This window comes from Quercus lobata, chromosome 10 (genome assembly GCF_001633185.2).
Source record: "Quercus lobata isolate SW786 chromosome 10, ValleyOak3.0 Primary Assembly, whole genome shotgun sequence".
Taxonomy (NCBI): domain Eukaryota; kingdom Viridiplantae; phylum Streptophyta; class Magnoliopsida; order Fagales; family Fagaceae; genus Quercus; species Quercus lobata.
The window spans coordinates 16939585-17000532 of record NC_044913.1 but is presented as its reverse complement, the minus strand read 5'-3'; the positions used below and the strand labels follow the sequence as shown (position 1 = coordinate 17000532).

Below are 60948 nucleotides of genomic sequence, written 5' to 3'. Positions count from 1 at the left end.
CCTTCCCGACGACTCTCAAAGGAGCTGCAAGAGAATGGTTTACTAAGTTGCCAAACTCGTCCATAGACAATTTCGATCAGCTGAGTAGTGCCTTCTTGCGCCACTTCATAAGGGGACAACGCCCAAGGAGGCCTATGGGGAAACCAACTACTCAAAAGAAAAACGACAAGTTTTGGACAGAACCAAGGCCGTGCATGGTCCTCGGACTCAAGCCTATGGAGAAACCAACTACTTAAAAGAAAAAACTACGTTACATGGACCTTAGAATCTATCCGAGGAGAACTCCCCATTAACAGTTGGGTTAATCCCTAAACTACATGGATTCCCTAGTCTACTCTCATATCCTCAGTACCAAAGGGATTGATGCAATATAGAGCAATATGTTACCAAAAACACAATCGAAGTCCCTCACTGCTCGGCTACCCTCTCAGATGAATTATTTAGAGTTTATCGTTCTCGGACATTTGTCTCGCATGCATCGCACAGCGCTTGGCCGTTATTTCGGTTAGTTCCAAGAGTTTAATTTATTGAAAATTACCATTGTTATACTTGATAATGTCAGTAAGTTCAAATTAGTAAGAATTTGTTTTAAGGTTTTTTCCCTGCTCTAAGTTTCATTAAAGGAAAGTGTATATTTAATATTCATGCACAAAGCAGTTGTTGCAGAAAAGAAAAGTATTTGAGATTAAGCAAATTCATTTCTTATTAAGACAAAAGAACAGTACAGTGTACAATGAAGGAGCTTAAATAAGCTCATATTAAAACTAACTACACAAGCGAAAAGTAAAGATACAAAGGAATGAAGGAAAAGCCAAAGAAGAGGTGCAGAGAAGAGCCGCGTTGCCGCTTCAAAATTTCGTCTAAGGAAGCCATTCCTCAATACTTTTACATGCCTATAACTTAGGCAGCCAAAGAACCCAACGTGGGGCCTGCACTGTTGAAGAAAAGGTGCAGAGAGCCCGGTTTCGGGCTAGCGCAGCTGAAGAAAAGGTGTAGGGAACCCAACTTGAGGCCCGCACCGTTGAAGAAAAGGTGCCGGGAACCGGAAGTTGAGGAGCCTCCACAAAAATTTGCCTGCGACAACGCAGACGGTGCTGATGGCGGAAATTCTTTCTTCTGACACACCAAAAATCTGATGTGACCAGAACCTGCTTCGGATTTTGACTGAAAGAGGTGGGGGTACCGTTCCCACCTTATCCAAGCGGGAGGTCACCTTAAATCTGTGCCTCCCCTGCCCATACCATACCACCTTAAGTCTTGGAAAGGTCCGGTGCCTCTGTGGCGGGTAAGGTTCCTCCACCTCCATCTAAGCCTCAAACATATTGCACTAAGGGAAGACGACACTGGATGTGGGAACTGGTTATGGATAAAATGTTATAATTTTGAAGAGAGCAGAAGGGTTTATATGCCAGGAGAACAACCACCTATCCTGCTTATATAAAGGGTAAGATGGTGTCATTTAATTTGAGCAGATTCCCAAGAAACGTTGCGGACAAGGCAGCTCTGGCACAATTTCCAACACCATCCGCCACCACAAGATTTAAAGGTCCTCGTGAAGGTGCGCCTCGAATACTGAAACGACAAAGGACACTGCGCGGATGAAGAATAAAGTAATGCCTCTTAATTCGGCACATCTCCCATGCAAATGGAAGAACACAAGCAGTAGTAAGGTATGGAGCTTGAGCAAGTCACGAGGTGGGCTCAGCATCACCAAAACCCTCCTTCCCAGCTAAAAAGTCGGGAAGCAGGATTTTGAGAAGCTATTATGGGGCCTGAAATTTGGAATCCCGGTCCACTTCACATTAAAGGCCCAAAACCCAAGCCGAGGAGCCCTACTGCCGAGGAGGTATGATGAGAATCCCTTAATGGCCCAAGAATGTAGCCGAGGACAACCTCACGCTCAACGCCTCACAAAACGCCTGAAGAAAAGGACAAACTCGGCACAAGAGCAATACAAGCGAGAAAACTGCCAACACCATAACGTGGAGCCCAGCACTTGACAAGCCCATACCCCATACCATGTTATCCAGCTTTTCCCAACCACTCTGACGTGAGGATTGATAGGACGAGTAATTGCCCCAAACAAGGAGAAACTGACACGTAGATGGAGAAGGGGAATTGAATACTAGTATAAAAGGGAAAAGAGAGCTAAAAAGGAGGGGGGAGGCCTCGGAAAAAGGAGGAGAAAAAGGAGGAAGAATGGTGAGAACATAATGCTCCTCGGACTAATTCCGAGGAGTCAGATATTTCAAACTACATCGATGTAAGGCTCAGTTATACAATCCACGCTTGTCTTTGTATGAGCTCTCATGAAACCAGGACCAGACCGATACCCAGCGCCCAAGGGCAGACCTTTCCAAACCCACTCTCTACAAATCATATTGTTCGGGCCCTTTACATACGAGCCCAACGTCATCCTTGGGTCGTTAAAAATCGTGTCCCTACACATATGCACAGGTACGTTTAAAAACAATGACAATTACATATATTTATACTACTATTTAAGGAGTTTTATTTGTTTGGGAGCCTTTTTTTTTTTTGTTAAAAAATGCCCTTATAGTCCTATGTTTAAGTAGAGACAAAAGTAAAAGACAATTTGGTAAAAATACAACTCTAACTCTTACTAAAACATTGTCTAAAAAATAGGGTCACTCTCCTATTGATTTTGAAATTGCTTTATCCACTTATAAATTAGATTTTCAAAACAAAAATTATATGTATAAAATAAAAACATAGGTTTTTTTTTTTGGTTTTTTTTTTTTTTTTTTTGGCTACAAAATAGGATCACTAAAACTCATGACATTCTTGATTGTATTAATAGTTTTGAATGCGTAATATTAATGAGAAAATGTGTAAACTTCAAATTGGAATGAATGAAAAATGATGACACTAATTTAAAAAAAAAAAAAAAAAAGCCTCATCGCACCTGCGAAGCGTGTGTGATGAGGCTAGTGTGTGTGTATATGATTTAAAATCTTATCGGATCTAAACTCTTCGTTTTTTTACCCAATAATTCACTAGCCACAAAAATTAAAAAATTAGATGGGATATATGGCACAAAATTGAACTTCAATTTAGAATCTAATTGATTTTTTTTTTTTGGTAAACAATCTAATTAAATTTAGATTCTTTGATTTTTGTACCTAATAATTCACTTGATACGCAAATTTAAAAATTAAATGAGACACGTGGTGCAAAATTAGACTCCAATTTAGAATTTAATTAGATTTTATGATTTAAAATCTAATTAGATTTAGACTCTTTGGTTTTTGCACCCAATAATTCACTTGCCACAAAAATTAAAAAATTAGACAGGACATATGGCACAAAATTAAACTTCAATTTAGAATCTAATTGAATTTATATTTTTTGATTTTTGCACCTAGTAATTCACTTGACACATAAATTTAAAAATTAGATTAGACACGTGGCGCAAAATTAGACTTTAATTTAAAATTTAATAAGATTTTATGATTTAAAATTTAATTGGATTTAGACTTTTCAGTTTTTGCACTCAATAATTCACTTGCCACAAAAATTTAAAAATTAGATGGGATGCATGATGCAAAATTAAACTTCAATTTAGAATCTAATTAAATTTAGACTCTTTAATCTATATATAAAATAATAGGTGAAGCAGAAAGAGTGTGAAATTGAATTCCAAATTAAAACTCTAATTTTGTGCCATGTGTCTAGAATCTAAAATTGAAGTTGAATTTTACATCATGTGGCTAAATGTATGTGGGCTCATTCTCATTAAAACCACTTCTATGTATTGGGTCAAGTGAGTTACTGTGCTAATTAAGTTTTTTCTTGATTTTGTAATCAAACGTGAAAACCAAAGAGATTAATATCGGTGATAAGAACTTGGTTTGGGTACATTGCATAATTTCCAAAAAGATAGCAAAGCCAGAGTTTGCGTCTTTGTTATAAATTGCTTACAAAGTTTGCATCTTTACATTTGCACTGAGTTTCGGATTAAAGTGTTTTCTTCTTGGTTCTGACATTGAGTTTTGTTTACTATTCACTTACAAAGTTTGCATCTTTACATTTGTTATAAATTGCTACTATGTGATTAGATGCACATTATGCCTAAAATTCACTATCCTTATATTTGGCTTTTTGTACAGGTTTGGCACGTATAAAATGAAGAAAGCACTGCTGTGGACCGATAAATGATACTTTTTGCAGGCTGCAAAGGAACTTAGTGATCAATGGAATCTCACGCGAATTGGAGAGGACCCGGCTGTAGATGTCTGGATGACAGATGTGAGTCACTATGTTTTTAAAATGTTTAGTGAAGGTAAATGTTATGAACAATGTAAATTTTCCAGAGAGAGATTTATTATTCTATATTTATGCAAGTTTGGTCGCCTTCTTGGAGTGGATCACTCCACCCTGTCTTTCTACTGGAATTTTTTATTCAGATTGTTACAATTTAATTTGAAATTTTATTTGAATTTTCCTATTGTTGTTACTATCATAAATTATCATTCCAATTGTTCAATTAGAATCTAAAATTGGAGTCCAATTTTACTATACACGTGTACAATCTAATTATTTTTAATTTTGCTGTCATGTACAGAAGCCAATGAGATGAAATTAATAACACATTAAACACTCATGCTTTGGGAATCGGTAGTACCAATCTAAATCCATTGGACTTGCTTCGTGATAATACAACTATAAAGGATGAATAAAAACACGCACAAACCCCTCTCTCTATAAAAAGAGATTAGAGAGAATTTCTTTTATCAGCCATGGAACTTCAGAGGTTTTTTCTTCACACAAATGCCCATCATGTTACAAAATGACCCATCGTAAAACTACAAAATGAGTATAACTCTGAAGATTTTTTTTTTTTTTTTTTTTTTTTTTTTTACTATATTAAGTTGTGAAAATTTCAATCACCAATAGAGATGGAAGATTCAAAAGCGTGAATGGATCTTTTGGATAAACATTGTCACCAAGGTTCATCTTTCTGTGTAAAATATATATACTGCTAAGTTTTGTTAATGAAATTTTCTGGTTAATAATATGAATTTAGACTTAACTGAGTTTTTTTAAACATAAATAAACTCATAATTAATAATATATCCATTTCCGTGCGGTAGCACGAGGCTACATACTAGTTTTTCACCTAATAGTTCACTTAACACATAAATTTAAAAATTAGATGAGACATGTGACACAAAATTAGACTCAAATTTAGAATTTAATTAGATTTTCTCTTAACTTTGCCTATTAATATATATATATATATATATATAGATGATTAAAAATATAATTTTCCCAACTATAAAAGAATATAAGTGATTTTATTTTATGATAAATTGATGTGCCTTTGTGTTAGAACTCATTTCTCTCTCTTTTGTGTGTGTATTTGTTTATCAAAAAGAATATAAGTGATTTTATTTTATGATAAATTGGTCATATTAGGAGAAAAAAAAGGATATTGACCAGTTATACTTCTTTTGAAAATGTATGAGGTTGGAGAAAATAATAGGAGTACAAGGAAGAAAGTACATGAACATTTTCCCTTCTTTCTATTAACATTATTTAATATTTTAATTTTAAAAAAAATTCCATTTAAAGTTTATTATCGCTGGTCAACATGATCATGAGAAAAGTCATCTAAAGACTAATAAAAGTAAAAAAAAAAAAAAAATGATCACGAGAAAGTTTCGCTTGGAAGAGATTATAAATTAATGGGGCCTTTTTTTTTTGTTTTGTTTGGTAGACAATGGGCTTCAAGTAATGGTGAAAAAAAAAGGGGGAAATGTTTGTGGGCTACTTTAACAAATGAAATATGGGCCAGCCAGCCCACTTATTTCATTTATATTATTAGTCAAACTACCCATACCATATCATCTAATTTAGGCTTATGAATGGTGATCAAGAATATGTAGTACTTAATGAGTTAAATGTCCCTGAATGGCCCATCACAGCCCAAAATAAGTTGTGATTTGATCTTCTTGATGCATCAGTATTTAGCAAGTATAGAACCTCAGAGAAGGGGTTTGAGAAAGTCCAATGGGTCTTCAATGGACCAAAAAGAAAAAGAAAGAGAAGATTCTCTCACTTTTTATTTTCAGCGAAAGACTTGTAATTTCATTAACCAGAAACTGAAGTACAACATCAGAACAGTCCATTATGCAGAAATACATTGAGAGCTAACATTTAGGAGTGGATGTTTATATTTGTGGATATAACCTTGGTACAGTTGTTTAAGTGCATTAAATTATGATTTTCAATTAAATTCAAATATATAATCATATTGAATTTAATTGTTCTTGGAAAAGAAAGTATATTTGTGCTTCATTGGGTAATGCAGTCGTATATTTGAATTTAATTGAAAAATCTAATGTACTATGTCCAAATAGTTGTTTTGTTATGAACCTACATTTTGCCCTATATTTATTAGTATTGATTATTGATTGAAGGCATGTAGCCAACATCAAACCACACACTTTTTTGAAGATTTAAGTTTTCACTAATCTTTGAACCTGGAGTTAAGGAGTTCTTATTATATAGTGTTTCAGATGATGCAATATCATACTCGTAATATGTGGGTTCATCCACATTTTGTGAGTATAATGTTACATGCATCCGAAACATTACTTTTTTGTAGCCAAATTTTTTGTTTTTAAATGATATTGCCGAATGCTTCTCGAGAAGCTGGATTTTAATCCCCCTCCCCCATTAGTTGTAAAATAAAAAATTGAACATTTACATTCTTTTCTCCCCCTACATCATATGCATTTAAGAGAATCAACCACCTATAATTTTTCATTATTATTGATAAATTAATGCACATTTCATTCATGAAAGAAATGGACAAAAGTACATTGACTAAGTTTGGTCATGCTGCCCTCATAGTCACATGGGGTTTACAAATGACAAAACCCCTTGGAGCAGTGAAATAAATTTCACATGGGGGAGAATAACTAGGTCAATAAATTAATGACCTGATTATAAAGTATAAATAAAACCAACAATAAAACTCGTACTAATTCTTTTTTTTTTAGAAACACTCGTACTAATTCTTGGTGGGAATAAAGAACATAAATTAAAAAGTTAGAGTTTAAGGGCATTTGGGGCCTCCACTCTTGGTCTTCCAGTTGTTGTAGCAAGGGCACACAGCCTTGTTTCCATAGTAGCCAGGAGGAACACACAGGCACTTGGCACAACATTTTTGGCAGTAGAACATGCATGGTTTGTGGTACTGTGTCTGGCTACATCTTCTTGAGCATTGTGATGGGCATTCTGGTTATTTAATTTACACAAGGTTAAAAATAAAAAAAAAAAATCAGAAAAGAAATCACTGAGTGCAAAATTACACTTAACAGTGCTAAAAGAAGACCACATATAGGGGTAAACATAAAACATTTTGTCGGTGATTACTTACGGTAACTCTTAAGACTCCCTTGTCCATTTTGCCCCTGAAGAACACAAATATTTTGTCAAAAATATGGTACAATGTAAAGTAAAACCATCACTTACAAAAGAAATTGCAAAAATTTCCCAAATGAATTATCATGCAAAAGTGATGAAAAAACTTACACTTTGAAGGTGGTACTGAGCTTCTTTTGCCATGACCTATACAAGAGAAATAAAAGGGGTAGACAATTACAACCAGATTATGAATAGTATATATTATGAAATTTTCTCATTCTAGGACCAGAATCATGGCACATTTTCAAAGTGTGTACTGTGTAGAATGGGAACTCACCTGGGTTGCAACCATGGAAATGCCAAGGACAGCTAGAAGCAGAATGCAGAGAAGCTTAGCCATGGCCATAAGTACTAGGCAAAAAAGAGAGAGAGAGCTGGTTCAAGTGGTCTAGGTAGTGTGGTGTGTGGCTTAGTTCCCAGAGCAAAGTAGTCGTGGCCTTAAATAGACTTGGTTGAAGAGGGACTCTGACATATTGCAACATTTGCACGATCTAATCTACTGGTACTATAGTATTATTTTGCCTTAGAAAAAGACATTAGCTGATCTATGTTTAGGGTATATTCCCAAAATGTCCATTAGCTAATAATGCACTAGAGATTTGTGCCTTTACTGGTTTTATTAGCCTTAATTCGAAAATGTTGGAAAGAATAAAGAACACCATAATTTGTAAATATCCTTCTTATTATATTAGTTATTGATTCCTAATTCTAAGTTTGGTACATTATTAGATTAGACCTGATGATTGCATGTGGGAGCTTTACTTTGATTTTATTGGTTATATTTAGGTTCGATGACCACCGTGTATCATATCGATGCACAAAAGGTGGAAAATGGTACATTAGAATTTACTCAATTTAGATATAAAAATCATCAACATATATGCAATTTGTTTATAATGTGGACTTAAACCCAATTGGTCAAATCCTTTGCTGAGTTCGGATCAACCCGGATCCAACTAGTGACACTAAAAAAGAAAAGAAAAAAGAAATCATGTTAAGAAAGCAAACTAACAAAAGTTTTATATATATATATATATATATATATTATTTTGAATGAATTTAAATGGATTGGGAGGTTCAATTGGAATTTGCCAGGTCTAGTAGTTCCTTAAAAATGCATAACACATCCACGTTAATAATAAAAAAACCAAATTGAATAAATTATGCCTTAGTAAACTTACACTATTTTACAAAGTTAGGTCAGTTTAGTTAGGTATTTTGGGAGTTTAAAAGTGCGTTTTAAAAAAAATGAAAATTATGTTTTGCAATAACAACTCCTCATAATTTTTTATTTATTTTACAAATACTCGTTTTAAACTAAAAATACTGTTTTGTAACCGCTTATACAAATGCACCTTTAGTTTATTATCTTAAACAACAAAATTAAACAAGTAATTTATATTATCTCTTGTGTCATCAACTATGGACTTTTACAATTAACATGATATCATTTTTCTCTTAGAATTACAAAGAGTTGACTCTTGGGTAAGGATTTGTGATATCACCGAAGGATGATTATATCAAATTAACAATTAATATTGGAATAAAATCTAACTAATTGTGATCTAAATCAAATCAACAAAATGTTAATAAACTTATTAAAAGGGTATAACTGTAATAGAAATAGCCAGTGCACTGTTGTCTATAACATGGGTAAGTTAGTTTTAATAGTTATGGAGTGGGGCCCCACTAATCCACAAATCAGATCACATTAATCATAGTTCCAAAAAGTCTTCAACGTCCAGCATTAATTCATATAAGAAACTGATTACTCTACTCTACAATTGAGTGCACACAAAATCTCACTCCATCAATCACCAAATAAGCAAAATGTCATACGTGGACAGGAAATCAACCATATAGAAACTCGGTAGAGTGACGTGGCAAGATCTTAGGTAGCCTGAGTAGAAGAGCTGTATGTACAAGGAAAGTAGGAGATTAGGGCTAAGGAAAAATAATTGATTGGGGATCTAATAATTGATTGGGGGACCATGGATTGTTCATCATCCATGTGCACCTAACTGAACCAAGCACATGACCTAAAGTAATTGCGCCAAAACGACAGCACTGCGCACCTTGCGCTGTAAACCCATCTCCCTTTGTCCAATGTCTATTTTGTGTTTCCCATCACGAGCTTTGGGCTCTTTGTATCTGAGTTTATGGTGGGCGGTGGGCCTTTTCTTTCCCCTCTCTATATTTATTATCATAAGTGATTGATAGGGTTTGTGTGCTTCAACAAATGTACAAAAAAACATTGTTAGTGTGTGGACAACAGAGAATTCATGCCTACAATTTCGGCTGAATGAATATCTTTTTGTTGAATTGAGAGGAGAGGGAAGGGCCATGACCATGTGAGCTTTCTATTATTTTTGTGGATATGTTTTGCGATCTAATATAGATGACAAGGAATCTCATTATGAGACGAACTGAACTGAGGGTGAAGTGCTTAATCTTATACTTTTAGGTAGATAAATTATTAAAACGTACAGTGATCATTCTGAATCTAGTGATTGTGCAAGTACGGAAGACCATAGAAGTAACTCATGACCCCCTTGCATATGAATGTTGCTTTTGTGAAAATGGATTTTGATGTAATCCATTAGATAGAAGAAGACATGTCTAGCTACCGTAGGTAGCAACCAAAAAAAGAGAGATCTTTTTTGGGGGAAGACAACAATTTGACTCTCTATAATTGCTTTAAAAATAGGCTTCTGGGGTATATTGTCGAATGTCATAAAAGATTTGAATATGTTTTCTTTATTACCAATTGATTTTGAGGTGGAATGACATAATTCACGATCCAACAAATAGTTTCAAAGCTAAGATCATGAGTTCAAGTCATAGGAGCATTATTGTGAGGGGGCGATTGTTGGAGGGACCATAATTTGACTCTTTAAAACCGCTTTAAAAATAAACTCTTAAGGTACGATGTCAAGTACCATAAAAAAAAAAAAAAAGTACATTTTCCTCATCACCAATTAAAATTGAGGTGGAGTAGCACAGTTTGCCGTCCGATAATCTTTGCATGGACAGTGCTGACATACAAGACCAAGTTCTACTAAAAGCGGCCAAGCTAGTAGCATCAAAAGCATTACAATTAGGGTGCAAACATGTAATTTGAGAATGAGTTGCTTTAAATGTGATTCTACCGCTACTGAAAGACTTTTCCTTCTCTCATTGGTCGATCAACGTATTACAGATGAAACAAAATTAATTTTGAATTTCTTCCCAGAATGGTTTGTAAATCATACATTTAAGGAGGCTAATTTTATGGCCCATAATGTAACTAAAGGGCACTTTTGAATTGACATAAAGGAATTTATCCACATTTCTTCCTTATCAAATTTTTGTCTTGGGTTCTAAGATAGAGATGAGACTGATTCCTTCCTTTTGTAAGTTGTTTGTTCTTTTCTTTGAATTTGAAGTCTACTTATAGCAGAAAAAGAAAAAATCTGAGAAGTGAGTTATTACAAAAATAAGCCCATTCCTAAGAATATAAGAAGCTCTATTTGATTCTCTGTACACAGAATTAACATTGTAGCTGCTAAAACTATTACGGTAAAAAATGAAAAAGAAAAAGAAAAAGAAAAAGACAAAGAAAGGATTACTGTACAAAATAGTGTCACCAATGATGGGTTGTATGGACCATTGAGATGGGCCTTCAAATTGTTTTGGATCTTCAATAAAGTTAAATAGCAAGCATGTGATAATTGCATAACAAATGCTAAGAAGTTAGCTGGAGAAACAATCACACATTATATTACCAAAATAAAAGTCACACATAACATAAGAGACAAAAGCCCCCAAAATTAGAAAAACCAGGAACCTAATCCACCAAAGGTATGCATTATAAGGAAAAAGATTACAAAGAGTGTGTAGACCATTTCCTAACCTTACAAAATTTCATTTTTGAGCAAATTAGTACCCATTGGCAAAATATTAATTTACTCATTCTGAAAATTCCAAAATTGACCTAGGGATTTAAAATTTTCATTGGTCATAAGATGGTATTAAAATGAGCATGCTTGAACTTGGTTAATTTTGATTGGTTCTCAAATGATTTTTTAAATTCAATAAAAAATTTAATTCCCACTAATCCAAACAAAAAATAATAATGGTCCTTTTGAATATATACCAGTAACATCACTGTTAGTTTTTTTAAGACATTTTTCCCTCTCTCCGTGTGTGTGTTAAAATATTTAGTATTCTAAAAAAAAAAAAAAAGAAAAAAAAAGGACATTCAAGCACAGGATAATCCTACTAGATAATAAAGAATTTCTTGAATTATTAAAACAATCATTTATCCATCCTTCCATTAATGTTTTATAATTTTAACAATTTTGAAAATTAGTCTTAAAAAGGGCTAACCTAATCATTAAAAGAAACTATCAAAACTTTAAAACTTGAGTTATCTCTTAAAAATATTTTTTAAAGGAACAAAATCAGATAAAAACTCAAAAAAAAGAAAAAAAAAAGAAAAAGAAAAAGAAAAAGAAAGAAAGATAAAAGCTCTCACCATCCTGTAGAGTGCCAATTGGCAGTCTACTCTAAATCAACAACAAATATATATTGGGGACAAAAGATAAGGATCAATTCTCTAAAAGGCACAACCCCTAAGACTTGAAAACTCTAAAAATTACTTTTCATAATCAGGAGAAAGTCATTCAACAAAAAGGGGTCCTTTAATTTTTATTTTTTTCCATCTTCTCACTTACAAGTCAATATTGTAGCATTCAATTTCAGCAAACAAACACTTCAAAACACATCCAACAACAATAGCAACACAACTACTCCATGCCATGAAGAGAGTAACAATGGTGGTGGTAATCGTTACAGTGATTGTGAGGCTCGGGTGATCAAGCCATCAACAAGGAAGGTCTATCACTCAAACTCATATGCAAGGGATCATGTGTGTAAGTAATCCCTAAGCCTTAGATAATTAGGCCTTTTCTCATTGTTCACATGATTTTCCATGATTCATCTTAGCCATACCTGAATCAGATTGTTATTAAATCAAAAATGGGGAAAAAAAGAAGAAGAATTGTTTTGTCTTGAATTTAATCTTTCCCTCATCATAGCCCGCCTTTTTTGTAGTGATGGGGAACATGACACTTGTGTTTTAGGTCTTTTAGGATGTCAAAAAGTTATTTTCTCTTGTTGTTATCCTCCAAATCTTGCATTTTATTATGTCTTTTAATTTTATCAAATAGAATTATGATTGTGACAACCGTAATTTGAGGGGGCCAAAATTTTAAGTACACCTAGTTGTTCTTATGAATATAAATAATTAATAGAAAAATGAATTTCATAATTTACAAAATAATGATTTAAATAATTGATATTTCACAAAAGACAAAGTTTGACTACAGGTTTGGTTGTAGCTTAAAACTATAACTTTTACTCAAAAAATTAACATTATTATATATTTTAAAAATTAAATTGTTGAATTGCATGTTTTTTATATTTTTAATACACATGTCAAAATTTGTATCAATTTGATATTATTTACCATTCGATTCAAAACTTATTTTTTATGCCTAATTTTAAACTAAAAAAACATGAAATTTAAACATTTGATTGATGATATAATTATAATTTTTGATCTTCTGAAAATTTTACAAGCATGAAAGATTTAAGAAAAAAAATATAATCCAATGGTGAATTTGTCAAAGTTCACATAAATAAAAAGATATTGAGTAAAGTTGTAACCTTAAGCTATAACTAACCTTGTTGCCAAATTTTGTCCTTTCACAAAAACTTTATTAATTTGCCCATAAAATAGAGAAAACAATTAAGAGATATTACATCGTTTGTCCTTTAACATATATCATAGAATGAAATATTATGTGTCATCGTTAATTCAATAAGATTGAGGGTGACAACTAATATTTCATGCTACAATATAAAGTTGAAGGACAAAACGAGGTAATATATTCTATTTTTTTTCTCTATTTAATTTTTTTAATATCATTATCTAAATAATTAATTTATAAATTAAAAAATAAATTTTATTTACTAATTTATGGTCATAGGAACAAAAATTTGAGACAAAACGTGCTGTTTACGAGATATTTTATTGCTCAATTCTCTAAAAAAAAAAAAAAAGAGAGCCTCAATCTACAGCAAGCCCATAGATCTTTACAACATCATTCAGCGCCGTGCTATGAGAAACATAAATTCATCTAAAAATTCTCTGTTGCTTTTAACTCCAATTCCAGTCCTTACATTTCTAAATTCTAACTGAAGCACCTTTGCTTTGTGTAGACGTCATTTCTTCAGAGATGTTTGCGTTTCAAAATACAGGCAAAGCATGAAAGGAGGTAAATCATTTTCCAATTTAGAATTCATTTTCTTAATGCTGCCATTGGTACTTGGTTCCTGTTGGTTGATCATGTAGAATTAATACAAATGACAATTTCTCTATCGGGGACAGTGAATGAGATTTACAAAATAAGGGTTACTTTGTTTAGGTGTTTGTGCAGCCTTATACGCATTTTTAAAGACACATAAAATGTGGTTTCAAATATGTAGGGCAGTCTATAATTTTTTTACAAATGCGCATTTTAAAGGTTTTTGAAATAACTTAAACATATGGGGTCAAGATGTATCTCTAAACATGTTTATGATATTTAGGTAAGAATGCAATATACTTCTTTTAGTGAATGTAGTTTTACAAATTAAGGGTGCGTTTGTTTAGGTGTTTGTGCAATTTAAACACGCATTTTTAAATCGATTTGAATTTTTAAAAATATGTAAAATGCCGTTTCAAATGGACAAGGAGTTTAGGTTTTTTTATTTTTTTTATTTATTTTTTACAAACACTCATTTTAAAAGTTTATGCAACAGCTTAAACAAACAGGCTCAAGATCTGTCTACTATATGGGTATTTTATTTTTGCTAAACTTGTTTATGACATTTAGGTAAGAATGCAATATGCTTCTTTTAGTGAATGTAGCTTTACAAATTAAGGGTGCATTTGTTTAGGTGTTTGTGCAATTTAAACAATCATTTTAAAATTAATTTGAATTTTTAAAAATGTGTAAAATGCCGTTTCAAATATGCAAGGAGTCTAGATTTTTTACAGACACCTTTTTAAAAGGTTTTTGCAACAACTTAAACAAACGGACTCAAGATCTGTTTTTGAGATTTAGGTACATATACATGTGCATCTATATTGTTTTTGCTAGACTTGTTTCTGACATTTAGGTAAGAATATTGCAATGTGCTTCTTTCTTATTCAGCATTATTCTGACCTAATGAAAATGATTAACCTATGAGCTATAGCCTATAATTCAAACTTGAGAATGAGACCACTCAAACTGAACTGAGGCATGTCAGTACCAGCTAGTGAGAGTGAAGTAAAAAAGAAAAAGAAAAAAGAAAGTCACTCTAAAAGTGGGCTGTGGCCTAGGACAGTCCCAAAGTACATCCACATGCACTTACTCACATGTTGATGATGTTACATGCAGGCTGTAATTTTGGTGTATCTGGTTTTGGTAAGACGTAACATTGCAAGGACATAATTCTATTATGGACTTCTTGTACAGCACAGCAATAATTGGACCCAGATTTTTTTATTGGAATTATTACTTTTCCAAGTTCCAACTAACCCTCCACAGTGAGAGGGGGCGGTGTCGTGTTCAAAACAATCTTTCTTTTGATGTTGAAATCACAATACCGTTTTCTTTAACAAAATTCTCCATAGACAATGAAGTTCTACCTATACCTCTTACCTCTTACCCTATCAGGAAATTTTCATTTTATTTTTTTAACAAACAAGTTGTCAATTTCACCTTTCCCTTAATTCCACACCTCTTTAATTAATCATCTCCTTATAAAAGATTGTTTGAAACACATTCACCTTTTCACCCATAAATTGATAGAAGCTTTTGGTGATGCATTGGCTTTAGTTATGAGTCATGTGGTTCTTCACTTCTTCTTCTTGTTGTTTTCCTTCATTCTCAAGCTAGAAGGGGGGGCACCCCCCCCCTCAGCCAAAACAGTATAACACAAACAAAACGTGGCTTGCGGTCCTACGAAGCCAACATTAGAGAACAAGGAGGATTAAAGGCATATTGGGCCGACCTACATATATGTGTATTCTTGGATTTTAAAAGATTAGACTGGTCCAGTTGTTGTCCTTTTTTTTCTTTAATTTTGTGGGCTACTACTTCCTCTTGTTCTCTCTCTCTCTCTCTCTCTCTCTCTCTCTTGCTTTTTTCCCCCCACCTTTTCTTTTATTTATTTATTTTTATTTTTTAAAAACTTGTTGTCTTATTTTTTTCTTTCAGGAGACCTCTCATCATCTGGCTAAGAGAAACAAATAGAGGAATCTAAACCATAGCATGACTAAAATCCGAATTTAGATGGATGAAAGAAAGTTGGGCCTACAACATATCTAGGTTTACAACACCTCCTTCTTCTTTTATTTTTTTATTTTTATTTTAGATGGTGAGATTTGAACCTTTTGCTACTCTTTTATTTGGTTTTAGATTAATGATTATTCAGAAGAAAAAGACTATATATGTTTGCTTGTACATTTGATCATTCATAAGCTTTTTAGTCAAACTAATTTAGAAATTGATTATAATGTATTAGTATTAAATAATATCTTACATTTTAAATGAGAATTACTCAATTTCCAAATCATGAAATTGTTCAGTGCATTTGGTATATTACATCTTCCTCCCACTATACATGAGACTCACGTTTATATAAGAGGAGAGATGTAATACACCAAGTAGAATACTTTCTTGATTGAGGGTCAGACTAAAGTGAAATTGGTTGGAAAATTCAAATCTTATTCTGACTTCAAACTCAACTAACACTCCTTAATTAATGATATTAATCTAAATCTTTAGGCCCTTGGTGTTTAGAAAATCCAATATACCCTGCAAAACTTTTACAAGAAATGGAGCCAAGTCTAGCCATTACTTGGTTACCTAGCAGAATGTTTACCCCTCATCCAATATTGGGCATATAATCCTTTAGATTTGTATAATGTAAAGTATAATACAGGAGACTCACACAAAGTTTTAACTTTTAAGGAACAATGAAACAGAGGGTAAATTCTATTACACACAATATTATGTATTTTCATAAACTGAAAATACTAACTCACGTTTTTAGTTATTGAAACACAGTAACACACAGTGTGTGCTATTTGTAACAACCATTGCCCATGGAACATATACACATATATGGCAATATTTGGAGGGAAAGAAAACTAGCGGCTACAAAGTTGATGACTATTAAAAAAAACAAGATTATGGCTATTAGCGTGAATATTCTGGTATGCTCAATTTACATGTAGACAAACTGATTAATTAACTAACTAAGCCACAGAGTGTCTTATGTTTGCACAGTCATGGAAGAACCAAAAGCTGCTGACCATGTACTTTGCTTTGAATTTGATATTCTCAAAGGAACTCAACAGTAAAGAGAAAGAAAGAAAGGGAGAAAATAAGTAAGTCACATTCATATTAATGTAATAGAAGGAACAACAGACAAGAAGGCAGTAATGCTTGCTAGTAATCTCTAAAAACAGACATGTGCAGCTTTAATTACATACCGAGCATTTCTTACTCTTTGTCAATAGGATGAAGAGGTGGGTCAACAATATATTTAGATAGTACAACAATGAGTAAATAAATTGTGATTAATTTGGTTGGTTGACTTAAATCAACTACCCAAGTACCCATAGCCCAGGAAAAAAAAAATGGAAAAGGAAAAAACCAAGAAGAAGAAGAAGAAGAAGAAGATGATGATGTTTCTTATAGTTTGGATAGAATTAAGAAATTAAAAGATGTGATTTGAAAAACTTCATAGTTCATATTGGCTAGGTCAACCAATATATCTACTCAACATTATTGCATGTAATGATTCTATCCCCGACATTGATGAGCGAGTTAATTCTTTGATGCAATAGATTACTGTTCCTTGTCCAAACCACTTTCTTCTCTAGTTGGGTAGTACTGTAAGATTATGAATTCCATAGGAGAAAACCAGTCTTTTCAATGACTGACTGTCTTACCACTTTCTTTTGCTTTATTAGTGAAAGTTTATCTTTGTGGATATATGGATCTCAAAATGAAAATATCCTTTATTGTTCTGAAGGAATATACATTAGGCACAACTTCACTTTGAACTAATTTAATAGTGGTACAATATTCTATATGAAATCTTCTATCTTATTCTTTATCTTTCTGATAAGTTCCACTCACCACTAAAACAAAAAAAAAAAAAAAAAAAAAAAAAAAAAAAAAAAAAAAAAACTGGGTCACTTCTACAACATTAAAAAATTTGCTGCGTGCGCATATATAGTTGCCTTATTGAGTAATGCTATATATTAAATAAAAATATAGCCATAGCATGATTGGGCAAGTGGGCCTTCCTGGATATTATATTCCAAATACCAAATGATTGTTGCAAAGAGAAACCATCTTCAATCAAGAAAGAGGAATTCTCACAATTTTTTGGCTTCTAGAAACAATTAAAACTCACCGATAGAGTGTTTCATTCAAGTTTGCTAGACATAACTGAGTATCCCAGTTTTCATCACTGCATTTCTCTTAGAACTTAAATTGAGATAATATCACGAAGGAAAATTAAATGGAGTAAAGAAGGATATTGAACTGTCTTATTAACTTAGGGTCCCATGCCTGATATGTAAGCTAGCTACTCAGAATTATTTGCTTTGATAAGATGAAGAAAATTCCATTTGCTATAAAGGACTTTGTTTTGGTGAAATGAATTATTGGCTGACATAAGTTAGTTTATATCGGTTGAAGTTCCTCCTTTTCTGTCTATTCGTGTTTCATCTTCCTTAGTTGCATATAAAAAACCAATGGTACTCATTATTAGACAACTTAAAAAACAAAAAAATAATAATATAATAAAGAGGGAAAAAAATTGACAATTCATGCATCAGACGCTAAAGAATAAAGAACCATATTTAATTTGGAAATTGTACATCTATAATTTTAGAGACTATATTTTGGGTGGAATAGCTAACTTTAACAAATTTAATATAGCCAAAAATGGATATCTCCATCTCTTTCCTTTTATTCTTCACATGTATACTTTTGTACCAATACAAACAAATCTCAAAGTTTTCATCTTCCTTCTAATATAACAAACAAAATTTGGCTACATTCTTATCCTTCTTTTTCCTTTTCGCTTTTCTTAGAGTAGGAGTTGGGCTAAGATGATAAAAGAAAAAAAAATGAAAAGAAACTATATTCCCCTGAAGAATGAAGTACTTGTAGTTTGATTTCTCAATTGATATCTTACCCATCAAATTATATATAATACAATACTTAAAAAGTTTGATTTTCTCTGACAAAAGAGTCATATGATCTGTTGATGAGGATTTGCAACAACAATTTGTTCTATTATAATAATTAAAATGATAAAATCACACAAAACACCTTCTAGCTATTCACACATACAAAAGGGCTATTATATCTCTATATATAGTTATCTAATCATTGAAAGTAGGTGGTGAATACTCACAAACTACCTCAGTTTCCACTTCTCTTCTATGGAAATTCCGGTGGCAACCACAAGCAGCACACAGAAGCGCACCATTTGTCCCTTCATCTCCACTTGCCATGAACTCTCTGCACCCATCCACAGCATAGCCACCAATATTTGCCGCATGATTCTTTTGGCACTCAACATACCTCACAGTTCTTACCATTGAAGATGATGTGGTAGAGTTTTTCCCTCCTATGCAATCTTTCTTCATTACTACTTGCCGTTTCTTCATCCTCCAAAACCCTAGCTGATCAATTTAGGAAACCCAATTATTTGATCTTTATAAATAGTGGAAATGGGTGCCTGAATTTTTTTTTTTTTGGGTTTCCACTTTATTCATCCAAACTAGATGATAAGTAGGAGAAAATGTTAGCCTTTTTTTGGGTACCTAACCCTAACCCTAGATGGTATATTTATATGGCTGAGTGGTATACCACTAGAACTTGGAATGAGGTCATGCTCAGGCTATTTTTAACAATTTTTTTCTTTTCAAGACCTATGGGTTTCACAAAGATGGCATGTATTGACCTGAAAATTTTATTTTGTAGAACAATAAGGTGTACCACGTCACCAACACAGTGCTTCCATTATTCTCTCAACAAAAGGCAGGTTTCTGTGGGTCCAAACTTATACTTAAAAGACAGGTCTTTGTGGCCCTAGCAACTGTTACACCAACTCTTGTCTAATTTTGTCTAATTACCAAAGAAACTTTGTATAGAAAATTGATAAATATTTTAGAGAAGAATTGGATGAAGTTCATGACCAAATGCTAAGAACTTTTTAGCTTTTATTCATGCATAACCAACTCACCAAAACACTAGCTAGCGATCAAAAATACCGCACGGTCAATCACTATTACACATACCCAACAACAAAACAGCGAAACCATCATTCACAGAAGTTGTCAAAACAAAACTCTGAATGAAACACACAAAGGAAATCACAAAATCCACCCAAAAATCCCATCCCATCAAACCCACCCACAGATAAGCCAAAGCACCCCGAGCAATTAAGCTGGAGCTGGACCTTTCTTAAAGATTTTACAGTAATGAGCTCCCTTGTTGCTTTTACCTGTCATCAGCAAAACTATTAAAGACAACGCAAAACCAATGGTGACCCAATTGAGATAAGAAGAAGAATGGTGAGGGAGAATTGTGAAGGTTGAGAATAGAGGGGAGGGTAGAGAAAGAAATAGAGAGGCTACTAGTGGTGTTCCTGGCAATGGTTGGCAATACCTACGGTGGTCATGAGAGCTAAAGGACCATAATGCTTTTGAAGAGAGAGAGAGAGAGAGAGAGAGAGAGTTCCAGAATGGCAGGGGAGGTGGCTGATTGAATCATAGAAAATGAAAGGGACAGGTTGGGTTTCACCCGATCCGTCACAGTTAACAAACCCTACCCATTTGGTTTCAATGGACTTGGGTTCAGTGAGTCTAAGTCCAACCCAATCCTGCTGCCTAACACTCGTAAAAAAAAGAAGAAGAAAAGGTGTCTCATAAGACATTTTTTTTTTTGTGAAACTTACATGCATGGAATTCACACATGGCACGAGAGAGGACTCTTATGAGATGGTTTCATAAAATAGTTTTTGCATCAAAATAGATTTATTATTTTGTGTAATGGTTCGTGGTTATATATAACATTTTTTTTTTTATACGACATGAATATCACATATTTATAGACAAATCCTCACATGTGAAAAAAATTTCTCATGATTTATTCTCTTCTCATAGAAGAATAGAAGATATTGCATATAAGTTACACATAATACATTAATACCACATCCATTAAAAGGCCATCGGTTCAAGAACCTTGACCCAATTTTTTGAAATTATCACAATGACCCCCCCCCCCCCCCCCCCCCAAAAAAAACTTCTAGAAATTACCAAACAATCCATAATTTTTGGAAATCATGTAAAAAGTCATTAAAAACCTTCAGAATTACCAAAATGCCCCAAAACACTACTTACATTTTACCAAATATTCCTAAGCCCTCCCCCCGGCGCGCACCGATTGGAATCACCAAAATCACTATAAACCCCAAACTTCATCGAAATGCCCCTAATATTATTTAAATCATCAAATTAACCCAAAACTCCACCAAAATGATCAAAATGCTCCTAGGATCACAAAAACCACCAAATTAACCCAAAATCATGCCAAAATAATCAAAATGTCCCTAAAATCTGTAAAATCATTAAATTAACTCTAAATCGAGCCAAAATGATCAAAATAGCCTTGAGATCATTAAAATCTCTAGAATACCCTAATTTAATCGAGATCAATTTCAACCCAACACAAAATCCTTGAAACCCTCAAAGGGACTATATCAATTATAACTACCACCAAAATTACTAGATTACGAACACTACCTCCAATCTTGCTAGACTAATTCCAAAACAAATAAATTACTAGATTGCCTCTATTTTTCATAGAAATCTTGCAGAAGTCCTAGAAACTTCTTGAAACAATCCAATCACCCCCAATTTCGTTGAAAGTATTGAAAAAAAAAACCTTGGACCATGCTACATTAATTATTTGAATTTCACATTTTTAAAATAGATTTATGAATTTTGGATCACACACACGCCTTTTTTTTCCCCTATCTTTATGATCATTGTTTGAGTCAAGCTTATGTGTTATGTGGATTAACCCATATGGATATGGGGTTTTATTTTATTTTTTCTATTTTTTTGTTAACAACTGCATTTGAACAAGTTGGCCTTTCACTCAATCGAAAGCTAGAGTGGAATTTCATAGCTTTTATCCCCTAAAGATTGTTTTGTAACTGTGCTGGAATATATTCAATTTCAACTCATTAATTGATAGAATTTGTTGGTGACTCATTAATCAAGCTTATATGTCATTTGTTTCTTCTCCTTCTTTATTTCTTTTTTTTTTCATTAAAAAAATGTTGTCTTATTCTTTCGTCTAGGGGGACTTCTCAAATATCTAAGCAGAAATAAATCGAGGTCTCTAAAACCCTAAGAACATCAATGAACAAGATGATTGAAAGAAAATTAGGGCAATTACAAATCTAAATTTTTTGACACCCAAAATTTAAAAGACTTTATAGACTAGGTTAACAACACCTTCCACTTATACATACATACATACATACATACATACATATATATATATATATATATATATATTCAATTTTCTTTTAGATGATGAGGTTTAAACTTTGGACGACTCTTTCGTTCGGTTATAGATTAATGGCTCTTCATAGGAAGAAGACTTTGATTGTTTGTACATGTGAACTTTTTAGTAATTATCCCAAGCAACAAAATTCATTATAATGTATTTGTATTAAATAATGTCTTGCATGTTCCAATTAGGATGTTGAAATTATTAATGTGCTCTGTATAATATACCTTCTTCTGACAAAAATGTGGACTTTACATGTGAATCTCACATATAGCATCCATCTTTATGTGTAGAAAGAGTAGTACATCATCTATATATATATAGAATAATTTCTTTTTTTTGAGGAACTATAGAATAATTTCTTGATTGGGTGTTAGATTAAATTTGAGTTGGTTGAAAAATTAAAATCTGATTTGGACTTGGTACTCAGCTAACACCCCTTAATTAATAATGTTTGTCTAAATTTTTAGGCCCTTGTTTTCTTTTTTTAAGAAAATCCAATACGACTTGAAAAAATTTTAACAAAAAAGAAAAAGGATGCACATCTAACCATTACTTGATTAACCATTAGGACATTTGCCCCTAATCATTAGGCAAATGATCCTTAAGGCTTGCGATGTCATTTTATTAGGAGGTTTAACAAACTTTTAAAGGACATATAGACATATAAAAATATCTTGAAGGAAAGCAAACTTGTGGTTGCAAGTTGCCAACCATAAAAATCAACATTGATTATTTTTATGGTTATTAATTAATGTTACTATTCCTATATTGCGTACAATTAATTTACATGTAGATAAACTAATTAAATAGCTAAGCCAAATAGGGTTATATGCTTGTGTAGTCTTGGCATGGAAGAACCAAATATGCTTACCAATAATAGATTAAAAAAAAAGTAAAGAAAATAACTGATTGGTATTCTTAATAAGATTTCAGTTGCATGCTTCTACACTTTTATATATTTAATTATTAGCACAATGTGCATTTTATTATCTATGTCATTATCAAAACATTTGCTTCAAACAATGCAAAATAGAAAAATGACTCAATTTTACACATTTATACACAGAAAGTAGGACTAGCAAACAAGATGTCAGTATCGGTAATTAGTAATCTCTAAAAATAAATATGTGTTGCTTTGATTACATGCTAGACTCTTCATATTCTAAGTCAATAGGATCTGGAGGTGGGTCACCAATATATTAGATAGTACACACTTGAGTACTACTATAAATTATGATAAATTTGGTTGGTTGACGTAGATCCATGACTCGGGCTAAAAAATGTGGTTGCTTGCTTTGATTGTTCTTTTTGTTTTGTTAGTCTCAAGAAATTGAAAGATGTGATCCGAGAATTTTCATATCGCTTATAGATTGCGTTAACCAATATATCTTATTCACCATTACTGCATGTAATGATTTTTATTCTTGACATTGATGAGAGAGTTAAATAACTCATTTTTTTATGCAATATATTACTGTTCCTTGTCCAGCCCATTTTCTTCTATGGTTAGATAGCGTTTTTTCTAGGAAATCTTATGTCCTATTCTTTGTTTTATTCTAATAAGTTCCACTCACATCATAGCTTCCAATATTTGCTACATGATTCTTTTGGCACTTTGTGTACCATACAGTTTAAACTATATATTGAAGATGATGTACTAGAGCTTTCTGCCTGAGCAATCTTTCTTCATTACTACTTGTCACTACTGCCTTTTGAAATTGCTGTTTGTTTGTTTTTTTTCCTCCCCCCAAAAAGTATGTTTTCAAGCTACTAAAACTAATCCAAATGAACACTTATAATGTTTGTATGGCTTGACCATAAAGGACAATTAAGTCGACATCTAAAAAACTTAGAAAAAATTTCAATATTTTATTCTATCACAAGGGGAAGGGGGAACTGCTAGGACTATAAATAAATCAAATTGTTTATGAACAATTTGAACTCGACTTGAGGAAAAATTTGTTTATGTTTGTTTGTTACAAGCCAAATTCAAGCCCAACTTTAGTCTTAATTATTAAATGAGCTAAGCTCAAACATAATAATGTGTTCGTGAACAAGCTCACTAACTTGAGGGCTTGAATCAACTATATATTTATATGTATAAATGTCAAAAAATATATTTATATAAACTTAAAATTGGGTTGTATAAGTTTGTATATTGGTTCATATAATATAAAATTATTATTTGTAATTTATTCAAAACATAAACAATTCATTTGTAGTAAAAATTCATAGATTTTTGAAGGGGTAAAACATTTTAATCATGATTTTACAATATATTGGAAAAGAATAAGTTAATCAAATAGCTAGTGAACAAGCTCGAGTTTGCTCGACAAGTAAATAAACTAAACTTGAACGTGTAATCTTGTTTGGTAATGAGTTCAACCTCGGCTTGTGTTGGAAATAAAATCAAATGAACAAGCTTAAATTTTTAATATTGGCTCGGCTAGTTCTTTTTAATTTTTGGTCTAGTGTAAGAAGATTAAACCGCATCCTCAACGCGTATGACATTTTCAATATTTTTTTTTTATCAATTAAAGAGTATAACTAACATAAAGTTTTTTTAAAAAAATAATTCATGTTAGAATAATAGATAAATCATTAAAATTTTATCATATATTTTGATTATATTTTAAAGATTCTTTTTCCCAACTTATGTCCAATATACTTGAAACAAGCGCATATGATATAACAGTGGAAGGATCACCTAAATCAGGTGGTTTTGTACTACAAATTACCAGTGATGTAAATGGTTCATATGCTTATAATGCAATCACGTTTAGGCGGCCATTGAAATTTAGTTTGGTGCGCAATCACATTCTTAGTTGGAATTTTCCCCCGTCACATGCAAAGTTGCAAACACAAAGGTCCATGTTATGGTTATAGAAGTGTGAAGTTTTCGAATAATCATAAATAACATAGTGGTCTTAATGATTTTTTTTTTTTTTTCTTTTCAATCTTTTATTTTATTTTTAGGCTAAAACATACTCTCGGTCTCTAAAATTGGCATAGGTTCAAAATGAAATAACAAGTAGAGGGAATAGTGTGCTAGCAATGTATGCGAAAATATTTACTTCCATAATATCATCATTTTATATATAGTTTGAAATAATTTAGGATTTTTTTTTGGAGAAGAATTTCGGTGCATATTATTAAAGAATGCTATTTAGATCAACCTAAAGAACATGAAAAAGGTCTGGTTATACATCCTCCAACCAGACTGATCCTATAGAGCTAATAATACATTGATTACACTTAAGATTGCTTGATTATCTATCCCATTTGCTCCCCTTACTATTTGGAGTACAAAATTGTAAACCCATTGGACGGTATTTGGTTGTGGTTGCCTTGATTAATGGTGTTGATAGTCATTTTGGCCTTTCCTCGCCCTTGAATGTGGAGTTCATAATTAACTGAGATGAGATGAGATTCATGAGAGAGAGATCTATAAAATCTGTGTTGTTAATTGGTTTTAGGATGGACTGATCTATGTTGTTTTAGTTTTGGACTAGGTTGGCATGTGTTAATGTTTAGTTTTGAGTTAGACTTATCTGTGATTGGGGTGTACAAAATTTAAGTTAGGGTGTTCAAAAATATATTTTAAAGTAAAGTAAGCTAATAATTTTTTTTTTTATATATAATATTTTTATTTTCAAGTCAGGGGGTTCATTTGAACCCCCTGAACAACACTTAACGCCGTCCCTGGTAGATATTATCTCTCCACCTAAACTTGACCTAAACCTAACCTAAGTATATAAAAAAAAAAAACATATTTAAAAATATTTATTATTTTATTTTGCTTTTAAAAAAATCCAAAATTTTAGAAGTATAGCTACATCACATGGAAGAAAAAACTACTAGCTAGTAGTGAATTCAACTGTAATGTTAGCCAGAAAACTCTTTGGAAGTAATTTACAATATTGATGTGAACCTTTGAATATGAGTGATTGTTATTTGGAAGGGAATATGACGAGACTGTTTGCTTTTCACCAACCGAACAAAATTTTGTGAGGCCTATATCATGATTTTTTAAGACTCATTAATTTATTACTTAGAATGGCAGATAGGTGAGGAAAAAAATAAAGTCTATATGAGGAAACAGAGAGTTGATTGATGCAACCTATTAGCCTAATTAATAGCTTTCCACAATATGATTTCTCTCACTATCTCTACATAATGGACAGATAATAACTACACGGCTGCTTTTGCATATCTGCACTACAAACAATCAATTCTCTAATACTTTCTAGTTGCTGTCTTTTTCTTCTTGGTTTACATAATTACATCAACTTTATTAATTCTAGAGGTCATAATCCTCATATCCTATCCGATCTTTTATTTTGCTCGTGATGCATGCCCATGTGTTTGGAATTTGTCTCAAACCAAGCCAAAAACTATTTTATTTATTTATTTATTTTTTATAAAAATTAAAAGTTTGCTAGAGAGAAAGATCTCCATTTGCTCCCAATTAAGCTTTGAGTTTGGACTAAATTACACTTTTGATTCTTGAAGTTCAAAGTTGTACTTGTTTTGTTCCTTAATTTAAGAATTTTCATTTTTATTCACCAAGTTAGATTTTGTTTTTTAAATTGTCATTCCATCTATCATTGTTATTGATCTGATGTTAAGTGCCAACATAATGACGTCGTTTTTGTTTTAATAGGGACAAAATGGGCTTCTGCCCTTTTCAGGAAAATTAATTAGCCTTTTGTCCTTCTTTCTAAACTAAATAGGGAAATATCTCTCTTTTGAAACTCGATTTTCTCAAAATCGAGTTAAAAAAAAAAAAATTGGAGCCCTATAGTGACGTTTTTAAGGACCTATAGTGACGTTTTAAGAACCTATAGTGACGTTTTATAACTTGATATCCATGAAATCGAGTTATAGGCAATGAAATTACCTATAACTCGATTTCATAGATATCAAGTTACAAAACGCCACTATAGGTCCTTAAAAACGTCACTTAGGTTCTTGAAAACGTCATTATAGGGCTTAACTCGATTTTGAAAAAGTCGAGTTTCAAAAGAGGGGCATTTCTCTATTTAGTTTGAGAAGAAAGGCAAAAAGCTAATTAATTTGCCTGAAAAAGGTAGAAACCCATTTTGTCCTTTTAATAGTCAAAAGTGTAATTTAGTCTTAAATTTCAAATAATTTTGCAATTAAGATATCAACTTTAAGTAGATTTTTTTTGTTTGTTTGGAGGGAGATGGTGTGGGGGCTAGAAGCAGAAGAATAACTTGGTAAAACCAGAAGCATTCAATAGATTTATAATTTCATTGTGAATTGGGTGAGAGGGAGAACTTTCAGATATATTTTGCTCGTAACTTGATATTTGGTAATATATCCTCAAATGTATTTTCACACCCTACAACTTTGTGTATTATCAATGTTATTGAAAAAGCTCTTTTAATACCATGACACTGTCTCTTTTTAATATCTATAATTTCATTGACAAATTAACCATCCCATCTCAATATAGTTTGAGATCTAAGGCATTTACCAACAAAAAACAAAAAAGATAGCGATATAAGAGCATTCCCATTAAAACTTTCAAAAATTTTAGCATTTAACATCTCAAAAAGCCACTTTATTAATTTTAACAACTCATTTTATAATACACCCAACATTAAAGGTTCTATTTTTACCTTCATCTCATTAAAATAATATAAACAACTTATTAAAATAAAATAAAACTTCCAAAAAAAGTTCATAGCAACCAACCACTTTCACCACCACTGTGGCAGCCACAACTTACCCGAAAGAAGAAGAAAAAGAGAAAGAAAAAAAAAAAAAAAAAAAAAAAAAAAAAAAAAAAAAAAAAAAACCTCAAAACAAAACCACCACCACAAACGCAACAACAACCACCATCATCAACAACCCACTACAAAACCCATTAAAATAGACCAACACCACTAGCCACAACAACCACCGTCACAATCACAAGCCACCTCCCAAAAAAAAAAAAAAAACCCATAAAAATACCCACCATTGCCTACCATTACCACCATGACCTGGAGAGAGAGCAAACCCATTGTGACCCACCATTACCACCATGACCCACCACAACACACCAAACCCATGACCCAAAATCTACCACCACCACCATAGCATAGCAAACCACGACCCAAAACCATTTACTGCCACCACTTTTTTTTTTTTTGGGAGAGAGCTTGAGCAAGAGTAGAAGAAGAAAGAGAAAAAAGAGAAAAAGAGATAAGAAAAAGACAAACAGAAAAGAATGGAGGAGAAGAAGACAGCAAATAAAGAAATTTTTAGAAGAAAGAGAAATAAATATTATATAAGAGGAGAAGAGAGAGAACGGAATAATTTTTTTTTTTTTTTTTTATGATTGTTGCTACAGTAAGCTGTCAAAGATGACAGCTTACTGTAGTTTGGATGCTAAATGTTTTAACTTTACCATCATTGATGTAGATGCATTTTATTGTTTGTGTTGTCAAAAAATAACATTTTAGCAATTTGAAAGCTTTGATATGAATGCTCTAAGGGAGAAAATTGGCCTTTGCCCCTTTCGCGCAAAAAATCCTGCATTTTGCCCCCTTTCCCAAACTAATTAGGGAAATATTTTTGTTTTGAAACTCGATTTTCTCAAAATCGAGTTTTAACATCTTTATAGGCTCCTTAAAACCCCACTATAGGTATGGGGTGATCAAATTAAAATAAAATTAAAAAAAAAAAAAAAAAAAAAAAAAACTTGCATGGAACTCGAGTTCCAAGACACCACTATAGGGCTCCTTAAAATGCCACTATAGGACTCCATAAATTTTTATTTTTTTTATTTTTAATTTTCAGTTTGTTATAACATGATTGTCCAAAAATTGAGTTTTAAATTGAAACATGATTTTTAGAAAATCGAGTTTCAAAACAGAGGTATTTCCCTAATTAGTTTGAAAAATGGGGCAAAATGCTGATTTTTTTTTTAAAAGAGCAAAAGTACATTTTCTCCATGCTCTAAGGCTATAAATTTAAGTGTTATTTTTTTAATCTTTAAATAATATTTATTTAAATTTTCATATTATAATTTATATTTAAAACCCACTCTTTTTGCGTGTAATATTACTAATTAAGTTTTTGTATTTAAATTTTTGGTACGTCCTGTTTTATTTAATTGATAATAACTAATATATTCTTCTTTCTTTTTTACATGAAAAATTACTAATCATCTTAATCATTGTTAATGATATGGTGCATTTAAGTTACAATATTTTTTATAAAAAAATTAAGATTACAATTGGATTGTGTTTTTATTGGACCAATATTTTGAGAGGCTTAGATAAAGGATATCAAATGATTCAATTGGGTCTTGACAACGAAATGGACGAGAAATTATAGCATCCACATGGTGGACAAGTGATATGGTCCATCATTCCACTAAAAAACTTTCACCTGTTTAAAAATGTTAGTTAGAAAAATTTTTTAAACAAAAATTAATTACTGACTCAGCAATTTTAAACAAGTGGAAGTTTTTAAGTGGAATGGTGGATAAGTGACGTGGTCTACCAGAGGACTATAATTTCTCCACACGGTGGGGGATTGGTTGCTTATTTCCAATGAAGACATTGGTTGATTTTATAATTTAAAGAGTACATTGTAAATGACCTAATAGTTACGGATGAAAGTGTAATCAATCCATACTATTTCCATTTATGTTAGTTTCTAACACACACAAATATTTGGATAAAAGTTTATAACAAATCAAATACGGAGAATTTACTACTTTTGGGCTGGAAAGCTTAGGTCGTTTATAGAACTATTTTTTTTCCTTTTTTTGAGAAGAATTTATAGAATTAATTTTCTCTTAGCCTTTTTTCTCTCCCCCCCCCCCCCCCCCCAAAAAAAAAAAATTGAATGAAATATTTTAATAAGGTTTAGTTTTTTGCCAAGAAAAGAAGAACCCCATATAGAGCTGGAGAGGAAAAAAGGGGTGTGAGGTGAGGGTTAAAGGTTCCAATAATTAGCTCATACACAACCTTTTTGTTCGATCTCAACAAAAAGAATATCCCTCTTAGTTCTGATCCAAAAATAAGAGGAACAAGAGACTAGTTCCAACATAATTAGCAAACCACAAATTTGTGAGGACTACTCATGCACAAGAGGGGCATGCCTATTCTTATCAGCCTATAATTCTAACAATATGTATGATGATGCCCTCAATAAAAAATTTAAAAGAAAAAAAAAGTATAGTTATAAAAATGATAAAGTGAAAAACATCTTTTGTTTCTAATTTATTCTGTTTTTTTGCTTTAATTCCAAGAAGAACTCCTTTGTCCCTTGGACAAACTAAGGTCCACATTTCAGCTAAAAAAGAATAGTGTTCACATTATTTATATTAGTTAAAAGCATATTTTGCTTTGTAGTTGTAGACAGATAGCATCTTCTACTTCATTATATTGGGTGGTTGAAGGCCCAAATGCCCATCAATCAATACATGCCACCACTCTAAGTCCATCTTTTAGCTTTATGTGTCAGATAATTGAGGTTCTTATGATGGGCTAAGCTTTTGGGTTATGACCCCAGTACAGATTTGCCTATAACCCTCCCTTTCTTCTCATTGAGAGGACCATACACCCACCCCACTAATCATAATCTTTTCCTTTTCAAGTTTCTTTTTGTGGGTCCATATGGGCCCGACCATGAACTGCCCTCATATTTTGGGCCCACTTGGGGCAGTTTATGGGTCATGGTCATTGGCCAGATTAAACCATAAATCTCACTTTTGTGGTTTCCTATAAATGAAGATCCCCATATGCCAAAAACAAAAATCTTGAATTCCATTCAATTAATCGAATTAAGCATTATTATTATTATTATATTTCTATAATTTGTGTTCATTTGATAATATTTTCAAGGATTATAATTTCCATAAAGTACTAGAAAATATCAATTCACACTGATCTTATATTATATCTATGAGAATTTGTTGATATAATACCAGTATGAGTATGAGAAGTGATTATAAGTTGAATTTTTTCTTATTTTATGTATTGTTTGCAAGTCCCATGTTACTTTTTGTTTCAACTTTATTTAAAAAAATCTAACTTCCAATCTTTTAAGTTACCGTAAAATGGGATTCATATCTCTCATCAATAGATTGTCGGCTGACCAACTTCTTTTTATCTCTTAAGCAAAAAAAAATCCACATTGCCTCCTTAATATGGGATTTTCAAAATTGTCTGCATCAATTCATAAAAGGCACCTACACTCTTCGAACTTATCTTGTTTAACTTCAACTTCTTTAAGTTGTTTATCTTCCAATTTCTTAAAGACTAGTTTGAATTTTATTTCGTCGAGTGGAAGTTTAAAACCTTCATTATTATTTTCAACATTGTATTTCCAACCAACCCCCAAACGAGATCTCATTCTTGGAAGGATGAGTGTACTCGACAGCCATCATATGACTTTAACTATGATTTACGGCTATATGTCTAATTGATATTATTACTAGTCTAGAATAAGAAAACGTGAGGTCTCCTATCCTAGTTTAGGTAATAATTTGACCATTATGGATAATCTTTCAACCATAAAAGTACCTTAAGACAGCCAATAGACTATTTTTTTCAAAGTTTATGAATCCCATATTAAAGTTGAAAGTTTACCTAAATATTAAGGTGACTTTGAATCCCATATTAAGGTGGCTTTGTCCCGAGAAATTAAGAGATGAACCTGGGATCAATGAAGGACTTATTAAGGCAATGGAGAAAAAATAAGGAGTTTTTTTTTGAAGTGAGAAAAATAAGGAGTTAAAATCAGATATTACTGAAAATCATAATGTGGACATTTTTTATTTTATTTTTATTTTTATTTATTTTTTTCAAGATTTGATGTAAGTCAAATATTACATTGAGCTTATAACCTTTGAGCCCAATGATATTATTGATTTATTGGGAAGCAAGGTGTCAAAATCCATTGATTTTCCAAGTGTAGATAATTTTGATTTTTTTCTACTTCAATTCTTTCCTAACTAATGTTGTGGATTAGTTGAAGATTATTGTCAGAGTAATATTGGGTATTCAATTCATAATTTATTTGAGGAAGCAATTGAAAATTTGTTGACATTTAAAGTATCTATTTACTGAAGATTTCAGTTTCTAGTAAAAAACTTAAGATGGGTTTCAGCTAAATTGAGGGATCTGATATTCTTTATTGGAAAAGAGTTTTTCAAAAGCCTATAAATAGGCTCTAATACGTGAGATTGAGAAATTATTCGATCATCTTGGAGGACCACATCAGGAATACTTAGTGGTTCTCCTATGAAAGTTCAAATATGTGTATAAACACCCTTGAACGTTTAGACCCCCAAATTACAACTTAACCAATTCAAGCATTATGTCAAACAACTAGTGTGCGGAAAATGAACATAAGCTACAATATAGAATTGGATAAACTATCTAAGTCAAATTAAAATCACAACCCACAGCAGATAATAAAAGGCAAAGATAAAAGGGAAGGAAGATGCAAACACAAAGATAACACGCGATGTGTTATCGAAGAGGAAACCGAAGCCCTCGGCATAAAACCTCTCCGCCGCCCTCCAAGCGGTAAACAATCCACTAGAAAATATAGTTGGGATACATGGACAGCAATAGACCCTCCAAGCCTAATCTACCCAGTACACCTAAGCCCTCCAAGCTTCTTGCTCTAACGAGGTTGCGCCGAACCTTTTTCTTTTCTAACTTCCCGGATTCCGCTACTAGACCGTAGCATCAACCAATGAAGATTGGTTCCTTCCTAACTGCTTCCCAGAAATCCAAACAGCTCTCTCAGTGATGATTATGGTGAGAACAAGGTTTGGTAAAATGCCTCTCAAGGATTTGACAATGGAGAGGAAGAGAGTTGAGGAATTTGAAGAGACTCTAATGTATAGATTGTGGGTGAATCAATCTTGTTTTTCTTTAGGGTTTCTCTCTCAAAATTCTCTCTGGAAGCTTTCTTACATTTGTGGGTAAAAGGGGTATTTATACTGGAGTAGGAGAGGAATGTGAAATATCAGGTTTAACAAAACAGGGGTGGCTTGCGGCTTGACCTCGCGACTTGACTAAGTCGCGAGATCCAGTCGCGAGATAACCGTATGGCCAGTTGTCCTGGTTTGTCCTGTAGTGCTCCAGCTAGCATGACTGTTCACCTTCTGGCATGCTTGGCACGTGTGCTGTGTCTGGCGGCTTGCAGCTGCGAGTCACCCGCGAGGCCAAGCCGCGAGTCTCTGTTTTCTTGCACACTCTTGAACAAACTTCACTCTATCTCACTCACTACCCTTACAACAAGCCCACCTAAATACAAGATTACTAAATGCTGAAATACAAGCAAATTTGGCATGGAATAAAGCCAATTAGATGGTTGAATAAATTCAACCTTACATCCTATTCAATAATATTGTAAGAGCAACCGTATCAGCATGCAAACTTTCCGTCTATTTTGTATAAAAAAACTACTTTTTTTATTTTACACACTAATTTTTATAAAACATCTATATCAATCTATCTATTCTACGCATCTATTTAATAAAATATTCATTCTTTTACAATTTTTTATTATTTCCTTACTCACTACCCCTCTCTCTCACAAACCCAACACTACCAAAAAATACTAAAATATTAAATGCACGAGCTATAATAACTATGCATATATACATGGTTATTGTAGCACTAATGTATTTATACACAATTTTATACCCACTAATGTGGGTGTTTTTTTTCAAAATGTGTAAAATAGACTACTTTTTTATATTTTGCAAGATTATGCATGATGTATACGGTTGCTCTAACATGTGTTCCAATTAATCCTAGTCAGAATCCCAGTCACAATATATAAAATAAAATAGTAACTTTGCGACAACATCAACCGTCACCGCCGTTTGCTCCAACGTCGGCATCAATAGATTGAAGCTTCTTTACCTTATCTTTCATGAGTTTGAGTTTGAATTTTTTTTTTCTCCTTTTAACTTTTTAGCTTATTTTCTGATACACAACTTTTTTAACAACCTTAAATTCCTTTAATACAACAATAAATTTGCCAACTTTTATCAAATGAGCTTATCAGAATCTCAGATAAGCAAATAAGCTTTCATTAAACATCTAATCCAAATTCACACTTGTTTTATAGGCAATTTAACTTTACTAAATATAAATATATATATATATATATATATATATATATTGTATTGAAAAAGATAAGAAAAAAAATCTTAGAAACTATGTTAATTCTTTTTTTGGTATGTGAAAAATACGGAGGAACAATAATTCATTTTAATCCAATAAAGTTCTAACCCGAACCCGATATGACGCATGACTAGATTGAATCAAAACTTGATTGACCCAACCCATTTCCAAGTTCTATAGAAAGTTTCAATCACCGGGGGACATATAGAATTACATTTTTTCTCAACAATTTTGGCACTTAGCAGAAACCATATACCCATATAGAATTACAATTGCTGGTGGTCAAATTTGGTTTTACAATGACAATCGCTGCTTCTCCAGCTAAGAGCATCCACAGCAGTGGAGTTAAAAATTTAGCTTTTTAGCTCCACTAAAAGTTACTTTATCTATTTTACCTACACACATGCTGCAGCAGTGGATCTATTTTAGCTTTCAACACAATAAAATAATATAAACATCACAATAAAATAATATATCCACTACAATAAAATAATATATTCACTACAATAAACAAAAATTACAACCACCCACAACCACCACCGCTACCGCTATCGCCGCTACCATCGCTACCGCTACCGCAACCGCCACCGTTACCGCAACCGCCACCACTACCGCCACCGCCACCGCAATCGCTACCCAAAAAATTTACCAACGGTGAACGGTGAGTCTAAGAATACATTAAAAAAAAAATTAATATTTTTTTCTCTCTCTCTCAATAAATATTAAAAAAAAAAACCCCTATTTCCTCAGTTCTATAATCTCTCTCTCTCTCTCTTCAGTCACCGGTCTCAACTCTCTCTTTTTCTCCCTCTCTCATATTAGCTCTCTCAAACCTTGCTCTGTGTAGATCAACGATGGCTGAGCATGGACCCACCTTGCTCTGTGTAGATCAACAATGGCTGAGCATGGTGGGTTCGTGGAGGTGTCCTTGCTCCGTGTAGATCGACGGTGGCTGAGCATGGTGGGTCCATAGAGGTGCTGTGGTTTAGGTTCGTTTGTTTGGGTCCGTGGATTTGGTCTGTGGAATGGGTCTAGGTCCGTGTAGATCGGTGGTGGTGGTGGTGGTGGTGGGTTTGCTCATCGGTGGGTTTTTTTTTTTTTTTTTTTTTTTTTTGAGATGGGTTTGTGATTGGTGGTAGTGGGTTGATGGTGTTGGTTTTGATTTTGGTTGTGTTGATGGTGGTGTGGGTTTAATGGGTTTTGGGGTTGCTTTGGTTGTTGTTGGTGGTGGTTCATGGTGGATTTATGGGTTTAGTGGTGGTGGATTTGTGAGTTTTTGGGTGGTGGTGGTGTGTGTATGGTGTTGGAAAGGTTGCTGATTTTTTTTTTTTTTTGGTGATTGTTGGGGTGTGTGTGGTGGTGAGGTGGTGTGGTGGTGAGGTGGTGGGTGGCTGAGCTCCTCTTTCTCATGTGGTGGTTGCTGGAGAGATAGAGACAAAGAAGAGAGGAAAGACAGAGATGGGAGAAGATGTGGTGGTGGTGGTGGGGGTTGCCGTGGTCGGAGTTGGGTCTGTGGCGGCGTAGGTCGACGGCGTGGGTCAGGGGGGCGGCGGCGTGAGAGGTCTGAAATTGAGAGAGAGAGTTGAGAGATTGTGAGAGTTCTGAGAAAAAAAAAATAATAATATTTTAATCGGACTGGGAGTAAAATAATATTTTTTTCGTTTAGCTCTCATGAACAGTGCACATCTATCTTTAGATGTGCACTGTAGCAGTGGAGCTAAAAAAAATAGATTTAGCTCCACTGCTGGAGCATCATTTTAGTGTTAGTGTAGCTAAAATATAGCATTATAGCATTATAGCTACACTGCTGCAAATGCTCTAAGGTGTAGGTTTTTTAAAAATAAATACTCCTTCTGTTCCAAAATGTTAATTATTTTTTAGAAAAGTCAACTTTTTAAGTTAATACTATTTAATATATTGTTTTCAGTTAAAAATGTACAAATTTTCAAACATACCCTCATAAATTTAAAGTATAGAAAAAGAATGGCATTAAAATTTTAAATAAAGTAAAGGAGTAAGATAGAGATTTTAAATTTTTTTTTTAAAAGAATGTAGAGATTTTAATTATTAATTTTAAAAAGAGTACATCATTTTGAGACTTCCCAAAATGGAATAAAGGACCAAACATTTGGGATGTATGGAATACTTTTTTTATTTTTTTATTTTATTTTTGAGAAGGAATGTATGGAATACTTAAGAAGCTCATTTGCCCTCTAAAGAAAAAAAGAAGCTCCATTGTTCCTTGGACAAGCTAGGGTCCACATTTTAGCCTAAAACAAAAATAAATTAGTGTTCATATTGTATTAGTTGGTATTTTTGTTTGATAATAAAGTGCTATTATCAGGAGTGGACACCATATATTGAAACTCTCACAAAAAAAAAAAGAGAAGAGAAGTTTAAAGGTCTAGTTATTGGGTCTTAGGAAATTTGTTAATGGATCATTTATAAAAATTTTGATACAATTTTTATGAAAAATATAAAAAATTATCAAAAAATCTTTTTTTATTTTTTTATTTTAAATTTCTAGAAATACTTCATAAAGAATGCACTTAAGCCATTTTCCTCTGGTTTAAACTCAGCTTTGGCATTGCAGCAGTAGGCAGATAGCATCTTTTCCTTAATAATATTGTGTGGTGGAAGGCCCAAATGCCCACAATCAATCCATGGCACGACTGGAAGTCCATCCTTTAGATTTATGTGTCAGATGATTGAGGTTCCTATGATAGGCTAAGCATTTGGGGTTATGGTCCCCATTACAGATTTGCCTGTTAACCTTTTCTTCTCATTGAGAAGACCATGCACCCACCCCACTAATCATCATCTTTTCCCCTTCAAATTTCTTTTTGTGGGGCCCGTCCATGAACACCCTTCATTCAAGAAAAGGAATTTTTTTTTTTTTTTTTTTTTTTTTTTTTTTTTTTTTTTTTTTTTTTTTTTTTTTTTTTTTTTTCTGGAAGATTTAGGAAGCCTAGTACATATTGGCATGAAATAAAAAGAGGAAATTTTCATTTTAAGATTTATTTTTTGGAAAAGTTAACAAATGCCTTTAGTGAACTATTTAAAAAAAGTTTTTATAGAAAAAAAGTATTTAATATTTTGATAGTTTTTCTAATTTCTCATAAATGTAGTACAAAAACTTTTCCAAAATAGTTTATCAATAATTGTTTTAAGGATACTCATTAACACTACTCTTTATTTTTTAAGCTCATTGTCTTTTTGCTTGAGTAAATGTAGGGGTGTCAATTCGGGTTAGCATGTCGGGTTTGTGTCGTGTCGAGGTAGGAGTATTTGACTAAATGGCTCAACCTTAATCCGACCTATTTAATAATCGTGTCATGATCCTTCAACTCTAACCCGACCTGTTAATAAGGCGGGTTGACCTGACCAAACCCATTTGACACGCTTAATAAACAAGTTATGTTAAGTTGATACAAATGTAATACAACCCATTTCAACCTGCATAATATTAAATATAACATCCATTTAGAAATAATTTTTTTTACATCCCAAAAAGTAGTGTATACACTTCAAGTCTTCAACCTACATTCAAAATAATATAGTTCAACAAAAATATAACATTCATCTAAAAATAAGTTCTTTACACTCCAAAAGAAGTGCATACACTTCAACCCAAATTCAAAATAACAAAGTTTAACAAAAATAAAATACCATAGTTCAACAAAAATATAATATTCTTATAACTCGTCAAATGCTAAGTATCAATATTGAAAGAATTTGAGCAAATAGTAGACTAATCCTGACTATGACCGCGATTACCATCTATAGATTCTTTGTTGATGTCCAAATTCATAAAATCTTCCACAAGCTCATCCAATTTAATTTGTGCAAGTTCTATGCCAAAAAAAAGAAAAGAAAAAAGTATTAGTAGTTCTAGGGTCTATAAATTTTCAATTTTCAATTATATCCTTTGTAAATTTTTGTAATTACTCACTGTTCTTTTTAAATTTAAAATATATGTTGGATATAAAAGGTATTTGAAAAATTTAAAATAAAATAAATATTTATTTGTTATACGAGTTAAACGAGTTGTGTTAAATGGGTCATTTCGGGTTGACACAAATAAATTGGCGTGTCAAACGTGTTTATTGCGTGTTACGCGGGTTGACCCACTTATGACACATTTCTTATCGTATCACTTTCGGGTTGACCCATTTATGACCTAAACTCATTAAGGCCCAACCCTAACCCGAAAAAATCCGTGTCGAGTTCGTGTCGTGTTCACAGGTTAGGTTGAACATTGACACCCCTAAGTAAATGTTGGGCTCAAAAAGTTTAGATATGGGTGAGAAGTTTTTTAGGCCTAGTAGCCCTAGGTAAAGAAATAAGTAAGTGGGCTTTGATGGCCAAAACTTGTACCCTATTATCTTGTTGAGCAAATAGGAAAAACAATCCTTCTTTTTCAGCCGCCACCTATATTAATCCTTCTCACAATTGTTAACTGAGTGCTCGTTCAAAAGATGAATCATACTTAAAAAAACAACAAAAAGTTAAACAAAGGGAGAAACATGGGGCTTCTTGTTCCTTTACCTTATAATCAATATTTGTGCACTAGATATAGAGGTAAAGGATTTGGGTTAAGTTTAGTGCATCTAGTGCACTAGATCTGTTGAGATTGTGACACGTGTCTAGATATAGAAGTTAAGAATTTGGGTTAAGTCTAGTGCATTCAGTGCACTAGACCCGTTGAGATTGTGACATATGTCCACTTTGGACATATGTCATGATCTCAACGAGTCGATGCCACTAGACACTGGATCTAAGCCTTATCCTAGAGATAAATGAGCAAAAATTGGGTCTAATGCTTTAGTGTATTGGATTCGTTGAAATGATGATAAGTGTCTACTTTTGATTATGTGTCACTATTGCATTAGAGGCACTATACCCAAGTTTAGTTCGATATAAATTTACTCCGTTATCTTTATAACCACTAGTACCTATCACCTACTAGAACATGAACAGTGTAACATTACTTCTTACACTTAATAGTAACAAGTTTTTTTTTTGGGGGTAAACAGGAGAACTTCATTCACTAAGAAACATAAAAAAAAACAGAGTCTTTTCGCTTATACATAGTCCTAACAGCATCAAGACTAATCAAAGAGAAACATCAATTGGGGGGGAATGGAAAATTACAAAATCTTGGAAAAGAAAGGTGCCTCTTCTAGTAAGGGCATCAGCACACATATTTGCCTCCCTCAAACAATGCTGAACTCTCACTCTCGGAATCTTCTTAAGGCCCTCTCTACAGTCAGCAATAATAACCTCATTGCCATTTTTTCTTCCTTCTTCATTTTGTAGTAGGTCCATTACAAGCTTCGCGTCCAACTCAATTATGACATTGGTCAAGTTTAAATCAATACATAGGTTGATCCCATCCCGCAGCGCCCATAGCTCCATTACCACACTGGTGGTGTGCCTAGTGGCCCTAGCATAGCCACTCACCCACTCCCCATGAGAATTTCTAATAATTCCACCTCCTTCAACTTTACCAAGATTTCCCGATAAGGAGTCGTCTATGTTTAGCTTGAACCAAATCTCAAGAGGGGGATACCACCAAACTTGGATAATAGTTTGTAGGCGTCTTGACCGTTTATTCACACCAAGGAAAGCAAATTCAGCAGCTTTAGATAGTGTTTCCTCCATTAGAGATTTACGAGTGGATTGCCCCCTAAAAATCACTCTATTGCACCTAAGCCATAAGCACCAAACACCAAACGGGAAAAGGATGCCCTAAGGAATGCTAGAGATGGACATTTGAAGAGAGGTACAATTAATCCGTAACCAATCTAGCAAGTTTGCACCATAAAATATGTTGGGAGGGATAGGAGGGGGAAAGGAGTCCCAAAAAACCCGAGCTTGAGGACAATCCCTCAAAATATGAATGATTGACTCTACCTCATTACAGTAAAGGGGGCAAGAGAGAGGAGTGTTTAAACCTCTTGCATCAAGAACCTCTCTAGCAGAAATGCTTCTATGAAGGCATTGCCATAAGAAGCACCCGATTTTTGGAATAGTAGATGTTTTCCAAACCCAATTTCCCTTGAAAGCTTCGCATTGGGGAGTGTCATGAGTCTCACAAGCTAGATTGTACGCATCTTTAAGATCAAACTCTCCATTGGGAGATGACGCCTAAGAAATTCAATCCACACCTGAAGCAGCCATGGGAATTGGAGTAGCTTTGATTTGCTGACTGAAGGGGATAGGGAAAACAAAGAAAAGACCCCCCCCCAAAATTCTAGAAGTTATGCTGTGAAACATTCCTGAAGAGAATAGAATCCTTGTTTCTCTGAAAAGGGCCTGCAATTAGGCTTTTGATCGACCCATCACTCAACCACTTGTCATGGCAAAAGGATAGTTCACTCTCTTTGCTTTCAATCCATTTAATACCTTTCTTGAATATTGGTTCGCTTTTCTTAAGAGCTACCTACGTGGGTGAACAAGATCTAGGTTTAGGCAAAGGTTGCCTTCGTCTTCTTGAGTATTTGTGGGAAAGAACTTTGACCCAAAGAGAGTCCTTCTCCTGATGGAAACGCCAATTAAGTTTAGCCAATAAAGCTGAGTTTCTCTCTTTGGCTGATTGGAGACCGAGCCCTCCATCTTTCTTTGGCTTTGTGATTTTCTTCCAGCCAACTAAATGGAGCTTCTTTTTGCTATCCGTAGTACCCCAGATAAAGTTACGGCATAGTTTGTCTACACTTCGGGCAATCTTCGAAGGAAGGGTAGCACAGTGCATGGAGTAATTTGGGATAGTGGATAAAGTGGCTTGTGTCAAAACAAGGGAGTAATAGAGAACAAGTTTCTTTGATAGATCTTGTTATCTAAATAAATAAATAAATATATATATATATATATTTTAACATCCAATAGAGAAGTAAGTGGTTAATGGAGTTCGTGTGTGTATAATAACTAGATATGTTATTATGTGAACCAATTGAATAATTGAATTGCCTCATGAGTCTCTTTAAGTTGACATAATGGGTTCAAAATTTTGATTGATCAGGCTCCAGTATATTATAACGCTATTAGGCTTTGTGGTAATATTTTTATTGTTGCAAATATTCTAGTTTATAGATGTTGGAATTTTGGGTTTAGCTAAATGGAGAACTTATAAAATTGATGTTAATTTTATAAAATAAGTGTGTAAAAATGGGTTTATCAAAAAAAAAAAAGGGTGTAAAAATGGTTTTAGCAATTATAGTTTTCACAAAGAATCTTGTGCAACGAGTTAAATTTTATTAAGTATATGCATGTGTTCATGTGGCATTTCTCTTATCTTCCTTTTTTTTTTTTTTTTTTTTTTTTTTTTTTTTTTTTTTTATATTTATTTATTTATTTATTTTTTTATTTTTAATGAGGAAACAATGTGACATTTCAAGTGTGTAAAAGTTTTCTAGAATCTTATTGTTAAAATCATCTACGAGGAATATTTTATTCATTTTACTAATGATATTTTTGAGAAATTGTCATTGTTACCTTGTTGGGAATTATGAATACTTTACAATTGTTAACGTGTAATGGGTTATGGGCTTTAGGCCCACCTTTTTTACTTGTATAACACACATACTTGTACTATACATTCTGCCTCCTATATAAAGGTAGTCATGTATATTTTATTACTTGAGAAATATAATACATTCATTCAGTATTTCTAACATGGTATTAGAGTCACTGCTCTGACTTTCTAATGTCTTGCAGACTTGTCTTTGTTGGTATTTTTCGCTGTCTCATCTTCTCTGGCCAGTAAACCTTTTCGGTGCCCTTTCCTGACTGCTTCGCTACCGTCAGAGGTCCTCAGGTTGAATCTTTGCCACTAGAAGCTAGCTCTCCACCAACAAGACCACTACCTTCGTTGGATCTATCCCTCCGAACCTCCGTTTAAGACATAAGACATATCACCGTATAGATCGTCAACCGATCTACTCAACGCCAAAAGAATCGTACTCATTGGATGTTGCACGTGCTTCCATGCCCACCTAAACTTCCGAAAAGTTACTTCACGCGCCGCTGGAAAGATGGCTTACGTCATTTGGCTATTTGCTGACATCACTTGTTGACGTCATTTGTCATGTCAGCCCTAGTCGACTCACCTGTTAATGTCATCTACCACGTCATTTGCTAACATCATCTATTGATTCTGTTGACGTCATTGTTGACTTTCTATTGTTTGACTATTGACTTTTTGTCAGAGTTGACCTTTTGCAGTCCAGGTGCTCATTACCGAGTTTTTTGCGTAGATTTCATTTTTGCATATTTTGCTTCTAAATAAAGATTAAGGACAGGTCTTCTTTTTATTGCAACAATCATCGCCAATAATCTAACAAACATTTTTGCAATTTTTGCAAACGTCTTGGCCATAATATTGAGACTTGCTATCAACGTAACAAATCAGCTATTTCCAATTTTGCTGCTACTATTGCTTACACTGAGAGTATCCAACCAATGGCTCCCATCTCCGCAAAGTCCAAGTCTTCTAGATCCACTATCACCATTTTCACAGTTGACCTTCAAAACATCATCGTTAATACCATTCGTATGGTTTGTAATGCATCTTATTCTTCTTCTCTCTCTTTTTTATCTGGTATGTCTCATTCCTCTTGGCTTATGGATTTTGCTTGTTGCAACCATATGACACTTCACTCATCCTTATTTTCTCAACTGGAACTTGCACCGCACTTTCTTAATATTCGCACAGCTAATGGTTCCACAATGTTTGGTCATAATATAGGTTCTATCTCGACCTCCAACCTCTCGGTTCCTAGGGTCTTTAATGTTTCTAACCTTTTTTACAATTTATTTTCTGTGGGACAATTAGCTGAGTTAGGTTACTGCATTACCTTTGATTATTTTGGGTGTATTATGTAGGATTTGAGGACGAGATAGGAGCTTAGGACCAGTCCCAGAGTTGGGCATATGTTTCCCGTGAGCAACCTTCTTCTTCCACATGTTACTTCTGTTTCTGTTACTATTGTAGCTACTGTAGTTTCTTCTATTCTTTCCCTTGCACTTTGGCATGCTCGGCTTGGTCGCGCATCTTCCTCTCAGGTACAACATTTGGCTTCTAGTGGTTTGTTAGGTTCAGTATCCATAGACAATTTTGATTGTGTTTTGTGTCAATTAGGAAAACAACTAGTTTTGCCTTTCAATACTAGTGATTCAATGTCCACTGATATCTTTGACCTAATTTAGTTTGATGTCTGAGGGCCTTCCCTTGTCTCTAGTATTGGTAGATCTTGATGTTTTGTTGATGATTATTCCCACTACAGCTAGATTTTTTATATGAAACATCGTTCTGAATTATTGCAAGTATATTCTAATTTTGCGAAAATAGTTGAAACTCAATTTTCTAAACGTATCAAATTTTTTTGATCTAATAATGCTCTTGAATACACTCAATATGCTTTCCAAGCTATGTTGCTTTCCTATGACACTATTCATCAATTAACTTGTCTAGGTACCTCTCAGCAAAATGGCAAAGCCGAATGAAAACTTCGTCATATTCTTGACATTATTCGTGCTCTCCTTCTCTCTACCAAATTTCCTGCTCCTTTTGGGGTAGAACTGCTCTTCATGCTATTCATGCTATTAACTGCATTCCCAGTTCTGTCATCCAAAATCAAACTCCATATGAGTGGCTTTTGGGGTCACCTTCAGATTATCACTACATTCCCTCCTTCGATTTTGCTAGTTTCATTCTTCTTCAACCGCATGAGCATAACAAACTTAAGTCTCGGTCTAGACTTTGTTGTTTTCTTGGCTATGGCGAAACTCAGAAGGGGTATTGGTGTTATGATCCTATCTCTCATCATTTTCGTATCTCCCGCAATGTTGTCTTTTGGGAACATCGCTCATTTGTTAAGCTCTATCACTTCCGTGCCTCCCTATTTACCTCCTTTGTCTTAGATCTTTTTCTAGATGAGTCACATATTCCTTCTATAGTTGCTCCTGATTCTCTTATAGACTTCTTTGTCCAACCACTAGATATTTTTGATGCCTCTCCTAAATCACCCTCTAATGAACAGGTGGAAGACGAGCCATCCAACCCTAAGCTTGGGTCCCCTGCTCCTACACCGTTTAAAGATCTTGCATAAGATATTCCACCTTGTCACTCAACTCGGATAAGATTCATTCTTGCACATTTACTTGACTATCATTCTTACACTGCCATTACTACACTGTACGGGCCTCACATCTATCGTGAGGCCTCCACTGACCATTTATGACAGATTGCAATGACAGAGGAACTTGATGCATTATCTAAAAACCATACTTGGGAGGATTTGGTGACTTTCCCCCCTGGGAAATCCGTGGTTCGTTGTAAGTGGATCTACAAGATCAAGACTTGCTTGGATGGGTCCATTGAACGATATAAAGCTCGTCTTGGTGTAAAAGGTTTTATGCAGGAGTATGAGATTGATTATGAAGAGACCTTTACTCCGGTTATTTGTGCCCTCTTAGCTGTTGCTGCTGCTGGTAAATGGGATCTTTTTCAGATGAATGTCAAAAATGCATTTTTTAATGGGAATTTAAGTGAAGAAGTTTATATGCAACTCCTCCTGGTCTCTTTATTGAACCAAATAAGGTTTGTCACCTTCGATGTGCACTTTATGGCCTTAAGCAAGCTCCACGAGCTTGGTTTGCCAAGTTCAGCTCTACCATCTCTCACTTGGGTTACATTGTCAGTTATTATGATTCTACCTTATTTCTTTTTCGCACTAATAAAGGCACTATTTTGCTTCTCCTATATGTGGATGATATGATCATAACTGGTGATGATCTTAGTGGTATTCAAAAACTCAAAGATTTTCTCAGTCAGCAGTTCGAGATGAAAGATCTTGGACATCTCAGTTACTTCTTGGGTCTTGAAATCACTCGTTCTACAAATGGACTTTGTATTACTCAAGCCAAGTATGCTTCTGAACTTTTGTCTTGAGCTGGACTCACTGATAGTAAGATTGTTGATATTCCAGTTGAACTTAATGCGCATTTGACTCCCTTAGGAGGGAAACTATTGTCTAATCCCTCTCTTTACAGACGCTTGGTTGGTAGCCCAGTTTATTTCACTGTCACTCGTCCAGACATTTCCTATGCTGTTCACCAGGTGAGCCAATATCTGTCTGCTCCACGATCGACTCACTATGTTGTTGTTTTGCACATTCTTATATACCTAAAGGGCACTTTCTTTCATGGCTTTTTCTACTTTGCTCAGTCTCCTTTTGTTCTTTGTGCATTCTCTAATGCCGATTAGGCAGGAGATCCCACTAATCGCAGGTCCACCACTGGTTATTGTTTTCTTCTTGGTGAAGCAAGAAACAAACCTTTGTGACCCGCTTTAGTATTGAAGCAGAATATTATGCCTTTGTTGATACCACATCTGAGCTCCTTTGGTTACGATGGCTTCTTAAGGACTTAGATGTGTCTACATCCTTTGCTACTCCTCTTTATTGTGACAACCAGAGTGCCATTCATATTGCTCACAATGATGTCTTCTATGAATGGACTAAACACATTGAGATTGATTGTCATTTTATCCGTTATCATCTTGTCCAATGTGATCTCAAGCTGTTCTCAGTCTCCTTTAAAGATCAACTTGCAGAGATCTTCACCAAATCACATCCTAAAGGACGCCTTCGTGCTTTGGTTGACAACTTTAAGTTGGTCTCACACCCATCTTGAGTTTGAGGGAGGCTATTAACGTGTAATAAACTATGGGTTTTAGGCTCACCTTATTTACTTGTATAATACACATACTTGTACTACACACTCTGCCTCCTATATGAAGGCACTCATGTATATTTTATTACTTGAGAAATGTAATACATTCATTCAGTATTTCTAACAATAATATTATTATATGGGGATGTTTACCTTGAGAACTTATTGTTCAATTGCTCATGATGTTTTAAGGATTTTAGTGCTTATGTTTCTGGCAATGTGTGGAAACTATCATGATATCAATAGTATTTGTGTTGCAAAGGCTGTATAGAAATACTTCAATAAGATTATTTTATAACATACTTATTGTGAGTTGATTGAGAAGTGATTTTAGCCCCTAAGGCAAGTTGTGATTAGTGACATGTTGAGATAGCTATGTCCAAAGAAGTGTTGATGCACTTACAATAACTCCAAAGAGGGAACATTTTTTTATGAAGGTTCCAATAAATGAGCTTTTATCGATCATAGGTCCCAAAGAGGGGCAAAAATCTCGTATGCTCCCGGTGTATACAATCTATGTGAAATTGATATGTGGGCATTGACATGTCTGTCTCAAATAGTTCTTATACAGTTATACTCTAAGCGTATAAGATACTTTCTCTTAAGTTACTGAAAAGAAGGGGATCTAGTCCTATAGAATGGACCACACAACCATATCAATAGGAAGGTATTGTTGACCATGTGTAATGTAGCCTTGGAAAAATGACCATAAATTTTAGAAAAATGACATCAAAATTTTATTACACTTATATAATTAATGCACCACTTAAAATAATTAATATAACAAAATAAATGTATTTATCTTATTATTAATCTTTTTAATTACATAGTAAATACTGAAAGGAGTTAGGAAATATAAATAGTGAAGATAGAGTTTAGTTCATTAACAGATGTTTAATTATTTATGAATTATTTTTATTATCAATTTTTTTCAAAGGACTCAAAGCAGCCAAACATGAGAAAAATTGTCATTTTCTAAATCTATTGCTATTATAATTCCAAATAAAAATTATTTCCTATATAAAATTGATAAAAATAATCATATAAATTTCTTTAATATAAATAATTAATTCACAAATATAGATAATTAATATATAAATTTACTCCATTGACTAATTCATTAAACTAATATTTTAATATAAAAACATTGTTGAGGTAAAAGCCTAAATAAAAAAGATCTTAAAGAATGTGTCACATCGCATAACTTCATAATTTTCCACAAATAGGTTGGCATTTCTAATAAATATGCACAAGTTCAACAAATAGTAACTTGTGTGTTTTTTTTTTTTTTTTTTTGGTGGGTTAGGCTACCTTGACTCTTTCTTAGGTTGAGGGTTGGAATGTGGGCCTCGTAACCCAATGGCCTAATTTGCCTTTTGAGTGAAGTATGCCTTCTACATACAAAGGATCTTGGGCTTTGATGAAAAATGTTGTAGACTTCTTAGCCTGATCTTTGTGGTGGAGAAGCATGGTCTTTTCAGCCCAATCCCTGAAGCAATAAATTTTCATGCTTTTAAGCCCATCTCTTCTTGTGATGTATTTTGGGCTTTCATGCCCACCTCATGTTGTGAGGGATTTTTGGACTATTTAGCCTGTTTTGTATAGTGATGAGTTCAGGCCTAATTTTCTGAAAATGTGAAGACTTTTGGGAAAAAGCCCAACCCGTATTGTCCCTAAAAGTCCTCTTGGTCTTTCCCCAAAATCATTATTATATTCATTTTCCTTTTTTTTTTTGGGGGCTCCTTTGACCATGTGGCATGATTTGTCCAATAAGGCTATGTCAAACTTTGACTCGAGGGTAGGGGGAAAAAAAATGGTAACCAAGTTAAAATAGGGTAAAACTCGTGTTCAGTGTCTTTTTGCATTGGACAAATTACAATTTGGACTCGTGTCTAATTTTAAATATATATCCACATCTTAGCTTGTTTAGTGTAAAAAAAAAAAAAACTAGACACAAATCCTAGACACAAGCTGTATCCGTTAAAGTACTATAAATTTGATACCCAAGACAGACAATGAAAATTATGAAATATGAGAAGTGAAACTCGTTATTATTATTATTATTTTGGGAAATGGTAGTCATTATTCATAATGGGTCAATAAGGATTCCACGGTTCCCCCACCTAATGGAGCGGCCAAAAAACTTTGAACAAATCTTGGTTTTGATGGCCATATCATTACAAAATATGGGTCATCAGTGCTTTCTTTCTTGCTTTTATTTTGAAGTTTTTTATGCGAGCCTAGCCCAAGAGATATGAAGCCCATTTACCACTTGAATTATAGAAAGAAGGTACCAGTACCTACTTTTTTTGTTGTTGTTGTTGTTGGTTTTTTTTTTTTTTTTTTTTTTTTGGGATAGGGTACCAGTACCTAATACCTACTTGTTAAAGAACAGCAACCAAATTGCGGTTGAGGAGCAACTAAATTTGATGTTGAGATTTCCACTAAATTAGGACCTGTTAATTTTATGGGCCCACTAAATCATTTAGAACGCTTCATAAATAATCTTAATTATATATATATATATATATACATTTTTTTTCTTTTAAGATAGACAGATAATGGAAGAAAAGGAGATAGAATTCAAACAAAAAACAGTGTACAGTGTACTACTATACAAAGGATGTTATTCCCATTAGGTTATAACTTTTTCACTTGAACCCCTTAATTTATAAAAGTTTTAGGCCTTTTCTTTACGCTTATTGCTATTTATTTGATTTATAAGTTATAGGTAGTGGACACAAATTAAATGTGTAGAATGAAACCTCCAAAAAAAGAAAAAAAAAAGAGAGAAAAAAATAAAGAAGGATAATAGTTGGAGGTAGTTCCATTTTTTTTTTTTCAAATTTAATAGTTGAGAGATGGAAGATTTGAATCCTAACCATTTTTATTAGAAACATTAAAAAGTTTCATTTTTTAGAAATATAAAAAAGTATCAATTGAACTACAAAACTTTTCACTTAGTTTCACATATTTGAATTTCAGAATCTAACTTTCTGATCACATAGTGATATTTAGTTGGAGAATCATTTGCAGTCAGGGATAATCAGCCAGTACATTTTGATTTTTGCTTGACAATAACTCAATTACAAAGCAGTTTCATTTTTCTTTAAGATATGCACGAATACTCAACGAATTTAAGATTTATTGTTTCTTTATCTACCTCAATGTGTGTGTATATATATATATATATATATATATCTATATTTCATTTAAGTTTGCTTGATTTATCAAGTGAGTGTATTTTCTTTTTTCCTTCTAAGTTTCCTTTTCTTGCATGATACTATCCATTAATACCCAACTTTCTGATAAAGATAAGAAATGATTTGTCAATTAAGCTGACACCCACACGGTCCTTTAATTTACATGCAAATGGGTCAATTGATTTCTTGCAATCAATCCAATTGGAAAAGTAAGCTAGGCCCAACACATGCACGACGATTCATGTGGTCCATATGGGCGTTCTGCCACCCCTTCTACCAAATTGTTAGACTTTTTTCGACAACTTGTGCTGTGCCTTCATTTTCTCCTTTAAAATATGTATATAATATACATATATTTGATTGAATTAGGTTGGCAAATTTCATTTTATTTTAAATATAACAATAATTCTAGAATCACAGCTCGTCACATGGTGAGTTGTGAGAGGTGAATTTATATGGATCTAAAATTTTTTTTTTTTTTTTTCACAACTTATAACTCGTCATGTGACGAATTATGACACAAATTGTGAATTTTATTGCAGTCCTAGCATTTTTCAAAATATAATTAAGACTAAAACTTCGTTAAAATCAGCCCAATACTTCGTGAGACTATCGCATGGCCCTTGATCAAGCTAGATTAGGGAATCTGCATGGTCATTTTTTCTTGAGTAAGAGTGCATCTTTTCTTGAGTAAACAAAAAAAATTTCTTGATAAGTGGTAAATTTGAGAGACAAAATTTGATAGTCAAATTGATTTCCTTTGAAGCCACAGGAATTGTCTACCTTTGTTAGTGAGTTAACTAACAAACTGAAATTCTGAATCGATACAAACAAAGTTTGTTTGCGGTGGAGATGATGTAAAAGAACTCCAAAGTTTTGGAGCTTCTATGGTGGAAGCGAACAAGTCATTAGTTAGGTTACATATATATGTTTGCAAAGGTTTTGTAAGTATGTTGTTGTAACAAACTTTATTATAGTGAATTTTCTTTGCGGTAGGGTATCCCTGAAGTGATTTTTCTCTTGCAAAGTCTTGTGTTGATTTTATGGCTTTTTAGTTTTTACATCAAAACTTTTCAAATATCATAGCCATTTTCAATGTTGAATTTATGCTAAAATTCTAGTTTTCTTGTTTTTAACATCAAAACCTTTTCAAATGCTAACACCTTTTTTTAAATACTAAAATTATGGTTTCCAATTTTCCATATATAGAAACCTCTTCAAATTTAAAATACCACCACTCAATGGACTTCAAAATCTGGTTTCAGTTTTCCATTTCAAAAACCATTTTCGAATAGAAAATCTTAATCTTTGGTTTTGGTTTTCCTATTTAAAAAACCCTTAAACTCTAATTCTGATTTTCCATTTCAATAGCCATTTTAGAACTTTATATCTTGGTTCTGGCTTTTCCATTTCAAAAAACTATTTTCAAACTTTAAAACTTGGTTTTGTTTTTTCACTTCAAGAACCAACTTTTCAATGATTGAACCATGGTTACGTTTTTCTCTTTCAAAAACTACTTTTCAAAGATCAAGCCCTAATTTTTATTGTTTTCCATAGTAAAATCCCCTTTCAAATATAAAATGATGGTTTGAAGAAATAATACAAAGGACAAAGTCTAGTTTTACTGTTTTGTTTTCCCTATAAATTAAAAGCATATATATCATACCCCATTGTAGGGACACGATTTTTAACGACCCAAGGATGTTATTGAGTTCGTGTGTAATAGGCCCAAAGAATATAATTTGTAGAGAGTAGGCTTGAAAGGCTTGCCCTTGGTCACTGGGCAACGGTCTGGTCCTGATTTAATGGGAGCTCATACAAAGGTGGGTTTGGCCTGAATAGCTAAGCCTTACATCGATGTGGTTTGAAGGGTTTTGACTCCTCGGACTTAGTCCGAGGAGCATCACATTCTCACCATTCTTTTTTTTTTTTTTTGTAGGATCCTCCCCTCTCTCTCTCAGCTCTCTTTCCCTTTTATACTAGTGTTTACTTCCCCTTTCTCATCTACGTGTCAGTTTTTCCTTTTTGGGCGTAATGACTCGTCCTATCAATCCATACATCAGAGTGGTTGGGGGTGGTTGGGAAAAGTTAAATAGCAAGGTCTGCAGTATGGGCTTGTCAGACGCAGGGCTCCACATTACGGTGTTGGCAGCTTTCTTCCTTGTACTGCTCTTGTATTGAATTTGTCCTTTTCTTCAGGCGTTTTGTGAGGTGTTGAGCGTGAGATCGTCCTCGGCCACATCCTTGGGCTTTCAAGGAGCTTTCATTGCGCGTCCTCAGCATTAGGGCTCCTCGGCCTGGGCTTTGGGCTCTTAACACAAAGTGGGCTGGGATCTCAAATTTCGGGTCCCACAATAGCCCCTCAAAATCCTTCTGCCTGATTTTTTAGTTGGGGAGGAGGGTTTTGGTGATGTTGGGCCCACATCATGGCTCACTCAAATTTTGTACTCTACTAATATTTGTGTTTTTCCATTTACATGTGAGACGTGCCAAATTAAAAAGCGTTCCTTTATTCACTCACGCGGAGTCCTTTGACGCGTTAGTATTCGAGGCGCGCCTTCACGAGGATCTTCAGATCCTATGGCTGCGGATGATGTTGGAAATTGAGCCAAGTCTACCTTGTCCGTAGCATTCCTTGGAAAGCTGCACGAATTGAATGCCACCACCTTACCTTTTATATAAGTAGGATAGGAGGTTATTCTCCTTACATACAAACCCTTCGGCTCTCTTCAAAATCATAATCCTTCAGCTATAATCACAGTTTTCATATTCAGTGTTATCCGCCCTTTATGCAATATGTTTGAGACACGGGCAGGGGTAAAGGAACTACATCCGCCACAGAGGCGCCGGGTCCTTCCAAGACTCAAGGTGGCGTGGTCTGGACAGGGGAGGCACAGATTCAAGATAATCTTCCGTCTTGACAAGGGGGAAATGGTATTTCTCCATCTTTCAGTCAAAATCCGAAGCAGGTACTGGTCGCACCAGATTCTTGGTGCGTCAGGAGTAAGGTTTTCCGCCATCAACGCTGTTTGCTCTATCGCAGGCGTGGTTACCTGGAGGCTCATCAACTTTCGGCTCCCTGCACCTTTTCTTCAACGATGCTGGCCTCAAGTTGGGCTCCCTGCACCTTTTCTTCAACGGTACTAGCCCAAAGTCGGGCTCTCTGCACCTTTTCTTCAACGGTGCAAGCCCCAAGTTGGGCTCTTTTGCTGCCTAAGTTTTAGGCATGTAAAAGTATTGAGGAATGGTTTCCTTAGACAAAATTTTGGAACGGCAGCACGTCTCTTCTCTGCACCTCTTCTTCGGCTTTTTCTTCACTCCCCTGTATCTTTTCTTTTCGCTTTTGTAGTTAGTTTTAGTATGAGCTTATTTAAGCTCTTTCATTGTACCCTGTACTGTTTTTTTATCTTAATAAGAAATGGATTTGTTTCCTTTTAAATATTTTTCTTTTTCTGCAACAACTACTTTGTGAATGAGATACTACATTTATATTTTTCTTTAATGATATTTAGAGCAGGAAACCTTGAAACAGAATCCTATTAATTCGAACTTATCGACAATATCAAGTATAATAATGCTAACTCACAGTAGATTAAACTCATGAAACTAACCGAGACAACAGCTGAGTGCTCCGCAACGTGTGTAAGGCGACCGTCTGAGAACGATAAACCCTAAATAAACCGTCCGAAAGGGTTGCCGAGCGGTGAGGGACATTGGCCGCGCTTTTGATAATACCTGACCCTATGATAGTCGCATCAGTTCCCTTGGTATGGAAGATCCGAGGGTAGACTGGGGATCCCATTCAGTCTATGGGTTAACCCTACTATCAATGGGTAACTCCTCTTCGGGGTAGATTCTAAGTGCCATATAACGTCCAGGTTGTGTCCAAAACTTGTATTTTTTTTTAAGTAGTTGGTTTCCCCATAGGCTTGAGTCCGAGGACCATACAAGGCCTTGGTTCTGTCCAAAACTTGTATATTTCCTTTTAAGTAGTTGGTTTCCCCATAGGCTTGGGTCCGAGGACCATGCAAGGCCTTGGTTCTGTCCAAAACTTGTATTTTTTCTTTTAAGTAGTTGAATAATCGAAGAGAGATGGGATCCTAGGGCAGATGAAAGGTATGCCCGTTTCATGATCAATTCGCCGTTCAATCCTTCTATAAATGGTGATCAGACTTGTTAAGATCTTTTCTATGCTGAGAATCATCTGTGAATCCCCACTTTGATTGACCTTGACCGGTCATTGCTGGAAAATGGGGCCCTAGCCTCGTCGGCCCCCCAATTCTCAACCCCGACCTACACAATTGGTTTTAGAACCCACATTTTGAAAAGTTCTGTTAGGTTCCCCCATAGGCTTGAGTCCGAGGACCATGCAAGGCCTTAGTTTTGTCCAAAACTTGTATTTTTTCTTTTAAGTAGTTGGTTTCCCCATAGGCTTGAGTCCGAGGACCATGCAAGGCCTTGGTTCTGTCCAAAACTTGTATTTTTTCTTTTAAGTAGTTGGTTTCCCCATAGGCTTGAGTTCGAGGACCATGCAAGGCCTTGGTTCTGTCCAAAACTTGTATTTTTTCTTTTAAGTAGTTGGTTTCTCCATAGGCTTGAGTTCGAGGACCATACAAGGCCTTGGTTCTGTCCAAAACTTGTATTTTTTCTTTTAAGTCGTTGGTTTTCCCATAGGCTTGAGTCCGAGGACCATACAAGGCCTTGGTTCTGTCCAAAACTTGTATTTTTTCTTTTAAGTAGTTGGTTTCCCCATAGGCTTGAGTCCGAGGACCATGCAAGGTCTTGATTCTGTCCAAAACTTGTATTTTTTCTTTTAAGTAGTTGGTTTCCCCATAGGCTTGAGTCCGAGGACCATGCAAGGCCTTGGTTCTGTCAAAAACTTGTATTTTTTCTTTTAAGTAGTTGGTTTCCCCATAGGCTTGAGTCCGAGGACCATGCAAGACCTTGGTTCTGTCAAAAACTTGTATTTTTTCTTTTAAGTAGTTGGTTTCCCCATAGGCTTGAGTCCGAGGATCATGCAAGGCCTTGGTTCTGTCCAAAACTTGTATTTTTTCTTTTATTTATTTACTTTTCGAAGGTTATCCCCTCGACCAAGGTAGGGAGAGTTAACTTGATGTTAGAAGCCCCTAGAGCTGCCCGTGCCATCGGCACTGTGAGGCGTAGCTCCTAGCAGAAGTTTATGTCGGAGCAATAACTGCATGTCGCTGGAAATGGAGTAAACTTCGTGGACCTCTGCTTGATAGAGACTTGACTCCACCGCCACCTGCGCCAACGCGCAAGCCTTCCCACAGACGGCGCCAATTGTAGGGACATGATTTTTAACGACCCAAGGATGTTATTAAGTTCGTGTGTAATAGGCCCAAACAATATAATTTGTAGAGAGTGGGCTTGAAAGGCTTGCCCTTGGTCGCTGGGCAACGGTCTGGTCCTAATTTAATGGGAGCTCATACAAAGGTGGGTTTGGCCTGAATAGCTAAGCCTTACATCGATGTGGCTTGAAGGGTTTTGACTCCTCGGACTTAGCATCACATTCTCACCATTCTTCTTTTTTTTGTAGGATCCTCCCCTCTCTCTCTCAGCTCTCTTTCCCTTTTATACTAGTGTTTACTTCCCTTTCCTCATCTACGTGTCAGTTTTTCCTTTTTGGGCGTAATGACTCATCCTATCAATCCATACATCAGAGTGGTTGGGGGTGGTTAGGAAAAGTTAAATAGCAAGGTCTGCAGTATGGGTTTGTCAGACGCAGGGCTCCACATTACGGTGTTGGCAGCTTTCTTCCTTGTACTGCTCTTGTACTGAATTTGTCCTTTTCTTCAGGCGTTTTGTGAGGTGTTGAGCGTGAGATCGTCCTCGGCCATATCCTTGGGCTTTCAAGGAGCTTTCATTGCGCGTCCTCGGCATTATGGCTCCTCGGCCTGGGCTTTGGGCCCTTAACACAAAGTGGGCTGGGACCTCAAATTTCGGGCCCCACACCCATGTATTAGGGTTAGTGCATGCATTATATCATTTGATATATTCCCCCAAAATCTGGTCAAGTATTTTGTTTATTTTGTTTATATTACATTACATATATTTTTTAAGAAATAATACAAAAGACAAAATTTAGCTATAAAATTTATTGTAACTTAAGGTTATAACCTTACTGAATAAAATAAATATTTTTATATATTTTGAAAATCTAACCGTTGAATTGCATATTCTTTACGCTCTTAATATATATGTCAAATTTTGTGTTAATCAGATATTATTTATTATATGATTTATAAACTTATATTTTATGCATAATTTTAAATTATAAAAACTTACAATTTAAACAATTTATTGATAATATAGCTATTGATCTTTAATTTTCTAGAAATATTTGCAAGTATGGAGGATATAAGAAGAAGATGTAATCTAATGGTGGGTTTGTCAAAATTCATCTCCAATAAAAAATGTTGAGTAAGGTTGTAGGCTACAACCTTACTTAATAAAATAAATATTACTACATATTTTGAAAATCTAACCGTTGAATTGCATATTCTTTATGTTTTTAATACACATGTCAAATTTTGTGTTACTCAGATATTATTCACTATATAATTTATAAACTTATATTTTATGCATAATTTTAAACTGTAAAAACTTGCAATTTAAATAATTTATTGATGACATAACTATTGATCTTTAGTTTTCTAGAAATTTTGCAAGTATAGAAGATATAAAAAGAAGATGTAATTCGATAGTGGGTTTTTCAAAATTCATAATCAATAAAAAGATATTGAGTAAGGTTACTATAATAAATTTTGTAGCCTAATGCTACAACCAATTTTGTAACTAAATTTTGTTCTAATACAAATTAGGTACCATTTATGGTTAGGTATCATGTGCTGCTTTACACATTAATTTCCCACATGCAATCAAATTCTTAAATTATCTTTTCTCATTCAATCCCCAATATTTTTATTATTAGTTTAGGCTTAGAGGAACAAAATTTAGGAAAAGCCACCTTGACATGTGCTAAAGTGATTTGAGTGCACTTTTATATTACACATTTCTCTTAAATAAAGGTAGATCCTATGCACTTTTGTATCTATATATATGCACCAAATAATTTCTCCTAAATGCTATATATGGTCATTAGATCGAGCTGTTTCTCTAAAATGACACATGATCCATTTAATGTGATGTCCTAAATCATCAAGAAACCACTCTTAAGAAGTTTTTTTTTTTTTTCGATAAACTCACATGGGAAGTATTCATATTAGATTTGATTGATCATTCTATGGCCATCAATAGATAGAGCAATTGAAAGCTCAAGACCCCACTATATTATCTCAAATGATACTGTGATTAAGGGCACGGTCCCAATATAGGGCCAAGCCACCTTGTTTTGCCTTCTCGTTGAAGGTGTGCAATTTAATGGATTTGCCACAAGATTTACTTAACCCAATATTTTGCTGGGACACCAACGGCCAATTTGTGTTGCACATGGTTCTGTCTAACAGGTTAGTATGATAGTGAAGTTTTAGTCTCATTTATTTATTTGTTTTCCATCCTAATTGATGGAGAAATATACAAGGAGATGAACAACAAAACAAATAATATCCCTCTGCGAATATTAAAAGGAAAAAGGCAAAAAAGCTAGCTAGCTGTTTTTGTCATTCTAGGGAGGAACATGAAGCTCTCAAATTCTCAATACCTGCCCTATGGACAGCTCAAAACCCATGAGTATGACTGTTTGTACTGCATGCATACCTAAATTTTGTCTCAAAGGAAGCTTCCTTTCTATTAGGGGTGTATGACTTTCTTCTCTGAGAAAGTAGCAGTAATTTACTAGTTTTAAGTTTCCAACCAGTTTACTACAATGGAGTAAAAAGTAGGCATATTTCAACAATTTTTGGCAGTATTTTGACAATTTCAAAAGGGTAGCAGAGATGAGGTTATTCATGATCATGAGGAGTTTAATTATGGTTCATCATCCAATGCCTTTACAGTGTGGATTACACGGACGGTCAAGCAACTCCAACTTGTTAAAAACCAGGCTAAAGTCAAGCTTTCACATGTTATGCATTTAATACCAGTTGCCTATTTCCAACGCAATTCCTGGTCGTCGATTTTCTTCTCTCCCTAATTTTAATACACCAATTGACAATTCATTTGATATGATTAGGGTGGAAAACGTAGGTCCTCAAGTAAACACACCATGGCATAGCCTTGCAATTCATCGTACTGATATTTTCATACACCAATTGACAATTCATTTGATTTGTTTAGGGTGGAAAACGTAGGTCCTCAAGTAAACACACCAGGGCATAGCCTTGCAATTCAATGATATTTTCGATGTTTTTAATAAAGACGTTCAAAGTTCACCGATTCATTGATAGGACAGCTCAAGGTATTGTAAGGCCTAAGGCGACAATTTTAAGTGAGATCTCTTTTTATACTTTGAATATTAATAAAATATTTATTTAACTTTTGTTTTTTTTTGTTTTTCATTTGAAATCTATTTTTTTAGAAAAACATTACAAATTAAAACGAACCCATCGTATTATTCAATGACTATACTACTAAAATAAACACTATTCATTGAATAAAGTAGCCAAATACTAAAAAATTATGATTGAAAATTTTAATAAAGTTATATATTTGATATTTCTAAATAGAATTTGAGTGTAAATTTATTTACTAGTGTAAGATTAATAAGTTATTTTAACATTTATGTGTGAGAGATTAAATGATTAACCCATCCAATGAAAATATTTTTCTTTAACTTGTTTTTCTTTGATAAAAAATAATTACTTTTTATTTATTGGTGAATATTTAAGGCTTAATTAATTCTTCTATTGGTACAAGAATATCTCTATTGGTAAAAATTTAGAGACTTTTTTTTATTGGGGTCTTAGGTGGTTGCCTATTTGGCTCACCCATTGAGCCGGCATGGTTCATTGTACTAATATTTTCGATATTTTTAAATGAAGACGTTTAAAGTTTAAATCTTTCCTCTTCGGTTATGAACTATGAACCTTTAAAAGAACACTGAACGTGCCTTTATCCTTCTACAGAAACTGAGTAAAACCTTTTTTTTTTTTTTTTGAGAAACAAAACTGAGTAAAACATTAGGTTGGATAAAAAGTTGTTCAGTTTATGTATTTGCAATGGCTACAGTGTTTGTCTGACCTTTTTTGTTTAAATGAACACAAACTTTATACATGCAAGGCCTTGATATGTATGTTTGTAAATGATCTGTTGGCTACAAATACAATGAGATGTCTACAACTTGCTTTATATGCCGATCACTGTGGAGTATGCTGACGACTCATCATGAAGTGTTAATTTGTCGATTAGAATTGTCAATATTGAAATTAATTAAAGAAACAACTTGTGTCATGATGGGGATAAATAATAATATAGTCTCTTCGTTAATAAGTAGAGTGGTTGTCTTAAAAGTCCAACTAATTTAGTCTCTGAAGCCGGAGTCGCTTGTCAATCACCATTCTATCTAATAAGGACGATATATATTATTATCTTTTGAAAACTAAGACATGGACTCATGGATCAATATTACTTGACAATAATGAACTTCAATCATGAAGGATCTTAATTATAAAGTGTACGTTATTTAGAAACACAATAAGTATGTAGGCAGCTAGTCAGCCACATTGTGTAGAGGGTGTTCACATAAATGGTCCTTATTATTACAAATATGCTACAAATTAGAAAATTTTCTTTTATATGTTATTCGCAACAAACTTCTTTTTTTTTGAGAATTATTCGCAACAAACTTGATTCTCTCCAAGAGTCTTGGAAGACATAATATAAAATAAAAGAAAACCTAGATTTGAATCCCCTCGCTTATTGTAAGCTAAACCTAATCTTACCTACTAATACTAGACCTAGGTTCACAATAGGATGAGCCAACAAATATGAATCCATATCTTAAAAATAAAATTTCCATGTCACCTCATGATTGTAACCTTAAGTATACCAATATTTGTCTTGGCCACCTGTTTTTACTTTATGTGAATCATATGCTGAAAATCCATCAGCTTTGATAGCAAGGTTTGGTGAAAATCTAATCAATCAATTAAACTTGCGTTCAACTTCCCAACAACTAGACTATAGAGGAAATTAAATTCTTAGAGAGTGCCATGACTTATTATATGGACACTAGCTTGTAATCTTGTAAACCGATAATGTGTTTAAATACAATTAGATATATATTAAACGTAATCATCATAAAGCGGATGTCATGCATTGAAATTCTATCGTATTTATCAAAAAAATAAAAAATAAAGAAATACATTAAACATTTTATAATTAAGTTTGATACTACTAATGCTCATTTTAATTTTAATTTTTCAATTCTAGAAATAAAAATTAGAAGATATTATTTGTTAGATTTTGAAAATTATTCATTCTAAATTACTCAATTTTATGACAATAATTCTTAATTACTCAATTTTAGTTTTTTTTAAGAAGGTAATTTTTTGAACTATTTATATACTTAGCTTTTACTTCTTAATGTAATTTTTGTTATAATGAATTTTTTTAAAGTTTACATTATAGAAAAAAAAAAGTTATGTAAAACTGTAAAAGGAACATTCAATTTTTTCATAAAAGCTTGTATTTGAATTAATATTAAGTTTTGTTAAGAAAATGGTTTCAAATATTGGATTAGAAGTAGTTTTAAATGAGCTTGAAATAAATGTGCTAGTAATGCTAAGTCACTACAAAACGCGGGGGTCTTGGGCCGCGTTTTTTAGCCGCAGCCATAAAAAACGTGGCCCAAGGCCCACCCTAAAGGCCCGTTTTTAAAAACGCGGCTTCAAAGAACCTTAAAGCCCCGTTTTCAACACGGGGCCATAGACAGGTTCTGAGGCCGCGTTTTTTGAGATAAAAACGCGGCCCAAGGCCCATCCTAAAGCCCCGCTTTTAAAAACGCGGCTTCAAAGAACTTTAAAGCCCCGTTTTCAACACGGGGCCATAGGTTTTAGGCCACATTCTTAACCGTGGCCTAAAAAAACGCGGCTATAAGCTATAGCCACGTTTTTTTGGCATATAGCCGCGTTTTTAAAACGCGGCCCAAGGTCCTTTTTTTTGTAGTGAGTCCACAATATGTTCATAATAATTTCACAATAAATTTTATGCAATAAGTTGCTACTGGTTCTAATTTGAGCCTACCATCAATATCACTTTTTTACCAATCAATCACAACTCAAAAAAAAAAAAAAAAATAGTTAATACCTAAGATTTGTTATGAAATATAATTAAAATGACATTTTGCCTCACATTAAAAAAATAATTATTATTTAATTTAAATCATATATTTTTTGAGAAGAGGTCAGAAGTCATTTTTCCCATTTATTGTACTTCATTATACGCATTTTCGGTTCAGCATGCTAATATCATATCTCAATTTGTTTTGTTTTTTGTTGTTTTTTTTTTAGAAGAAGCATATCAATTTATTTGATAGAACAATGTACTTCTTGTAACAAACATTTATGCATCAATATCCTAACATGCAATTTCATTGTGCCATTAGGATAGAACAATGCGCTTTAATATTATTACATAAATAAATAAATAAATATAAAATTATGGCTTTCAAATTATATATATTTTTTACTTACTTTCAAATTATATTGAGACTTTATCACCAAATTCTTGCCATAACAGCAATTATTTCGCTGGAAGAGACCTTTCGATAATGCC

At 33.7% G+C, this 60948-nt stretch overlaps 2 protein-coding genes across 3 annotated transcripts; both read right to left on the bottom strand.

The window, feature by feature from the left end:
- Window positions 1-6768: 6768 nt before the first annotated feature.
- On the bottom strand, window positions 6769-7898 carry LOC115964128 (gibberellin-regulated protein 6). Of its 2 annotated transcripts, XM_031083463.1 has the most exons (5): window positions 7733-7898; window positions 7564-7599; window positions 7409-7442; window positions 7049-7266; window positions 6769-7018 (listed from the first exon to the last, which is right to left on the bottom strand). In XM_031083463.1, exons 1-4 carry the CDS (start codon window positions 7799-7801, stop codon window positions 7085-7087), a joined length of 321 nt encoding a protein of 106 aa, XP_030939323.1. In that variant the 5' UTR covers window positions 7802-7898; the 3' UTR covers window positions 6769-7018; window positions 7049-7084. The 2 variants fall into 2 exon arrangements, with proteins under 2 accessions (XP_030939323.1, XP_030939322.1); XM_031083462.1 differs by having other exon boundaries at window positions 6774-7266; window positions 7733-7896.
- Window positions 7899-18846: 10948 nt separating this feature from the next.
- LOC115965534 (mini zinc finger protein 3-like) lies at window positions 18847-19964 on the bottom strand. The gene has a single exon (XM_031084781.1). The coding sequence runs from the start codon at window positions 19223-19225 to the stop codon at window positions 18938-18940; it is 288 nt and encodes a 95-aa protein (XP_030940641.1). The 5' UTR covers window positions 19226-19964; the 3' UTR covers window positions 18847-18937.
- Between the last annotated feature and the right edge of the window lie 40984 nt (window positions 19965-60948).

Bases quoted from the DNA above. Each gene is read 5' to 3' on its own strand.
- LOC115964128 (XM_031083463.1), bottom strand. From the start codon at position 7,801: ATGGCCATGGCTAAGCTTCTCTGCATTCTGCTTCTAGCTGTCCTTGGC. The intron at 7,600-7,732 runs GTGAGTTCCCAT...TCTCTTGTATAG, and splicing joins TTTCCATGGTTGCAACCCAG to GTCATGGCAAAAGAAGCTCA. The intron at 7,267-7,408 runs GTAAGTAATCAC...TTAAATAACCAG, and splicing joins AGGGAGTCTTAAGAGTTACC to AATGCCCATCACAATGCTCA.
- LOC115965534 (XM_031084781.1), bottom strand. From the start codon at position 19,225: ATGAAGAAACGGCAAGTAGTAATGAAGAAAGATTGCATAGGAGGGAAA.